This window comes from Canis aureus, chromosome 1 (assembly GCF_053574225.1).
Source record: "Canis aureus isolate CA01 chromosome 1, VMU_Caureus_v.1.0, whole genome shotgun sequence".
Taxonomy (NCBI): domain Eukaryota; kingdom Metazoa; phylum Chordata; class Mammalia; order Carnivora; family Canidae; genus Canis; species Canis aureus.
Genome location: NC_135611.1, coordinates 71,087,624 through 71,159,712, shown reverse-complemented (window position 1 = coordinate 71,159,712; position 72,089 = coordinate 71,087,624). Strand labels below are relative to the sequence as shown.

Genomic DNA, 72,089 nt, shown 5'->3' with positions numbered 1-72,089 from the left:
TGGGTGGACCCATACCCCCCCCCTTCCTGGCCTGGCCCCTGGCACCTGCTGGAGGCAGCCCACCTCCTGGGGCTCCCCTGGCCCATTGTGTCACCTTCCTAACCCAGCCTGCTTGCCCTGGGCGTTTCCTCGTCCATGTGTCCCAGGGCAGCTTTGGCCAGGCCACCCCCAAACATGCACCCTTGTGATAGATCCCTGCCTGGTGGCCACCCCTTACCCTTGTCACCCCATCTAGACATCTCCCTCACACTACACACTGCTGGGCTAAGACAAAGTGGTTGATGTGAAAGGCCAGCAAGCATGTTTTAGGCTGTAGCCACACAGAGCTAGGGCAAAATGGGAGAGTGCAGAGACCAGTGTCGTTGGAAGATGGTAAAGAAGGGCCGGGACCACCCAGGGACAGACCCCAGCCTGTGAGTGTCACAGAGAAGCTCATGGAGGGGCTCCCAGCCTAAAGCTGGAATGGCCTCATTGATGTGGAGATCCCAATGGCTCCATGTGGAGAAAAGATCAAGACAGGGTTGGGATGGGATGGTAGAAATGAGGGCTTCCAGAATAGTCTGGGGTGAAGTGGTGGCAGCTTGCATCCCACTAGTGACCACGAATTTGGGGGAGCCCACACACTCTAGACATCTGTGGGAGGCAGACAGGAAAGGATTTGCTGGTGTAGCAAATGTGTGAGGGGCAGGACAGATTGAGGAGAGAGGAAGAAACCAAGATAGACATCCAGGTTTTGCCTTAAGCAGAGGGAGAGGGTGGCAACCTCCACTGACATTCTGGAAACTGCTGGGAAGGTGAGCTTCTGAACTCATGAGTTTGGTTCTGGACATGGGAAAGTTGAGATGCTCATGAGACACCCAAATGGAGGCACGGAGAAGGCAGCTGGCTGTGTGGTGGGAGAGAGGCCTAGGGAGGCCGCTGCAGCCAGGTGCCCGGAGCCACCAGGCGGGGCTCTCCGGGCAGCGGCAGGGAGCGGGAGCAGCGGGACACCCCCGGATGCGCACACCACCCGCCCTGCGGCAGAGCCCGGCGTCCCTGGCCCCGGTGCCCGCAGGGCTCACGGAAATGCACCTCTGTCTCCCCGAATCCTGACACACTGCATGGGCTGCCCTTTCCAACATGCTCGAAGCTTCCTAAGCAGATGTGAAAAAAGATTGATTTTGAAATCCAGAGTACAAGAAAAGCCTGGCGAAAATGGGAAGGGTCCGATCTGACAAACCCGAGATGGGTCCCAGGGGCTGGCGAGGTTCCAGGCCCCCGGCCCACAGGGGAGCTCCAGGGCGGCTCAGCAGCAGGACTGGCCTGCGGGGGCACATCCCGCCCTTATCTAAAGGTCTCGGATAGCAGCCCCGAACTGCCCGCCCCCAGGGCCTCTGCACACCCTTGTGTCTCCGGAGAGACCGCGCGGCGCACTCACCGGTCGGAGCTCAGAAGGGGCCTGGCTCCCAGGACGTGCTGAAAGGAGGCCGAGAGAGATGGATGGAGGGCGCCGCGCGGCCGGGCATGTGCTCGCCAGCTGTCAGGCGCAGGAGCCCTGCCAGCCCCTCCGCTTACCCAGCACTAGAAGAGCGCTCGTGAGTTTGACTGACACCCGGGGCCACCTCAGCCGAGAGAGAGAGAGAGAGAGAGAGAGAGAGAGAGAGAGAGAGAGAGAGAGAGAGACGGTTGGGCTCTGGGGTCCAGATGGGACGCAGGGACCCCTGGGAGGGGTCGGCAGGGCCGGGCCACCCGGGGCGGGCGGAGCGTGTGGCCTGGGGCGCTGGGCAGGCCTGGGCCTGACCTGACGGGACTGGGCGTGCGCCTGGGCTTCAAAGGCAAGGGTGGAGCTGACGGAAAACGTCCTCCGCACCGCACTGCCGCTGCCGCTGCGCTGCGTGGGAGCCTGGAGGGAACAGCGCGGGCCGCCCCCCCCCCCCCCGCGGTGCTGCAACCGCCTGCGGGCTGCCTCCGAATAACCACCCCTACACCTGGAGGCTCCGGCTCCTACAGGCCATCCTCGGAGTCAGCTTCGGTCCAAGGGCTGTGGGAAAGCCCCTCTGCACGCTGGCCGTGCCCCCGCCGCGCCCTGAGGCGACCCTCCCATGGGGGAGGGGGCACGAGGCACTGTCCCCTGGACGCAGGAGCGGCCCGGTGACCTGCCCTGGTTGAGGCCACGCGGGCAGCAGGCCGGGTGGCCAGGGCGGCCTTACGGCTTTCCCCGCGCTCTGCCGGCCAGTGCCAGACGGAGGTGCTCGGCAACCCAGGCTCCGCAGCAGGAACGGGGCGCGGCCAGCCGGAGCAGGGAGTGAGAAGCAGCCTCTCCTGCAGCCCCGAGAGGCCGGTTCCCCGGCTGCCGCGCGCCGCCCACCCCGGCCAGCGCCGTGCCCTTCCCACGCCCTGGGAGGCGGCAGGAGTGTCCGCTGGTCCACAGCAACAGACGTGGAGCGTCAGCCGGAGGAGGCGGTGTAGTCAACGCCGATGGCTCACCGGGTGTTCACAACCCGCACAAGCCCCGGGCCTGCAGCCACAAGGAGGTGGCCTAAGAGGCGCTGGGTTTGTGACGGAAATCCGTAAAAACCGGAGACTCGGTGAAAGGCAACGAGCCCCAGACCTCTCCAGCTCTGATCTGGGCGCGAGGCCGGGAGAGGGGGTGCAGCACGTCGGGGCGACATACCCCGCCTGTGTCCGCGCTGCACACGTGCGGGCCCTGCTGCGGCTCAGGCTGTACCTCTGCGTCGGCCTTGGCGCCGGACCTCTTCTCTCGGGACGTGGAGGGGGAAGACCAAGCTGCCGTCGTGCCTACTCGGTTAACGAAGAAAGAAGCATTCCGCTCCTTGAGTCAGCCTCCAGGCTACGGGGGGCTTTCAGCTGTGAAAACTGCCTGCCGGCTCCAGGCCGCCGGGAGCGCTGCCAGGGGCGGGTGGCCGGGGGGGGGGGCTCCCGCGGGGGGACCCGGACGCTGTCACCCCGCGCCCAAGGCCCGGTGTCCTTCCAGAGCTGTGCCCCAGACGCTCCAGTTGGCTCTCAGAACCGGACCCCACGCTTTCCCCTGGGTAGCAGGTCCCAGGGGAGCAGGCTTGTGGGGGGGGGGGGAGGGTTGGCAAAAGAGGCCCTGAGAAGCCTGCGTTGGAGTCAGCGTTGTCCCAACAGCTTGGCGCTCCACCCAGGTGGAGGTCCTAGGAGGTGGGGGCACGCGTGCTGTTTGCACCGACACCCACGGCCACACGCATCCACTGGCAATGCCCCGTCTGCCGCAAGGAGCAGGCTCCCCAGGGCCTTGCAGACGCCAAGACACGCGGGTGTCTCTCCACGCCGACCACAGCGCTCTGTGGCAAACGGCCCTCATGAGAGGCTCTGAAGTAAGGAAATGTTTGTCTTGCCACAAAACTTTTATCTGGCAGGATATTTTTTTTTTCTTAATTTTCACTTTCTCCTTCCTCCTTCATTTCCTTCCTTCCTTCCTTCTTCTTTCCTTTCTCTTTCTTCCTTCTTTCCCCTTCCTTCCTTCCTTCCTTCCTTCCTTCCTTCCTTCCTTCCTTCTTTCTTTCTTCTTCTTCTTCTTCTTCTTCTTCTTCTTCTTCTTCTTCTTCTTCTTCTTCTTTTCTTTCTTTCTTTCTTTCTTTCTCTCTCTCCCTTTCTTTCTTCTTTCTTTCTTTCTTTCTTTCTTCTTTCTTTCTTTCTTTCTTTCTTTCTTTTCTTCTTTCTTTCTTTCTTTCTTTCTTTCTTTCTTTCTTTCTTTCTTTCTTTCTTTCTTTCTTTCTTTCTTTCTTTCTCCATCCTTCCAAGTATCAACCTGGGAGGCCATCGTGTTGCCCTCTCATCCTCATCCTAAACACATACAACCACACACACCATCTTGCCTCAGCTTACAACCACTAGAACCTCTGGTTTTATTATTTCTACCCATGAAGAAGCCTCAACTACCTAGCAGGGAAAAAAAACACTTGTGGTAAAATCCAATGCTCTGAAGGGAGTTAATAGCAGTGTAAAAGGGAGCATGAAGAGAAGTGTGCTCTACCACCACACTTTGAAGTAACTTAGAAGGAAGCACAAATAATGGGAGAGGCAGAGAAGGACGTGCCCTCTGGCTCACCTAGAGCATGCGCAGTGCCCCCCGGCAGACAGGTGTTGAACGCTGAGCCTCTCCGGGGCTTGCTCTGTGTCACGTTAAGATGCTGCAGCTGGAGACTCCTTGGTAGTTTTCTTTGCAAGTGGCCTTGGCCTTAATTCTTCCCTCTTGGAAGGAGAGCACCCTTGGGAACTACAGCAATGGGGCTTCGTGGGTTTTAGGCAGGAAGTCATGGTTCTCCCCCATACCCCTGCCCTCTCTCAGGGCCCTCAGTTGTTTTGCCAGGGGACAGAACCATGAGTGGGGTCTGGCAGAGGCACCCCTATGCTGGTTTGAGGAGTCACTTGGATTAAGAACAACCTGTGCATGTGTCTTGAGGCAACACCAGAGAAACCTTCCCTTAAAATTGTCTAGACCTGCTAGTCTGACACTTCATCATGGGGAAGGAAGGGTCATTCCTTTGGGGCTTCTGGATTTTACTATGCACTTAGTCCCTCCAATAGGAAAAGTTGTGATAGGTAAATCAAAGACACCCCCCCACACACACACACACACCCACACACATAGCTTACAGGCAGCAAGCAGTAGAGCCTAATGGTTAAGGTAGAAGGTCTTGGAAACAGAAGGCCTTGCTGCATGACCTTAAGCAAGCTACTTAGCTTTTCCTTTTTTTTTTTTTTTTTCTGTAAAATGGGCACAGGATAACTCACTTCTTGGGTTTGGTGTGATAGAGAAACAATATAAGGGAGGCCTCGTGCTCATTACCAGTGACTGGGTCCCTGAAAGGGTCCAGTGGACTTTTCTTTATTCTTAGATGTGGAGCTTGTGATTGGAGAAGCCGATAAATCAGGGGAGGGAGCTTCGGAGTTTCCTCCTCCTGCGGCTGGTGGAGCGGCAGCTAGGAGTTAGGTAACTGCACAACAGAATACGTCAGTGCTTTCTCACTCACAAGCTGGGTGCTTAGTGGGGGCTTTCTATCTGGAGCAGCACCATCCCATGGAACTGGCTATAGTGAGGACAATGGTCTCTATCTGCCTGGCCCAACATGGTGGTCATTGGCCACACATGGTCATCGAGCATTCAAAGTGTTGCTACTGTAACAGAGGAACTGAAATACTAATTTTATTTAATTTCAATTAATTTTATTTTTAATTTAGTTAGCCTTGGTGGCTAGTGGCAACCATATTGGACAGTGCAGCTCTAGAGATTCATCCATAAAATCAGATAAAATTTCTTTTTATTTTTTATTTCTTCTCCTCCTCCTGGTTCCATTTTTGGCTTCTTCATATTTGGACACCCTTAATTGATTGTCTTGTGTTTCTTATATTTTATTTTTTCCTACCTCTGCCTTTTCGTTCTTCCTTTTGGGGCATTTAATTTCTAGTTCAACTATTCGATTGATTCGATTTTTGCTTTGTTTTTTTTTTTAAGCTTCAGAAGCTCTTCTTATTGTCTGATTGGTTTTTTATTGCATATTTTTAAAAAGGTCTTATACTTGTCATACAGATGTATTATATTACTTTATTTCTCAGAGTTTTTGTGGTTATTTTGTTGTTGTCTTTACTTTTCTTGTGTCTGGCCTTTTTTTTTTTTTTCTCTCTTTCCTCCAGATTCTTGTATTCTGACTCTGTCACCATTAGTGATATTCCTTAAATGTCTGATGATCCAGGACTATGTGCTTCTGTATAAGACTTGGGTGCTGAAGTCTGCCTGAAAGCTTAGTGTGGGAGCAAGAGCTTCTCAGTCTGTGGGGTTTCCCTTTGAACCGTTAGGCGACAAGCTCTCCTTTTTGATGGAGGTCCTTCGTACAAGTGTCAGGAGGGCTTTTCTCTGGGGCCATTTGCTTTCTTAAGACAAGCTCCTTCAGTTTCCTGCCTGTGATGGGGCAGGAGCAGGGCCAGCAGCGGGTCTGCCTTCTGATGTTCTGAGAATAAGAAGTTTCATTAAGAAATCTGGAGCTCCTACTGTGTGATAGGAAGCCTTTCCCCATATCTTCCCATTTAAAACCCTTATCTGACCCTCTTCTCTGCTGTGCCTACTGTTCCCTAGCCCAGAGCTGATCTGGCTCAGTGTCTCACAGGATAACCTCCAGGCTCCTCAGGGAAGAGGGCTGTAGTTGCTGGGTGAATGGGCAGCTTCATCCACACCTTTATCAACCCTTGGCTTTTGGCTCCACCTCCCATGGTACCTGGTAGGCCTTTGAGATCTGACAGCTACTGGGCAACGAGTAAACCATGTTGTCACCTGTCTTCATTCTGCCAACACTTGCAGTGGACAATGTGGGCCCTGCTCTGTCCATTATTACTTCTCTGGCAGCTGTCTTCCCAAGATGTTCTAAAATCTCTCTTCTACTGATATGCTGGCCTTTGTGGGTTATACTCTTGTATTTCCTTTACTGTCATCTTAGTGATTTTTTGAGGGCATAAGAGATAAACACATGCAGTCAATCCACCATGTCTAATAAGAAGCCATCTTTGTTGTTTGAATCAGAGTGGAGTTCTCTACACAGCTTTTATCCATCAATGGGCCCAACTTACACATTCACTCTGATCTCCCACCCTGAATTCATACAGGCATTTACCTCTAAGCAAACGCCACACCCATTCCCAACTTCATTCTTTTGTTCATTTGCTTTCTTCATTTGATATCACTTCCATGTTTAGTTTGAATGAATCTGACCTCAAATATCACTACCTCAATTAAGCATTCACTGATTGGGTCAGCCCATAATAACATTTTGGTTCTACCCTTTTTATGAATTTCATCATACATTCATTCTTTTAATTTTAATCTATTAATTGGGAACTTGTTTCTAAAAGTCTCTAAGTGGTTTATAAGGGAGCATAAAATATAATGCTATAATTAACACACTTTAGAATGTGGGGGGAAAAGGAGAAGCCAGAGTATAGATGTAAAATGGAACCAAGATAAGAGTATATACTATTGTGTATCAAGTTCTGCAATCTCAGTGAGTGCCCCTTAAACTCGGCTTCCCATGTTCTAGCAGTCAATATGAACGGGGAAATGTGATCATTTATTTGAAACTGAACACCTAACATGACAGAATCCACCTTGGGAAAGTTAGATTATCCAGCCTGTGCCTACTACTCAGGAGAATATCAATGGCTCATCCGCTGAGTTTTCATGAAGGAGATCCCTGGACAGGGAATGAACAGCCACCTCAGCTACACCATCTCTGGATCCGCTACAAAGGACTCCACAGGACCATTATGGAAGTGTCACTAAATTTTCATAGCTAATACGGCAGAGAAAACATTCTATCATATTCTTGTATCAAAGAGTGGTTGATACCCTTGTGAGAAACAAGGAACTGGACCACCAGGCTAAATCAGGACGGCATTTTCACTGGAACACCAGTAGGTCTCTAGGAAATATTTCAGACCTGAGCTTCAGGCCCAGGTGATCACTTTTCACATGAATCCCTCGTTTTCTCTGAATTTCAGTTTCTCTCCTTATGAAATGGAGTTATCCTGCCTGCCGCTCAGAATGAATGTGAGAACCAACTGAGTTAAATCCAAACACTATGAAAATTTTAAAATGCTGTACAAATGCAATGTATTATTATCTTGTCATTGTCTCTGATTTTTCCTGACATCTAAATTACCTTTGTGAGAAGTTGTACTATCAAACCTCACATGGTTTGAAGATGACACACTACAAGGCCTTACAATATGCGGCTGACCTGAGTCCTGAGAAACAAAGCCATCTCTCACTCAGATCCAAATGCCATGAGCTTAGGACAGAGAACCTCACAGGGCAGATGCTCAGTACAAGCAGAAATACAGTCAGCCAAGATGGCAGTGATGTAGGGAGGGTAGCTTCAGAGCCCTTCCACATATTCTATCTCATTAGATGCCTACTGCAATCCCTTAAGGTATGAGTTTTACTCTCAACTTACAGAGAAGTTCAATGAATTATTTAAAAATCACTTTGTAATGATAGGGCACTCCTGAGTCTTAAATTTTGTTCAGCATCCATCACAGTCTAAAGAAGTTGTCTAATCAGGGACTAGGATGGGAAGTCAGATGGACAGGGGAATCTGGAGTTCTCCATTATCTGTAACAGACACCCCTAAGCACACACGCATGCATTCATGCATGCGCGCGCGCACACACACACACACACACACACTCCTATGCATGAACACACATGTACACACACACAATAAAGGATCCAGTGCAATCCAATGGCTCTAAGAATAATTGTAGCAGGCACAAAACAGTAATAATAAAATGAAATTCTCCCTTCTGGGCATGGGCTGGGCAAGTTCTTTAAAGGTTTAAAGCTAGATTGAGGGAAACATGCTTTATGGGATCTTTGTTTAAAGCCTTGGCATATAAAGTCCTTTGTTTTGAGTCTGTTTCATGCCTCAGGAAAAGAACATTTCTTTCTTGAGCTTTGTCTAAAACCCCTAGAATAGAAGCCCCTCTGCTCCCAAACAAGCCACTTGAAACATCTCAGGCTAGGGGGTGGAAGGAAAAGAAGGCTATTTTCCCACAACCACCGGCACCCTCAATACCAACAGCTCACTGCTTGCCCCAAACTGCTGAGCACTTAGGAATCGCTTGGCTCCTAGGTCACCCTGTAGACAGCAAGACATGGAAGGTAGAAGGCAAAATCCACTTGGAGGCAATATAATTTTGCTTACTAGTGTATGCCCACATGGCTGATGGGGTGCAAGCCTGGGGGGGCAAAAGACGACCAACATAAAGGTCTCCATGTGGAATTCCTAAGGCTCTGGTACCTCAGCTGGGTGGTATTTAAACCAACTCTCCCACTGAAAACAACCAAAAAAATGCTGATTTTTTTTTTTTCTTCTGTATAGCATCAAAGAATGATCATTATCAAGCCAAATCTAAATGAAAGCAGAAACCCAGAGAGATAGCTGTGATCTGAAGCTCTTTCGCCCCAGGGCCTCTGCTGAAGTTGGCCCATTTGAGCCCTAATTTTCACAGCCTCCTGGAGCACTGGGGAGATGACACCTAGGGACCACCCAAGGTGGGAGGTCTAATATAAAAATGTGACCAAGGAGGCTGCCCCCCACCCAGGAACCGCAAGGAAACATTGCCTGGTGCTGGGGCGGTGGGGGGGTGGGGAGGTGTCAGGAGGGAACCAACCCTGAAAAGTTGTACCAACAAGCCCACCCTCACGGGTGTTTGCTTCCAACTATACAAAACCTCAAGCTGCAAATTTAGTTAAGAGTGTTCCAGACAGACAGTGGCCTCAGGTGGCAGGGTAAAGCACAGATGCTCCCAAAGACACTCCCTTATTCCCAGCCTCAAAGAATTACCACAAATAACTTTCTAAGGGAAAGAGTGACAGGGAAAATAAGTATGCTGGGGAGAAGGATCCTGACTGAGAAGCAGCAGAAGCAAAGTCAAGGTGCCAGGCTTTGGCGGAATGCCTATTCCAGAAGAGCCCCCATGGACCCGATCTGAGCACGCCAAGACCTGACAACACTTTAGGCAAAAAGAGAGCAGAGCTTTAGAACTGGGATTGTCCCCAGCATTCAGGAGCCCATTGGCTGACTTGTAGCTTAGTTCTCTGAAATTTAAAATCTCTGGAAAAGTAAAGATGTGCTTTGGGCAGCCCTTCCACCCCTCCCCTTGCCCCCCACTTCTTTACTCCCCCCGAAACCATGAGAGAAACTGTCTACACTCAGTTCCAACTGCTGGGCCCCTGCTGCTCCATCAATCATCGGCCTGCCCACCATTTTTGGGAACCCACTGGGGCCTATTCTTCATGCCCCAAGACCTGGAGGGCCCCCCGAATTCAAGATACCCTCAGAACTGATCTGGCCAAAATTCACTCCATGAAAACTAATGAGTTTTCTACTAACACAACCAGTCTGATGAATACTGAACAAAAACCATTTTTATCTGCCTCAAGATCTTTGCACTCTTTCATGAATAACCATCTTCCATTCCGTATCAGCTTCTGTGACCCCAGGAGGTCTGGCTCTTAGTCCCTCTATTGTCACGTCTCCTACAATGTTCCCAAGCACTGGGGCCAAGCACCCCCAGTACCACTATACACAAGTGCCCAGAGGCAAGCAGGACTCCCTGGCCTCTCCCCCAGTCACCCCTGCAGCCTGATGGCCTCCCACTCCCCACCGCCCCTCAACTCCCTGGGTCCTCCCCTCAGGCTGGAGCCTAAGGACTCTGCTCCTTCACCTCCCCTTATATACTGACTTCTCTGCCTCCTCTGAGTTCCTGACCTGTCCCCATACGACGGCCCCCTCTGGGGGAAGCTCTGCTAGGTTTGCTCAACTCTGAGCTGAGACGCAACTGCCAAGCAGCAGCGGTCAGGCCCAATCTGAGGCAGGAGACTTCCAGGCAACATAGTAAGCAGGTGCAAAGACCCTGCAGTGGGGACAAGCTTAGTAGGTCCCAGAAACATAACCAGGCCAATGCCTGGGATGCGGGAGGGCGGGGGTTTGAAGGAGGTGTGGCAGGAGAACAACATGCAAAAACTCAAGGATAGGCTCAGTAAAATCGGATTTCCTTTCCTTCTCTGACCTATGGCACCCAAATACTCCCAAGCTTCTTACACTGAAAGTGTGGACATATGCCGGCAAATCACGTGAGAATGAGAGACTGGGGCAGAGCATTGCCATTCACCCCAAACCCACGGAGAGCTGCTGGAGGGCTTCACACAAAGGAATGGCTAGTGGGAATCATATTTTTTTTTTTTTTAATTTATGATAGGCACACAGTGAGAGAGAGAGAGAGAGAGAGGCAGAGACACAGGCAGAGGGAGATGCAGGCTCCATGCACCGGGAGCCCGACATGGGATTCGATCCCGGGTCTCCAGGATCGGGCCCTGGGCCAAAGGCAGACGCCAAACCGCTGCGCCACCCAGGGATCCCGGGAATCATATTTTTTAAAACTCATTTTCGCCACTATGTGGAGAAGGGATCATCAGGAAGTGAGACCCATTAGGAAGCTATTGCCTTAGGAAAGTGGCCAGGGACAGCGGCTGGGCTAGGACACTGACCTCAGTAGCAGTTGAACGGAAGAGAAATGAGCAGACATTGTAATGTAGAGCCCAGTGGGCTGCCAGTGAGGTAAGTCTTAGTGTCCCCTGGTCCCCCACAACCTGGCCCCCCGCTGCCAGCATCTGCATCTTTGGCCCAAGACTTCTCCCCCAGAACCTCAGAAGTCACTCTGCCAGGTTCCTGCAACAGGCAGGAAGGTGTGAGGGTTTAGTCCACACACCCCTGCCGCCCCACTGAGACCCCTGAGTCTGTTACTCTCAATTTGAGTGTGTCAATCCCCCAACTCCCTTCGGCCTTGGGTTGGCTAATCTGAGATGTGGGTGTCCCTGAATTTTCACGTGGGACTGCCCCAGCCCTCCACTGGGCTAGTGGGCTGAGTGCTCACCTGCTATGGGCCACCTCATTTCTTGCCTCTCAGGCCCCTCCAGGGGCATGGGCAGGAAGTCCCAAGCTCCCTGGGTGGCATGCCAGGGCCCAAGGCCCTTCTGCTGCCCACGGGGAATGAAAGCCCATGTTTCTGAGTGGGCTGCGTTCATTCTCCCCAGGGCTTTGATTTTAAGAGAGGCTGAAAGACTTCTCCCTCCTCTCTGTGCCAGACCTGCAAGTTCAGTTAGAATCACACATCTGTCCACAGAGTCCCCAGGGAAATGGCAAGAGAGCCACATGAGCACATCAGCATAGGATCACATCATTTCCGGCTGGGTCTGAGGATTAGCAGCAGAAGACAGCAGAGACTCCAGTGAACGTAAGAGGGTAAGTACTCTGTACAAAACAGCGCTGATCTCTGGGTGGGGAGCTGGGAGTGAATTTTTGCCCTTCCCCTTGACTATACTTTTCGATTATCTAAACTATATAATGCATATAAGAAATGGGATAGTCACAAAACACTAATTCTGAAGGCGGAAATTATAACTTTACATTGGAGAAACCTAGAGGACACCACTTCATCAAGTGAAAAGTAATTTCCCCAGCAGTGTGCAAAAGGACATGATCTGCCTCCTGACAGGATGTCCTGGGAAGAGCCCCGGGCCGCCTCTGTGGGGTTGTGCCCTGTCCCATCACAAGAGAACGTCAGACAAGCCCAATTCAGGGACTTCTTACAAAATAACTGACCTATACTCATCCAAAATGTCTAGCTCATAAAAGACAAAGCCAGACTGAGGAACTGTTCCAGATTAGAGATGCCCTAACTAACCCAGAGTGTGATCCCAAAATGGACGTTCGCGGGCAATGGGGTCTGGAGATGAAATACTAGTTACTGCCTTGGTGTTAATTTCCTGATTCGATCGTTAGACCGTGGCCATGCTTTTAGGCAATACAGCCTGAAGCATCAAGAGGCAAAGGGGACAGACATCACATCTGCAAGTCACCCTCAAATGCTGCTATTATTGAGGGGATTTGAGTGAAAAGTAAACGGGAACTGTTTGTATAATTTTTCCACTTTTATATAAGCCCCAAATTATTCCAAAATGATAAATTAAAAAATAAAACGTGCATTAACTTTATAATAGTAAAACTTTCCAGAAAGAAAAGGTGTCCAGGGATCCCTGGGTGGCGCAGCGGTTTGGCGCCTGCCTTTGGCCCAGGGCGCGATCCTGGAGACCCGGGATCGAATCCCACATCGGGCTCCTGGTGCATGGAGCCTGCTTCTCCCTCTGCCTGTGTCTCCGCCTCTCTCTCTCTCTCTCTGTGTGACTATCATAAATTAAAAAAAAAAAAAAAAGAAAGAAAAGGTGTCCATATTCAAAGCCTGTGCTGTGAACCCATGGGAGAGATTTTTGCTGACCGCAAAGCTCCCAACAGCCGGGGAAGAACAAGGAACAAAAGCCGGGCCCTGCCCTCCGAGCTGTCAGAGTGCCAGACACACACAAAGCTTGGCCTCTGAGGGCTTTACTGAAAGATAAGTGCTGATAAGGCCTGCAGGTCATCTTCATCAGCGCAGGCCCCCCAGCTAGTGAGAGGAGGCCAGCCCTGCTGGAGCTCTGTCCAACAGAAGCCAGAGTAGAACAAGTTTCCTTTAAGTTGAGAGCTGCAGCTGTTCTCCCCACCCAGTCTGAGCAGCAGGCCCTCCTCGGGGCGCCCCGCTGCCAGCCTGGGGCACTGTGGCTCCCCGTTCTGCCTTCCCGTCTCCCGGAGAGGCCAGGAGGTCGCTGCCAAAGGCTCCTTCAGCTTTATAGGGATGGCGTCCTGTTTGGATGGGTTCAGGAAGTGGAAAGAAATCCCAACGTCTCTCTTAGTAAAAAGATAAACTACCAAAACCAACCGGTGCCCAAGCCTGGGTCTTTCTCATCAAGCCCGCGCTGAGCGGGCGGGGGAGACCTGGCCTGGGACGGCGCCTGCTGACCCGTGATGCTTTTCCTGTAGCAAAGGACCAAATTTCCCCTCCCAATCCTGAAACTTTCTTCCCCCGCGGGCTGATCACACCGACTACTTGTCCCAGGAAGTGTTACTTTGACACATTGTCCGGTCAAGGCCTGAGCCCTGACCCTTCTAAGCAGAGGCAGTGGCTAGACATCTCCCTGGGACCCTGGACACACTGACCTCAGCCACATCAATAAAAGTAAACACAGGCCCTGGTCACAAAAGATGTAAGACGCTGCTCTCTCCCACTTATGGGGGCCCTCGTTATCCAACACCCTCGAATTTTTTCTAACTTCTGGAAGGTGTTCCGATGACTCAAACCCATTCCCACACTCCTTCCCAACCTCACTGAGGAAGGGGGGGCTCTGGGGTGGGGTGAGGGCCTGGAGCACTAGCACGGAGGCACACTGCCCCCGTGTGGTGGCTCCCAGCGCGCCCCCGGCCTACAGGCCCACCGGGGGCCCTTGCCACCGCTTCTGCCCCCCAGGCTGTGGGAGTTAGATTCTCAGGACGGCTGGCCTGTGTCCCAGCTACAGATGGCTGGACGAAGCATCTGGCTGACTGATAACTGGGTAGGACGGCGTGCCAGACCCGGAGGTGAAGCCACAGTTGAAGCTCTGGCTCTGGTGCTGGAATTCTCTGTTCTCTTCTGCAAAGGCAGGAAAATAGTTGAAAACTGTGTTGCTTACATCCAGAGTAATTGTAAAGGTTACACGAGGTAATAGGTGTGATACAGACTGTACCACACACACATGCACACTCACATGCACACACACACGCTTGCACACGGCAAGATAGTCACTGTCCAGTTTTAAAAGGACTTTAAAGAAACACATTGCCTTCCGACATAGTGCAGCCTGGCTCTGGGGCTCTCCTGGGAGCCTTCGGTTGTAAGGAGCAGATACTCCAGACAAGGCGGGGGTACTGTGGCCTCACAGTGGAAACGGGCCAAATCTAAGGACAGGACCGCCCTTCCACCGCAGTGCAGGCTTGGCCCTGTGGGGTGTCCCCTTGGCTGCCATGCTACATCATAGCCCCTGACTCCTCCCTTTGTCATTCACATGGCTTCTGGCTCCGAGATCTGTGTCCCGCTTGGGCTGTCCTATCTGTTCACAGTCACACGTTTACAAAATGCGGCCACCAACCTCAGTCTCCCTTTTTCTGATCCCCAGGCTCCTGAAAGAGAAATCTGATGAGCCCTTGGAGCACCAGGACACTGAGGGCACTGACCGACCTATGCAAGGATCACACCCAGACCCAGGGAAATGGTGATTTTTGCATAAAATATGCCTGTGCCTTGAAGGAGGGCCATGAGCCAAGCAGTGCAGTAATGAAGGCCAAAGACCCGGGCAGAAGGTGGGGAGGCTGGGGGCGTACCCCCTGCTTGGTGCCAGTGTGTAAGCTCTTCTGTTTTATTTTCCTTTAGTTTCAGGGGCTTACAGAGGTACCCTGAAGCAGAGAGCAAGGCTTACTGTTAGTTTTTATTCTCAAAAAACTGGCCTATTCCAGCGTAAGGTCCAACCTGGCACTACCAAAAATGCGTTCTGTGAAACACTTCCAATTATCAAGAACTACTCAGAAGTGGGAATCAACATAGAAAATCATCACACCTGATTCATATTCAGAAACCACTAGTTCTTAAACTTCCAGTAGGTTGAAAATGTGAAGCAAGCTTTGTGGTCAAAATAAGCTTGCATCTTTTTATTTGATGAAAATTATTTTTTAATAAATATAACTTTTTAAAACTAAAAAAAAAATACCGTTCATGGCTATTAAAGGTAGGGCTCAGTTGCACCTCGCCCTGGTTCTCTGAGCCTCTGGGAGGCAGGGGCCTTCCTGGAGGCAGGTGGAAGTTGGGCTCAGGGTCTGGGCTGGGGAGCAGGGTGGCCTGCCTTCCAGCGCCCCCCAGCAGAGCAGCAGCTCTGAGGACGGGCACAGGTCTGTTCTCAAACTTGCCAGAGGACAGACCTGAACCCTCAGCCCCACACAGTTTGTACCTCCTCACCCCCAAATGAAAGATTCCAATACATCAAGTACTACTCTTCCTGAATCCCATTATTTTCAAAACTTTTTGCTCACAGAAAAACATCAGCAAGTTTTTCTGTGTCCTTTATCTCCAACTAAATGTAAAAGAGAAGCAGCTGGAGCCGAGGCCACTAAATCTAGGAACTTGAAAGTAGGTACCCCCTATGTTCTGCACTCTGCACACCTTGTTTGCCTTGCTAGAGTCTCAGCCCGCTTCTCAGCCTCCTGACTGCTGCAAGTCCCCAGGAGGCTTCCCGAACACTGGGTGCCCTTCTCTGCAGCGCTTGCCACAGCCATACTTCTCCCTCCGCTTCTGTGGGGTTTGGCTATCTGTCTCCTCCCCAGGACCACAGCTCCAGGGCAGCTTACACCATGTATTCAGTGTCCTGCACACCACCAGGCATACACTAGCTACATGGTGAATATCAAATGGACATAACAGCATATTTTATCAAATGTTTATCAAATGGGGAGAAAGGAAAAAAAGAAAAAGAAAAACTTGAAATAGGGTCAAAGTCTCCAGACAGGGGCTCCCAGGAGGGCAGAGCCCCATTCAGTGACTCTAGTAGTCCCCAAAGGGATATAACCCAAACTGTCCTAGCCCAGAGAGAAGGATCTGACTCAGTTTCCTCGGGTACACTCCACTATGCAGCACATGTTCATCAAGCACATGCTGCTGGAACAGGAAGTCGCATGTAGGTAATAAAGTCAGGTGGGCTCTTTTCTTGCCCTTGAGGGGAAAGATGCCAAGAGCATGAATGTCTGACTACAAGGCAGATTGCTACTGTAGTAGCAATGTAGGGAGATGGCATTCGTTGGGTGCCTAGATGAGCCAGGTCCTAGAGGCTTCACCTGCCTGTTATTTCACAACGACCCCAAGGATTGCGTTCTTTATCTTGTTTTGAAGATAAGACAGCAAATATAAGAAATTACATAATATTTAAAAGACACGTGTACTTAACCCTGAACCGTATATCGTTCTTGCAGCATCATATAAAAGAGGTGCCAAGTGGTAAGAAGGTTCTGAGAAAGAAGAAAGATCGAATTTCAGATAGGCTTTGATGTTTTTAACATCAAGATTTCGACTGGCATAGATAATAGGAGTGTTCTAGAAGAAAATAGCTGAGTAGATTTTTATGTATTTAATTATATTTAATGGACCCTAGTCTTTTCATTTTAATTTATTTTATTTATTTCAGGTAGGTCCAGAGGACATTGTTCTATAAGGAGAATGAGGATGTTTGCAATGTCAAGCAGTGAATCTGCCGCACACAAGCTATAGAATTAAGGGAAATAAAAAGAAAGTTGAAGTATCTGCATGGCCTTCTACTCTCCTCTTCCACCTCACACACATTCCATAATTTTTGAAATGACCCTGTTTTGAACTCTGCTGCTTTGCCTGAACAGTGAGATCTCTCGGATCTCACCAATCCCAACAGGAGATGCTGCATCAGGTTCAGTCTCCCACATGATCCTTGGCTTCTTCCTCTCCACCAGGTTGATGAGCTGACTTCCCAAGGTCTACAGGTGTTGTGCTTTCCCACATAACTCTTTTGAATCTTTTGAACTGCTGGCACTCAAATCCAGATTGGTGCCCAAGTGGTTTGCACATGTCTTCACTAACTTGGTTCCTCTTGTGCTTCCCCTATGACAGAGGGCAATGATGATTGACAATATTCTCCTGGAATGCATATCCACACTACATCTCCAATAGAGAGCTCTGGCCCTGGAGCCCACCTCATGGGGATAATGCTGATCTTTCCATTGCGTTTCCCCTGTGATATGACCTGAACTGTGTCTCCCCACATTTCATATGTGGAAGTCCTAATTCTCAGAACCTCAGAATGTGACCATGTTTGAAGATAAGATCTTTAAAGAGGTTAGCAAATTAAAATGAGTCAATGGTTATGGAATAAGCTGTCTTAATTAAGAATCATCTCCCTAAAATATGCTGACCCAGGCAGTTGTAGAGGTAAGTTCTTTCAAACCTTCAGGGAATTGGAAATGTCTTTGCTATTTAAACTGTTCTGTAGAATAGAAACAAATGAAAAACTTCCAAGTTCATTTTATTAAACTAGCACAATCCTGATGCCATGGCTGGTGGAAGGATAAATTAGCAGGCTTGGGGGCACCTGGGTGGCTCAATGGTTGAACATCTGCTTTCAGCTCAGGTCGTGATCCCAGGTCCTGAGATCAAATCTCACATCCAGCTCCCCACAGGGAGCCTGCTTCTCCCTCTGCCTTATCTCTCTGCCTCTCTCTCTGTCTCTCAAATAAATAAAAATAAAAATCTTTTTAAAAAAATTAGCAGGCTTGTTCTGGAGCAGCCAGTAAGATAGAAGGAAATAAAGGTGTGATATCATGAAGTCACATAGATGACAATCAAAATAAGAACCCAGGAGAAGGACAAACATTATATGGTCTCATTCATTTGGGGAATATAAAAAATAGTGAAAGTGAATAAAGGGGAAAGGAGAAAAAATAAGTGGGAAATATCAGAAAGGGAGACAGAACATGAAAGACTCCTAACTCTGGGAAATGAACTAGGGGTGGTGGAAGGGGAGGTGGGCGGGGAGTGGGGGTGATTGGGTGATGGGCACTGAGGTGGGTACTTGACAGGATGAGCACTGGGTGTTATTCTATATGTTGGCAAATTGAACACTAGAAAGACTAGTTGCAATTCCAATCAGGGGATGATTTTATAAAAAAATAAATTTATAAAAAGAAAAAAGAAAAAAATAAAGTGGAGATAATATCTAAAAAAAAAAAACAAAAACAAAAACAAAATGAGAACCCAAAAGTGACTGCTGGATTAACAAAATAAGGGTCATTGCTGACCTTAACAAACATAGTCACAGCAGAGGCATGAGAACAGAAGCTGAATGGAATTGGCTGAACAGAGAATGTGAAGTGAAGAAATGGAGACAGTGACAAAGGGAAACTCTTTCAGGAAGCCCATGAAAGGGAACAGAGACAGGAGGCAGCAGCTGGAGGATGATGTACAGACAAGTAGGAATATTATTTAATGGTACATACTAGAGCTTGTTTGCATCCTAATGAGAATGATCAAGGAGTTGGAGAAAAACTGACAATGAAGAAAGGAGTAGAGACAATTATAGCCAAGATGATATGGAAACCAAAGGACAGTGGCCTTGGATGAGAGCAGGAATCTTTCATTTATAGTAAAAGGAGGAAAGCAAAGAATGTGGACATTTAGGAGTGTGCAATAATGATGTACATAAAGCTTTAGCCATAAGAACATTTATTGAAACATTGTTTGCAATAAAAATAAATAAACAAACTGAATGCCCAATAGAGGCATTGGCTAAATACACTAGAATATTAAAAGTGATGTAATATACTCACAGCTAACATTTACTTTATTGTAAAAACTGAATACTTCCACTTAATCTCAGAAACAAAACAAGGATTTTTCTCCTTTCTTTTTTTTTTTATTTTTCTCCTTTCATTACATTTCCATACAGATTGGAAATGAAGAAAGAAAACTGTCCTTATTTGCAGATGACATGGCTGTCTATGTATAAAATAAAAAAGAATCTACAAAAAAGTTCTTTTTTAAAAAAAATATTTACTTATTTATTTTAGAGAGAGAGAGAGATCATGTGTGTGCCCAAGGAGGGAGGGGCAGAGGGAGAGAATCTTCAAACAGACTCTCTGCCAAGTGCAGAGCCCAACATAGGGCTTGATATCACAACCCATGAGATCATGACCTGAGCTGAAACCAAGAGTCAGATACTCAACTGCCTGAGTCACTCAGGCACCCCACAAAAAAAGGTTCTTAGTACTAATAAGTGGCCTTAGCAAAGCCACAGAATTTAAGATCAGCATGCAAAAAATTAATTTCTATATTTTAGTAATGGAAAGTGAAATTTAAGCCACAATACCATTTATAATTCCCGGGGCCGGGCGGGGGGGTGGGGGGCGTTGTGTAGAAGAAGAGAGAGAGAAAGAGTTAAGTAACTGTAACACAATATGTACAGGATCTGTGTGCTTAAAACTACAAAACTCTAATGAAAGAAATTGAAGAAGATCTAAATAAATGAAGAGACATACCATGTTAATGAACTGTGAAGACTCAACATAGTAAAATATTAATTATTCTCAAAATGATCTACAGGTTTAGCATAATTTCTATCAAAAGTCCTGGCAATATTCTTTGCAGATTTAGATAGACAAGCTAAATCTAAAGTTTATACAGAAAGGCAAAGTAACTAAAATGATGTTTTTAAAGTATTACCTGATTTTAAGACTTACTATAGCTATAGCAATAAAGCTAATATGGGGCAGCCCGGGTGGCTCAGTGGTTTAGCGCTGCCTTCAGCCCAGAGTGTGATCCAGGAGACCTGGAATCGAGTCCCACGTCAGGCTCCCTGCATGGAGCCTGCTTCTGCCTCTCTCTCTCTCTCTCTCTCTCTCTCTCTCTGTCCATCATGAATCAATAAATAAAATCTTAAAAAAAAAACAGCTAATGTGGTGTCAGAAGAAGCATAGACACATAAATAAATGAAACAGAGTAGAAGTTTCAGGAATAGGCCCACACAAGGGTGGCAAACTGGATCTAGACCAAGATGCAATAGGCACCAATGGAAAAGGGGTGGTCTTTTCAGAAGATGACTGACCCATAATAGTAAGAGGATAAAATGACAAGCCCACAGACAGGAGATGGGAGAAGCAGAGGATTGCAAATCATATCTGCAAAACTCAAAGGACTTGTATGCAGAATACATAAAAATTATCTAGACCCTACAGTAAGAAACAAAAAAAAAAAATCTATTTCAAAAATGGGTAAAAGACTGGAATAGGTGCTTCACCAATAAAGATACATGGATGGCAAAAAAAAAAAAAAAAAAAAAAGAAGTCCATAAAAAGATGTGCAATATCATCTATTTGAAATAAATAGAAATAACTTTACACCAGTTTTATTTTTTTTAAAGATTTATTTATTTATGATAGACATAGAGAGAGAGAGAGAGGCAGAGACACAGGAGGGAAAAGCAGGCTCCATGCCAGGAGCCCGAAGTGGGACTCAATCCCGGGACTCCAGGATCGTGCCCTGGGCCAAAGGCAGGCGCTAAACCGCTGAGCCACCCTGGGATCCCCTACACCAATTTTAAAAAAACATATTCTACAAATTCACTGGGACACTCTGTTGAAGCTAAGTTGCCAAATAAGACGATCTCTATACTGTGTGGAAGCTCACGCAGGGAGGCTTCAATCAGCTCCAGCTGAGGTCCTTGCCAATAGCTCACATTAGTTGCTAGATGTGTAAATCAAGAGACCTCCATATGATTCCTGTCCTCAGCCATTGTCACATCCATCCATCAAAACTTCCCAGCTGAAACTGATACCCTGAAGCAGATATGTCTTTTCCACCATCCCCTATATGAACTCCTAACCTGCAGAATCCATGAGCACAATAAAATAGTTGCTCTAAGCTGCTAAGTTTTGGAATCATTACCCAGCAATAGTAACCAGAGCAAACTGGCCCTCTTTGTTCTCTCTTTAAAACCTACTGACTGCAAATCAGTGAGTATGCTTACTAAACATCTACTACGAAGCATTAAATTCCTCTCTGCTATGCACCCTTTCGTTTCTTCCTACCCATTGGGTTCTGCGCTTATGAAAAGGCATTATGTTGTTCCCAAACCTGTTTATGTCAGTTGTATTTATTATTATAATCATACAATTGATTTTAAAATTATATAAACCAATAAAATTTTGGCATCAAAAGAAAAAGCATTATTATAAGGAAAACTAAGGTGAATTCTTTGGAAATAATAAAAGCAAATTGATAAAAATGACTTCACTTAAATTAGATGTCGACAAGACAACTGTAAAAGATCGTTGAGGGGTTGAAAATCCAAAAGGATTCAGCATTCAGATTGTTTTAAAATGTCTTTAAGTTCTCATTCCCTTTTAAAAAAATAAAACCTACATGTTGTAGTTGATGCATAATATAGATGTGATTTATGTGAGAAAGACTAGTTGCAATTCCAATCAGGGGATGAATACTTAAAAGAAAGGAGTTGGCCCTACATCAAAAGGTTGGCAAAAGAATATACTTTTATATGTTTTAAGTTAAAATAAAGTGTTTAATACACTAACCTAGTACATTCACTCCTGGGTATAAACCTAAGAGAATGGAAACATATGTTTAAAAAAAACAAAACAACTTTGGGCAAAAATGTTCATAGAGTACTTATCATGATAACCCAAACTAGAAAACTAAATGCTTATCAAGAGAAGTATGAATAAGCAAATTGTGATATATTCCTACATGAAATAATACTTAACAGTAAAAGGAATGAATGCAACAACATGGATGAATCTCACAGACATGATACCAAATAAGCCAAACATAAAAGAACCCATACTGTAGATTTCATTTATATAAAATTCTAGAACGCAAAACTAATCTATAGAGACAGAACTTAGGAAACTTTCTGGGGTAATGAAAATGCTCGATATCTTGATAGGACACACCTGTATCCATTTGTCAAAATTGTATAGCTAAGATTTGTGGATTTTAATATAAGTAAATTTTACTTAAAGAAAATGGAATTTTAAAACTTAAGTGAGGGATGGGCAAGATAAAACAAGAATGGCAAAATGATGATAATTATTGATTAGTATAATGAAGGCATAATATACTATTCTTATTATTTTGTGTATGTTTGAAATTTTCCATAATAATTTTTTAAATTAGGGACGCCTAGGTGGTTCAGTGGTTGAGTGCCTGCCTTCAGCTTGGGGCGTGACTGGGGTCCCAGGATCGGCTCCCACATCAGGCTCCTTGCATGGGACCTGCTTCTCCCCCTGCCTATGTCTCTGCCTCTCTCTCTCTGTCTTTCATGACTAAATAAAATCTTTAAAAATAAATAAATAAAAATAAAATTTTAAATTAAAATGTTTAAGGTACATATTAAACTCTGATTCCCAGATTTAGCCAACTTTTTGATGAGCTGCCCAACTTCCTGCCCAAGTCAGGGGCCTCTGCCACACAGATCCTGTGTGCTCTCTCCAGAGGGCTGAGTCACAGCTCTGGTGTGAGGTCGGCACATGTGTGCTTTTAAAACCACAGCCTACTGCTGGGGAGAGACTACTGCTCTCTGCCACATATTCTAACACTTAACAAATATCTGCCTTGTTTTATAATTGATTCATGCCTTGGTACCTCATTAAAACTTTAAGTGAAAGGTAATGTGATATACCAGGAGAAGAAAACTTGAATTTTGTTATCAGGCAGAGTAAGGGCAAATCTCAGGTCTCCCATTTTTAATCTATGAGGCTTATGACAATTTAATATCCATGCCCTTTTCTGGCATGGGAGGGCCATGTAAAATGGGAGGGCAAAAATTGTGCACAGATTGCTGTTGTCCCCCTCTCTCTATTGCCCATTTTTTCATAGTAATAGAAGTCTTAGAATGTGTGTATGGTGTTGCAGAAAGCCAGCCCTCCCTGCAGCCAGGGGTGGCGGGATGACTGAGCTCTGTGTATGAGAAATAAAAGAATGTATTATGTGTCAGCTTCTAGGAATCTTCCTTAAAGTGAAAATGGCATACACTCTCTGCTCCTTTTTTATCATTCCTTTCCTCCATCTTGCTGCCTGAATGTGAATGGATGGCTGGAGATCCAGCCACACCAACTGGACACTCTAGGAGTAGGGTAGTGGTAAGCCAGCTGGACCCCAGGCACTTCAAAGCATCGTTCAGCTGGGCTACCATTCCTGCCCTCCACTGCCTATCTACAAACCTGCAGATAAAAAAGAAATGCATGTCTTCCTTTTTAAGCCACTGCTGGAGTCTTTATTACACAATTACAAGTGAAATTAAACCTAACTAACATGATAACAACTTCATATTGTGCAGTGATATGTGGAAATGCATATGTCCACAACACATATTAGGTACCAAAATAATACTAAATAATAGTCAGCTTTGTATCCTTTGAGTTAAAGTCTTGTTGGTTTTCTGTAAACTACTCTGGGTCTAGCATTAGATAACAAATAATTGTGGGAGTAAATTAAATATATCACACACAGTTTTTGTTGAAGGAAGACATACTGATCCAAAGGAGAATAATTAAAAATTACCATGGTTTATCATTTGGCCAGGCCAAGAATTGATGGGGGAAAACAATCATATATTGAGACAGACACCCTCATAAACATCAGTTTATGTTTCTGTTCAGTGATGTTTCTCACATCAGGACCATTGACTTTTGGGGCCAAATAATTCTGTCTTGGGTGGAGGGACAAGGGCTGTGCTGTGCATTATAGAATAATTAGAAGCATCCCTGGCCGCTACCCATGAGAGATGCCAGTAGCATCCTCCTTTCCATTTTCGGACAACCAAAATGTCTCCAAACTTTCTAAAATGTTCTCAAGGGGACAAAATCACACCCCTGGTTGAGAACCACTGCTAAAGATGGAGGTATAAGTTTATACAACTTCCCTAGAAAACAATTGATAATAAGTACTAGGAACTTTAAAATGTTTAAATGTTTTCATCCAGAAATTCTACTTCAAGGAAATAGTAAGTAAAGATGCACACACATCAATTTAGAAAGACAACCTCATTTCAAAATGAGCAAATGATTTGAATATATATTTCTCTATACAAATGGCCAATAAGCACATGAAAAGGAGCTTAACATCATTAGCCAACAGAAAAATCAAAATCAAAACCACAGTGAAATATCATTTTATATACACTGGGATGGCTAAAATCAAAAACACAGATTATAACAAGTATGGTGAGGATGTGGAGAAATTGGAGTCCTTACACACTGCTGGCAGGAATGTAGAATGTAGAATTCCAGCCACTTTGTAAAACAACAGCCTAGCAGTCCCTCAAAAGTTTACCATATGATCCACAGCTCCACACCTAGGTAGCTACCCAAGACAAATGAAAACATATGCCCACACATAAGCATGTACACGAATGCTCATAGCAGCATTAGTCATAATAACCAAAATGAATCAGTTCATCAACTGATGAACTGATAATTAAAATGTGATCTATCCACACATTAGACAATTATTCAGCAGTAAAAAGGAATGAAGTACTGATACACACTACAACATAGATGAACCTTGAAAACATTATGCTAAGTGAAAAAAAGCCAATATCAAAAAGTCACATATTACATGATTCCATTTATATTAAAAGTCCAGCACAGGCAAATCCACGGAGATGGAAAGTAAATTAGCAGCTGCCTGGGGCTTAGGAGGCTGTGTGGGGTGGGAAGTGACTGTTGATGGGTACAGGGCTCCCAGGTAAGGTGATGAAGCGTTCTAAAATTATCCCAAAATTGATTGTGGCAATGGTTGCACAATTAGGAACAATCTGAATGTAAACTTCAAACAGGAGAGTTATATAGTATGTGAATTGATAAGCCATTATAAAAATACATCATTAATATCAACAGAACAAAAAGATACGTGCCCAAGGATGTATGTTGTTATGAGTTATTTGTAAGATTTTAAAAGTCAAAAATACCTAAAGGCAAAGCAAAAAGAATGATAAAATAAATTATGTTTGCTCATATGTATAAGTATTAGGTAACCACTGTAAATCATCTTTTGAATACTTATTAACACAAGGAAACCTCATAGTGTAATCTTAAAAGAAAAGGCAGAACAGAAAACCTGCACTTAGACACACACACACACACACACACACACAATTTATTTAAAAAACCCACAATAGGGATCCTTGGGTGGCTCAGCGGTTTAGCGCCTGCCTTCAGCCCAGGGCACGATCCTGGAATCCTGGGATCGAGTCCCACATTGGGCTCCCTGCATGGAGCCTGCTTCTCCCTCTGCCTGTGTCTCTGCCTCTCTCTCTCTCTGGGTCTCTCATGAATGAATAAATAAATAAAATCTTTTAAAATTTTTAAAAAATAATAAAATAAATAAATAAATACCCACAATCAATGATGAATGGTTCATATTGGGTGGTGGGATAAATGATTATTTTTCTTCTCTTCTCTTTCTTCTATGGGTTCTGTATTTCCTACACTGCATAAATGTTTATAATCAGGAATTTAGTTTTTAAAGGTTGAGAAAGAAAATTTATTTCCAAAGCTGACTTAAAAAGCATAAACTATAAGAGCTGAATTATAGAACATGTGGTCAGACCTTCTAATTTTACTGATGAGGTAACCAGAGGGCCCCAAGAGGCGCACTGTCAGCCATCTCATCAGTGTCTGAACCTGAAACAATCATTTTCTTTTCTTTACTCCTTTTCTTTCTCTCTTAATGAACCCCCTACACACCTACACATACACACACACAAAGCACGAAAAAAAAAATGAGAGAAAACCCTTAAGGGCGTTATGCTAAGACACATAAGTCAAGCAGAGAAAGACAAATACCATATGATCTCACTTATATGTAGAGATCATAAAAAAAAAAAAAACTGTGCCCGTAGATACAGAAAACAGACTGGTGATTACCACAGGTGGGGTGTTAGGGACTGGGCAAACTGGGTAAAGTGGTCAAAAGGGGCAGACTTCCAGTTATAAAATAAATAAGTCATAGAGATGTAATGTACAACATGGTAACAGTCATTAGCAATATACCATATTCTACATTTGAAAGTTGCTAAGAGAGGAGATCTTAAAGTTATAAGAAAAAAATTGTAACCATGTGCAATGATGGATATTGACTAGACTTATTGTGGGATCATTTTGTGGTATACACATGTATAAAATCATTATGTTGTACACATGGAACTAATATAATGTTATGTGTCAATTGTATCTCAATTTTTTTAAAAAGCTGAAAAAAAAAGATTTGAGGGATTTCTTTTCTCAGATTAGATTCTGTTCTAAAATTCCTATAAAATTAGATAGAAAGACCCACTCAGCCCATTAGAGGGCGGTAGCAAGTCAGACCAGTCTGAGCCCTAAACACAGTGGATAAACTGAAGTGAGAATAAACATCATTCTTTGGCATCAGAAGCAGACAAACTTGACTAAAATCAAGCTGACCCTGGGATGACTGTCTTCAGTTTTCTCCAGCAAGTGTTGGGTAAAGGAGTCTGTTTGAAGTGGGGCATTCTGGTTCCCAACCCACAAGAGCAGGACATGGATGATGCCCCAGGGAGCTGCCCTATCAACAGCTCCCAAGTTTTTTCAGAGCAGCAACCCATAATCACCTCATTTTCTTGCTCCAAGTGTTGTCAGAGGGATTCTCCAGGCTCTGGCATCCTGGGAGGTAGACAGATGGAAGGCCGGAAGAACACAAAGTGAATCCTTCTATCAAACGACCAGCTGCTTGTACTGCTCCTTTGGGTTCCAAGCCCTCAGAACAAGAAGAGAATCAGGCGAGAGGCAAGAGCCCAGGACTGCTCAGCGGAAACAAAAGTTCAGAGAAATTTGGCAAGCCTCCCTCTTCCCAAATGATTCCCAGACGATGGTAAATTTGGAAAGTGGTCAGTGTTGAAATTGAGGTGCGTGGGCTTGGCTGCAAAGCCTGATTGCTCCCCTCTCTCTGCAATGTGTGTTAGTGAAAATGCAGTGTTGGCAAATAGTGCTCACCCTTTGCTCTTGAGCCCAATTAAAAAACCTTATCCCAGGTGAGTAAGGACCATGGCCTGGAAGATGACCCGTGTTCGACCCCCAGCTCTACCACTCACTGGTCAGGTGAACCTGTGGGCATTATTCAATCTCTCTGTGTCTTCATTTCCTCATCTGTAAAATGAAGGTAATAATAATAGTTCCTACTTCCTAAGTTGTCATGAGGATTTACATCGTCCCTGACTCATTATTAGTACTCAACAAATGTCAGCCAGTTTCTAGTGCTAGTAGTTACTGGATAAAGATCTTTTACCCTCATTTTAATTCAACATGCTGGGGTCTTTCCTATGAGGAAATCCGCTTTTAATTTAAAGACTCCTGGGGCACCTGAGTGGCTCAGTTGGTTAACTGCCCAATCCTTGATTTCGGTCATGATCTCAGGGTGGTGAGATTGAACCCGTTGCTGGCTCTGCACTCAGGAGAGAATCTGTTGCAGATGCTTTCCCTCTGCCCTCCCCTTCTCAAATAATAAATAAATAAATCTCTTTTAAATATAAAACAAAATAAAGGCCCTCATAAAGTTTGCTAGACAATCATTCAAATCAACCCAGGATTAGTACACTGGATAAACCCACATATTACACAACTAAAAACTGTACCTAAAATCCGCCCTAGGTTGTGTATGCTGACGCACATTCCTTTGCTCACCTAAGCTGCAGGTTGTGGAAGATCCTTCCCAAACGCAAATTTACTAGGATTGGATGTATGAAGAACATAATGTCTACCTTTTTGTAAGAGGCTCCATCAATAGTTGAAATGCCAAGTAATTCCTCATGATCCATGGTAGGACAAACACTCATTGTAAGATTAATGAGTATGATTCATTGTATTTTTTAAAGATGGCCACAACAGTATTCCTTATTACACACGGTACTTCCATCAGGAGTTGGGCATTTCCTCTGAATCTGGGAGGGCTTGAGAATATCATGTGACTTCAAGTCTAGTCATATAAGACAGTATGACTTCCTCCTAGTTTTCCTAGGGATGCTCATTCTTTTTTTTTAAGATTTTATTTATTTATTCATGAGAAACACACAGAGAGAGGCAGAGACATAAGCAGAGGGAGAAGCAGGCTCCCTACAGGGAGCCTGATGTGGGACTCGATCCCAGGACCCTGGGATCATGACCTGAGCCAAAGGCAGGTGCTCAACCACTGAGCCACCCAGGGGTCCCAGGGTTGCTCATTCTGGAAACCCAGCTGACAATGCTGCAAGTAAAACCAAACAGAACATAGAGGGGCTGTGTACAGGTTTCCATCCAGAAGCCCCAGTGGGGTCCCAGGCAGTAACTGCCATCAGTTGCCAGACATGTAAATAAGCAATCATTCAGATGCTTCCAGCTCCAGAGGCTGACTCATTTCCAGTCTTGGAGTCTTCCCAGCCAAGCCCCAAGATATCATGGGGTAAAACCAACCATCCCACAAAATCTGTGCCCTTTTTGACCCACAAAATCTGTGAGCACAAGAAAATGGTTGTCATTTTATGCCACTAAGTTGGGGGATCACTTGTTACATGGCAATAATAACTGAAATGCTAGCAAGCATGATTGTCTCATGTTTAAGTAGATTAGGCTTTAATGTCTGTGAAATAGCTCCTACTTTGCTGAAATCTTGAATTCCACAATAAGATACTTATTCTTTGGGTTAAAATATCACCCCTTTCGAAACATAGAGTATAGGCACAAGCCCAGTGTCCTAATTCAGGAGCTACCAACTATTAGTGGTGTATGACTTTGAGAAAAGCACTTAATATATGGGTGTTATGTTGCATCCCATCTCTCCAAATCCAATCTCGGTTCTTCCCCCAATCCCCAACCTGGTGTCTCAGGAGATTAACCTTATGAATTACATCAGTGAGCTAGCTTCCAGTTAGATGACCAGTGAGAGGCACCAGCAAGAGACCCAGAGGACAGCAGAATGAAATTGAGAAGAATGAAATTTAGTCCTGCAAAGGAAAAATGCTCTTATTTCTCCTCTCAACACTCTCAATAATTCTGGTCATCAAATGTGTAGAGAGGTTTTCCCACACCAAGCCATTCTCAGACACCAGGTGAGTGTCATACAATTTAACTCAATTCTGACACTCTACCTGAAGAGAGCATCAGATCCTATAAGACTGCTCCCAATTCAGATGCTTACTGCAAGCCCAGGTTGTCACCTGAACTTCTGACCAATGTACTGGCTATAAACTGAAAGTCCCCACGACCCCTCCTCAGGTTCAGTCATTTGCTGAAATGGCTCACAGAACTGAAGAAAACTACTCACTAGATTACCAGTTCATTGTAAAAGAATATGCCTCAGGAACAGCTAGATGTGAGAGATGCATAGGGCCAGATATATGGGTAAAGGTGTGGAGCTTCCATGACCTCTGCAGGCATGCCACCTTCTTAGCACCTCCACATGTTCACCAGCCTGGAAGCTCTCCAAACCCCAAAGTTGGTATAGCCTTCATTACATAGGCATGATTGATCAAATTACTGATCATTGGTGATTGAACTCAACCTCCATCCTCTCTACCCTCCCCAAAGGTTGAGGAATAATACTGAAAGTTCCAACCTTCTAATAACATGGTCAGTTCCTCTGGCAACCAGGTCCCATCTTTAGGGGCTTTCCAAAAGTCATATCATTAATATAAACTCAAGTGTGGTTGAAAGGGGCTTCTTATGAATAACAAATGGCACATTTACTGCTCTTATCACCCGGGAAATTCCAAGAAATGGGGATGAAGATGACATACATATTTCTTTTTTTTTTTTTAAGATTTTATTTATTTACTCATGAGACACACACACACACACACACACACACACACACACACAGAGGCAGAGACACAGGCAGAGGGAGAAGCAGGCTCCATGCAGGGAGCCCAATGTGGAACTCCATCTCGGGTCTCCAGGATCACGCCCTGGACCAAAGGCGGCGCTAAACCACTGAGCCACTCGGGCTACCTGACATACATATTTCTTATAACAGATCACAATATCACAATTCTTCTCTCCCTCTCTATGGGGTGGTCACAGTCTGGCAGCATCTCTCAGCTACAGGTCACAGGTCCTCTGAGGCAGTGCTCCTCATACTGCTCTTAATCCTTCCCTCTTCTTCTTCCTCTCCGTTCCCCCAACCACCACATCTCTCTCTCTGTCTCTCTCACCGGGTCTATGATTGCTCCCTTCCCAGCCACCTTAGGCTTTAGGGTCATAAAAGCATCACTCTACTAACTTCAATAACTTCCCTACACCCTTCCCACACATTTGCAAATAATTCCTCCAATAGCTTAATCATGTCTGCTGTATACTCTGGGGACCCTGACTAATGAGGAGTTTCTGATTCTTCACTGTCAAAAAAAGAATCCATCCATCCAGCCTGCATCCCAGATCAGGCAAGATAATTAACTGAGAGTCTCAGTCAGGACCAGTGACAAAGGGAGAAAGTACACTGAGCACTTCAAAGAGAAGGAACATAGTAGAAGGAATTGGTAACACCAAAGTCAGGAGGCTGAAAGAGCAAAAAGAGGATACTATGTAAGTCAGTTATCAGTAACAGCAGAGGAGTAGTGTTTTTAGGAACTGGGTGTTCCAAGGGGGAACCTCTGAATGGTTAATGCTCAGTTCCCTAAAGGCAGCACTGTGGGACCGGTGCTAATATCCTTACAGGCTGGCTCCACGTTGGTGCTGAGTCTGGCTAAATGCTGTCCCCTAGGCAGAAGGACAGTAACAAGAATGCAAACAGGAAGGAGTTTTCCTTGCCCTTCAATCTCCTCTTACTCTCCCAAATTTGCCTCCCATGGACAGAATCTCACACAAAGCCAGTTGGCATAAGTGTCTTAAGACCTGAGTCTGAAATTTCCCAGCCCAACATCAAAGATCAAAGTATGAAAGGTGGGGCTGAGGAGAAGATAACAGTAAATAACCAATATCTATGGGTAACATAGAAACTGTAGTTATTATTGTTATCCATAACTGAGAAAATTTAAACAGATATCCATACCTCAGAATGGACAAGTTGTCCCAGTCCTTTCCCCAGAGCAGGTTTAATAAAATCAGCCCATGATTCCCAAGCTTACCAAGGTTTTAAATGTTCTATCTATACAGTGCTTCCCCCAAAACAGCAAAATGCCCCATAAATTCCAACCAAACCTCCCAGACTCCTTTTATAACTAGAGCAGCAGTACATAAATTCTTTCTCATACCATAAGTGCCAGTGATGGTCTCAGAAAAGATGAGTGCCACCAAGTGTTCAGTGTCTAGAGCATGGTGATGTGTTGGGGGAAGCACGGGGTAGATTAACCAATGTCAGCCAGAACAGGGTCGCCAGCTGGTATGCTCCTCCTCCAACTTCCCCAAATGCTGAAGGCTAGTACTTCCCTCAACACACCATCCCCTATGTGTTAACAAGTAAAGCACTCAGTCCAGTACCCCAAAAGCTGGAGACCTATAAATTTCTGCAGATATCAACTCCTGCATTAGAGCAATGATTTTTGAACTATTTGTATCAATGTATGCTTTTCTGTTTTATTTTTGTGAATACACTCTGATATAGAACCCCAAATATAAATAAAACAGATAAAATTGGTTTGCATCAACTGGAATGGGAGGCCCCAGAAACTGGCCTGATGTAGCTGTGGCTCCCACATATTCCCCTAGAGTTTCCTGGGTCTCTGAGAAGCTTATTTTGATGCCCTCGAACTACAGCACTCTTGGTAAAGTTTAGTAACCTCTGACATTCTTTAGCATAGCTATAAAAGCTTATATGCATAATTATTCTCAATATTCGAACTACCAAAGGCTTTCTTCTCAGCACATTTATATTATAATCCCAAGTAGAAATTCTTCCAGTTTCTCCTTTAGACACACTCATCATGTCACACACAAAACCCTAAAACCCCACTGAACAACACATGTTTTTATACTACAGTATTCCCAAAGATCTCCAGACTCAAGTAAAATGGCAAAAAAAAAAAAAGTTGTATTTTGGGACTGTGTATGTGACACAGCCTCTTCAGGAGAGTGGCAGGGGCTGAGCTGCTCCTTCATTTTCTGCAGCCAACAGGGAACATGGAGAAGAGAATCATGCTGGATAGCATGTCAGTGCACTTGGACTATATAGTGCCAGTATTCTGCTTGAGGTAGTCCTTGTATTTCTTCTGGAACGTGCTGCTGTACAAAACCCATGACGGGATCAGGCTCAGGAAGATCCGCTTAAATAGACAAAAATATGAGTGTTTGTGGAAGAATGAAGAGCAAGCAAGTTAGAACAAAACATCTCAGTGTATATTCATCATCTTTAAAAATATTTTTCTGGGGCAGCCTGGGTGGCTCAGAGGTTTAGCGCTGCCTTCAGCCCAGGGTGTGATCCTGGAGACCCGGGATTGAGTCCCACATCAGGCTCCCTGCATGGAGCCTGCTTCTCCCTCTATCTCTGTCTCTGACTCTCTCTCTCTCTCTCTCTCTCTCTCTCTCTCTCCCTGTCTCTCATGAATAAATAAATAAAATCTTTAAAATATATATATATTTTTTCTGACTACTGAACTTAAGTCTCAAAATCCCTTAAGCACATGCTAAATTAAAAACTTTCTCAACAAACAAGATTTTCTCAGAAACCAAACAGTCACCTATAGAATCAGAACTGAGCAAATTCTAAATTAAGAGAACTTTGCCTCCAGTAACACTCTCCTCCCCTTTCTCCATCTCTCAGCAAGCACTCTTCTTCCTGGTGCTCAAACTCCCAGTGTCTTCAGGTTCTTTTTACCAAGGTTCTACTACAGTGAAATTCCAGAAAAGAGTTGGAAATGCTTTTATCACCTGGCACAATAGTAAAGTATAAATCATAACATGGAGCATTTGCTTGGAAAAGCTGAGGTGGGGGGAGCTTTGAGGAGGGCTTCAAGTCAAGGCATGAATGCTTAGTTGGATTCACATCACGCAGTAGACACAGGCATTGGAAGGCTTCTTGCCCTCAAATCATACCCATGTCCTGTAAGACAGGTCCAGGCCTCCAGAAGCAATTATTTTGTCCATAGTGTAATCCTGGGCACCCAACATTCCTCAACCTACCTACTCCCCACCAAACAACAGAATTTCAACCAGAGGAAAATGTGGGCTTTTCAGGGAGTGTTTCTATTCTTTAGACAGCTGAGATTCTCAGATCATTGCATTCATTGAGATATTTCAAAGCAGGGAACCAAAGATGGCTTCTGTGGAAACAAAATAGAACCTTTCTTCCTCTAGCCAAGCCAATGAGTGAATGCAATTTTTTTCCTCAAGGACTTCATTTTTCTGCTCTTTAGAGCTTTTTAATCAGCAAAATCAAGCACTTTCATTAGCTTTGTCTTAAACTAAATGTTTTGGCTTAGTGAAGTCAGCCATAAAGAAAATAAATTAAAATTCCAGGTCCCTAGAAGATGTTCTAAAAGGTCCCTTCTTTCATCCCCATTGTTGTTTACCTCCTCCCAATCTATAAGGAGTGTGTGGAAGACACCAGGAGAAGCATGGCATTGGACAAAGGTGAGCTTAAACCTGAGCTTCACCATTACTCATCAAGTGGCCTTGGGTAGCTGATGTAGCTCTGAATTTTGATTTCCTCAACTGTAAACAGGAGCCAAATGACCTATCTTACAAAATTATTAGAAGGACTAAGTAAAGTAACCTCAGGTATCTACATTAGAGGCTCCATTCCAGCCCCAGTTCCTGTCCCAGAACTCCTTGGGAGTGAAGAGCATGCTGTCTTTTTGCCTTGCCCTTTTGTGATAAATACAAGGGTTGCTTGCTTACCAGTCAATTCTTTTTTTTTTTTTTTTTTTTTCAATTCTTTTTTTTAATATTTTTTTAATATTTTATTTATTCATGAAAGACAGAGACAGAGAGAGAGAGACGCAGAGACACAGGCGGAGAGAGAAGCAGGCTCCATGCAGGGCGCCTGATGTGGTATTCGATCCTGGGACTCTAGAATCATGCCCCGGGCCAGAGGGAGGCGCTAAACCACTGAGCCACCCAGGGATCCCCCTTACCAGTCAATTCTACTTGATTGCTCATACCTTTAGATTCAATAATCTTTTCTAAATTCCAGCAAACTCCAAATTGGCATTAATAATTTGTGTGTTCTCCTTGTTTTTTCTTTTGCTTCAACAAGCATAAAGACTCTTTTGCCTAGTCTGTTCTCAGCATCTATTTGCCAGAAGAGATTTGATTTGTTGCATAAGAAATCAAAAGAGAAAAGCTAAAATTTTTTTCAACTTTTGACCTCTAGAATTGCATTATGTAGCAAGATGACAACCTTGCAAGCCAGGCTACAGTCTCAAGAAACATTTTCTAAATCCTGATGGATTCCATCAATATCCCAGAGGGTGTGTGTCCTTCTCTATGTGGGCCTAGGCTGGGTGGAAGACAGGGGGGGTGGGGGGCCGGGGTTTCAGGTGAAAAATATGAACATGTAATCAATAAATAAGAATGGCACTGAGGCCAAAGGAAGAGATATTGGCCCCATCCTTCGAGAGTACAACCACAGAACATTATCTCAGCATGGCAAGAGAGGTGCTGCCATTCCAGTGTGAGTCAAGTCCATGCTGATGCTGATACAGCAGTGAGAGCCAAAGGGCCTTTATGAACCAAAGCTCCAGAAGGACCTTAGACCTGTGGCTGCTTGAGGGAAGTAGCAGAGATTCAGGGCCCGGCAGTCATCAGTAGCTGGGAGTTCACTGGCCAAGCCAAATGGATAAAAAAGGTCATCACTCCCCATAGCCACAAATCAGCAAGGTGCACAACCACCAGCTGGATGTGGGACATTGACACACATACTTAAGGACCAGCAGGAGGTCATGAAGATTCTTCTCCCTGTTACCATCTTAGTGAGAAAGGCAGGAAAAAGGGATGCTCCCAGAAAGATTGAACACATTAAGTAATAGACAAAAACACATTTCCTCAATATCCAGTTTAGAATACCAGGTCAAACTAAATTTAAACTCATTGGACATTCCATTAATTTATTTTTCTGCCATGCAGCAAGTGGTAATCTGGAGAAAAACCAGATCAGCATAGGCAAAATCAAAATCTTATATTCTTTCTGCACGTCCACTTTATAGTATGTTAAATTGGTAATGCTGTGCATTGTTGAGGTTCTACAGTAAAAGTAGCAAGGAATCCTTTAAGACAATTCAGATCTTGTAGTCTCCAGAAGTCCCAGGGAGTAACTGAATGCTTTGGGAAGATTTAGCATATTCACCCACAAATCCTTCTGAGAGAGAAAGAGAAGGGGGAGGAACCTAATTCCCATGGCAGAAAAGCACAAGAGGCAGAGGACAAAGTTGACATATGTAGGGAAAGTAATGATCTGTCTAAGATTTTTTGATACTATGTGTGTTTGTTTTCAGTATCAGTGTGCAAAAGTCAAGTTTACCTTTGTTTCACATTTGTGATTGCTTCTAAAAGCAGCATACCATATGTCACTGAATTTTATTTCCATATTTGATGGAGTTCATGTTGTGCTAAAGCCAGCTTGTACTTGCTCACAAGAGCCAATTATGCACATTCCTAAACTCAGAGGCAGTGACAACACAATGGGAGCTTGAAATCAGTCATGGGGGCAGTATTTAAAGCATGGCAATCAGCAAACCCTACAAATCAAAGTGTTTGGGGTTTTTTTCACCCCTGGAGAGCCAGATACTAAAAGATTTCTTAACACAGGGAGCCAGAGAAGACAGCAGCAATCAACTCCCATCCCTACCCAGGGAAGGTCCCTGTGTCTTGGTCTGCCCTTCCCAAGAGCTCAGGAAGCCACCTTACTTTCTGAGGAAAAGAGGTGAGGCAGCCAAGGGTGATATTTGACAACTTGGGGGTTATGTATGGGCTGAGCACCCAGGCCTCCAGCTTTTCCCCTTTGCTACACATGGCTCTTTCACTAGCTACATTACTGCGTATCCTCGCCACGAGAGGACGTGATTGATGGCAAGGAAGAGCTCTGCTAGGACAGCCTGCACACCCGCCTCCTGTGATTCAGGAAAGAAGTTACCAGTTACCAAGATTTCATGAGTGAAGCAGCCACAGGTTTCATCTCCAATCGTGACATAATTCAGTGATTCTTTTACAAACTCATCAGCAGTCTTGGTTATCATGTTGGTGTTTAGGTACCTTGTCATTGGGGTTGAGATAGCGTATGGGGTCAACACCTACAATGGGGAATAAAGGCTATCACACAGGAGCCATCTGCCCACCCCTGAGAAATTCACACCTACTGTAACCACCCCTTGGTTTTCCATCTCTGTTCTTCCTACAGAAAGCCTCAGGATCTCAGCTGACAATGGAGCACTGAAAAGTATAGAACTGGCATAGGGCTGTGAATCAGAAAAACTGGTTTCTGGCTTACCTTTATCACTAAGTCAAGCTGAGCCCTTGACCACACACGTCAGGTGGCTCAAATGTACACAGAGGGACTGGGGGCATGAGTTAAGCCTTTGAACACGGTTGCCAGACCAACAGTAAAAATGCAAGATGGCTAAATTTGAAATCCAGACAAACAAGGAAAAAAATTTCAGTATAGTATGTCCCAAGGATTGCATCAGATATATTTATACAAAAAAAAAAGTTATTATCTGAAATTCAAATTGAACTGGATGTCTTGCATTTTATCTGACAACTTTAACTGAGAAGTTTACTTCTAACACATTACATAGAGCCAAAGTTGGAGCAATTTAAAGCTCTTTGGATTCCCACTTTCATACTTCAGTTAGGAGCCAGGAGTGGCACGTACCTCACAGTCTTTCCTGTTGTGGTAAGAAAAATAAACAATCACCCATTGTGCCCTGCAAATCCAACACCATCAGTAGAGACAGCAATAATTTTCAAGATTTAACTGTGAGTGTACCTTTTCCACTTCTAATAGTCTGTCATAAAACTTCTCCCAAACAATAATAAAAATGTCTGCAAATTGTTTATTCCAGGTTCCAGAAAGCACTTAAATCTAACTGTGTTTCTGAACCAAGCACAGGTATGTCACGGACACCTCACGACATCACTACACAGCCTACAGATGCTGTGACAATGCAGCTCTGTGTCCAGCTAGGTAAGGGCATCTTCATGATGGCTCTGCCATCATAGGTGAAAGGGGAAGCCAGGACCTCTTCCCAAATGCTCAAGAACCGCAGTGTGGGGATCTGTGTGGCCCATCCCAGCTGAGCAGCTCCCAAAGTACACTACCACCACCCCCCACCGCCTCTTCCTAACGTGGATGGATTGCTCAGTTTTCTTTTGTTTCTTCTCCACAATTCCTCCAGCTAACCCCATCTCCTATACCTGGGTCAAAGAGTAAAGAGTGGTGAGACAAGACCCAGATCTCTGTCCTGGTGCTCACTTACCCCACCCCATTACCTCCTCCCGGGCATGGAGGAGAGCTGCGGGGCACAGTTGCCCTGGATGGGCATAGGATCTCATGTGCTGTCATCCAGAGCCTCCCTCCTGGCCTGGCACAAACAGCCTGTCCCAGACTCCACGGGGAGCCACACCTCCTAGTCCCAAGGGCCCAGAGCTGTTGACCTCACCTGGATAATGATCCCTTTCCTTTTGTATTCTGCTTGTAGTGCCTTGGAAAACGTGCACACAAAAGCCTGGAGCAAGGAGAAAACACAGGACAGGAGAGGTAGCTTTGTCATCATTCCTCGATTCCAGAGGCCCTGCAGGGAGCCTACCCGCCCCACCATTAAGACACAGCAGCTGGTCTGATGGGAGCCAGGACTTGACTTCTCGGCCTGCGAGGAGCCCCACCAATGAGCAGGAACACCCATGTCGGGATAAATACCAGCCAGGCGCCCCTGCATGGAGACAACCCTGCCCCAGGAGCCCTGCCTGTCTTCTCGCCCAGGACATCCCCACCTCTGAGGGTTTGTTTTTATGACGAGGGTCTGGGGACACCTGGCTGGGCCTCAGGACAAAGAAAGCTACCATGTGTCTTGCCCACAGCAAGAAAGCAGGGCTGAGGGTTGGGGCGAGGAGGTGAGCGGACCCGGGGCCCCGGCGCCGCACTAGTCCGGGTGCTGGCCAGGGGCTCCACCAGCCCCGGCAGTGCTCTGGTCTAACGAGGCTGCTGAGCCCTGCCCACAGAGGCCCCGGGCATCTGCCCTTGGGGCGAATCTGCCCCCCAGCTTGCCAGACGAGCCAACGTCCAGGTGAAGATGCCAACTAGAATAAACCAGAGGAAGGCAGAGAAGGAAATTTGGGCTACATGCTGGTGCTCACCTTGGAAGCTGAATACATGGAGTACAGAGGCCAGGGAAAGAGGGCCACCCCGGAAGAAATGTTCAAGATAAGCCCTTTCTGCCTAAAAAACAAAGAAGTGAAGTTCTGAATGTGTTGCTTCCTGATCCCATACATCCTGTGGAGAAAGCAAAGGGGCTCCTGGGACCACTGGAGTCCTTCCTCGCTAAGCTCCCATGTGCACCACGACTTCTGCTCCCCAGAACTGCCAGTGGTGCTTCCCTATGGCCTGGATTATGACACCGGTGATGCCACCCAGCGCTCTGCGGACACCATGGGCTTGGGACTGGAAACGAGCTCTGCCACAGCGAAGATCCCCCCCAGAATGCCAGGGACCCACTCAGCTCAGACAAGACTCAAGTGAGAAGGGACCCTTCTTTCTCAAGTGGGACCACATGAGCTCAAGATCCCTTTTAACTCCTAGAGGTGACCCACACCAGGACAGATGGCAAGTGAAGAATCCTGTCTGGGATGGCATTTGACAGTCCATCATCTGCTCACCCAGGAACCCACACCTGAGTCTCCAGGGTTCTTATTTAATCCTTTTCAAATTTGGTAACTTTAATTCTTCCCAAATAGATGAGTTCAATCTGGAAAAACCAAGAAACCCCAAATTACACTATAAGGCCAAGCCCCTTCTTCCTCTAGGAAAGATCAAACTGTCAACCATTTGCATTTAATGAATACCACATGAGAAAAACCAGTTCCCAAAGGCATGTTGTAATAGAGTAATAAAACCATGGACTAAATAGAGATACCAATAGGTGGCGATTTTTACCACAAAATTTGAGTAATAACAGGAGATGGCCTTCATCTCAGGCCAACCTCTGAAGTTTCTTTTATGTTCAACATGAGTTAATATTTTTAATACAATGTGTGCTGAAATGGCTATTCTCTTCCTCCCGTAGATGCTACACTTGACCTTCAAATATGCTTATCTGTTTGCCAAGCTGGCCTGGTCCAGAATGTTACATTTTTTCCTGCAATCTCCATGTCCTTCATGACAGTTTTACCATTGCTTAAAGCTGCAGCCGGATGAAGCCTATACCCCCACCACCTGCACTCTGTCCCAAGTGCCCAGATCAGCTAACTGCCCAGCCAGGGACGCCATGCAGCTCCATGCTTTTTTCAAAAAAAAAAAGACCTTACCTTGATTCCATGTGTTTCAGAATTAGCTGTGTCATCTATAAGAGAAGGGATAGAGTTAGGCCCTCTGACAAAGGAGCTGAGTATCCAGTGGGTGGGGGCTTGGGGAAACAGGTGCTGGAGGAAGCCAGGAAAAGAGCTTAAGAGGTGGCCTTGAAAATCTGCTGGTACTTGTAGGAGGTAATTCTGGCCACACTGGAGTCTGACTACAACCCACAAAAGGCAGCCTAGATAAACAGCACACTGTTAGAGGCCTCTGGTTTCTTCCCCGTAAAGTTAAAGTCTTCTTGGAAAATGAGGGCTGTGAAAACTCATGGAAATTGGCTTCCAGCCATGGGATCAACATTGAGGTTCCCCAGATTCTCATCATTCTGGGAGATAGGCCTGAGTAAGTTGGCCATCATAAACCTCACCATGAGTCACAAGTGAGGGGACGTCAGGAAACCTAACCAGTGTCCATGAGCATCTCACAAACAAGGCACGAGCTAAAGAAGGATATCTCTTCAATCCAACAGCAGCCATGTAAGCAGTTTGCTGTTGGCCTGCAAAATAGCTCCATAGACAGACCAGGTCTGTCTGTCCATCGGAAGTATGCAGTGTTGATAAGTCCCTCCCATGTGCCAACTTGCTGGCCCCAGAAGAGTTCTTCCCTGCTGGTTCTGGAGCTTAAATAGCCCAGTAAAAAAGCTTTTCACTCCATAATTGCAAGACACCCCCTTTTAAGAATTAAGGAAGAGGCAAACCCACAGACTGAAATGTTCTCAAATGTACAATTGAGTGGCATTGGGCCTTCTCCTCCAGAGCAGGTTTGAGAAGAAAGGATCCAAACAGATGGGGAGGCACAGAAAAATAAAGAAGACTGAATATTTTGCCTATTTTTCCATATTGTCTGGGGGCTCTGCAGGAGCTTCTCAGTAGGCTCAGTCCCTGCCATCGTCCCTACACCATAAGGCAGGCTCTGGATCCCAACCCCAGGGCCCTCTAGATAATATTTCCATGCTCTGGAGCAGCAGCAGGGGCAGAGTGTCAATAGACTACCTCCTGAAATACTGGGTTTTGAAGGAGGCAGGAGAAGCATGAGGACTAGGTCCTGCTGTCACCTTGCCCTTAGCTCTGCCCACCTCCTGAAGGGCATGACAGGGGCACTGTTGGAGCACACCAGCATTACCTCAATGCCTCCCCACAAGTGCACTGGTCTCACTGAATGAATGATCCCAACAAAGAGACAACGTTGGACTTTGTGAGTCTCTCCTCTGTCTCAAAGTTCCCAAAATTCAGTCTCTTACCCCACCTTACCTTTGCACACAAACTCATTCCCATGTTCCTGCTCTTGACTATTTCGAGATGGCTCCTTCGGGGTAACTAAGTGATGCTATTCATGCTTCCAACCAGCATGGCCATCTGAGGCACAGTGTACTTACACAGCTAATCTTCAATGGGTTTTCTTTGCTATTTAAGGAAATTAGTGTCTACCAATATATATTTAAAAAAATTTTTTTAACAAATCAAAGCAATTCTTGGCTACAGGAGTCAGAAGAAGGTTGTCAAATACATTTGGGAAATTTTGTGACCAAATGGACCAAGCGTGAAAGATCAATGTGTAAAATAACATGAAAGATTTTAGTGGTAGGGCAGGAGACAACAGTTGGACACATAAAACTTACAATTACATCAGCTGGGGCTGTAAAAACCTACTGATTGCTCAGCATAAAAAGAATGTATGTACCAATAAAAACAAAGCAGGAAACTATAAAATAGCAGTATGCCTACAGAGGAACGATCAATGCTAAAAATTGTTTTTGTCAGCTCAACTCACCCACCTGAAAATAATTTTACATTGGTTTGTTCAGCACTCATCTCTCTCCTGTTAACAGCAACCTGCTTTCCTTTGGGAACCCAGGCTTCCTCTGCCAGGCCACACTATGTACAGACGAGACCTGCTGCTCCCCAACCGGGCTGCCAGTGCTGGGAAACCAGGGATCATACCAAACTCACTACTGCAAACCAGAGCGGTCACAGGGCTACCAGGCACAGTTGTGAATGCTGCATACTGAGCAAGGTGTCCAGCTGCGGGAGTGACTATCAGCTGAAAGCTCAGGGTTCGCTCACTGGCGGTGAGAAGAGCTCTCCCCATTCAGAGGAAAGGGAAACATTGTGTTCACACAAAAGCGTCATCTATCCACTTGTAAGCAGCACCTTTTCCCAAATTGTTCACCCAGGGGGGTGCCTTTTTCTTATGCTCTCAAAGGCACAATATAGGACAGCTTTGTGGTAGTCGTGCCTATAAATGCCGATGCGGCTGATGCAGATCAAAGAACCTGATCAGCACCTGACACATCTCTCAATCCAACACTCTTTGTTTTTTTTTGTTTTTTTTTTTGTTTTGTTTTTGTTTTGTTTTGTTTTAAAGATTTTATTTATTTATTCATGAGAGGCCCAGAGAGAGAGAGAGGCAAACCACAGGGAGAAGGAGAAGCAGGCTCCACGCAGGAAGCCTGATGTGGGACTCGATCCCGGGTCCCCAGGATCACACCCCAGGGTGCAGGCGGCGCTAAACCGCTGCGCCACCGGGGCTGCCCCCCAACACTCTTTGAACAGCAAATGAAGAATCTGAGTTCAAGGGAGTGGAAGGAACAGCTACACTGCCCAACTAACTAGTAGTTGAGATGAGCTCAGAATGCATACGAACTTGAATTTCACTTCAATAAATATTTATTGAACATCAGAAGTCCAGAAAATCCAAGCCCGGCCTTCTGTCATTTTTCCAAACTGACTGAACTTTCCACTGTTAACAAGGACTAAAACTAGAGGAAACTAAACCATTATTTTTTTTTCAAGTTGCCCTGAAATCCTGAATAAGTTTCAGTGTCATCAGGCCTAACATGTTCCAATGTGTGACAAAACTGGATGCAAAAAAAAAAAAAAAAAAAAAAAAAAAACTGGATGCAAAAATAAGATTCAGATCCTCTGGAGAATAAGTTTGTCACTGTTTTCTTGATGAAAACAGAATAAAACAATTAAAAGACCACTACATGGCCTTTCAGTCAAGTGCAGTTCAATTTCAAAGACTTCTGCAGGAAAGAAAGCAATTCTCCTGAGTTGCTAGATTCCAACAGCTATATTTGAATGCATTTAGAACATATATTGACTACATACCTTCACTACCGAGGTGATGTTACAATGGATGACACTCTGTAACAAAAAATCACAACTGCCAATTAGCTGGAGGATGTAAGAAATTCTCTTAGTCAGTGCTAAAGAACCATAAAGTGGGCAAAAGTGCATGTCTGAGCAGTGCTCCTCCCTTGCACCACCTGAAATTAGGTTCCTAAGTGATGCCCACCAAGCATGCACTGGAACCGATAAACATCTGACATCCACTATGATTCTCTGAGAATCTGATCTTGAACAGAAGTTAATTAAGAATTTCCTTCAAAATTTAGGGATTTTCCTTCAGAACACAATATTTCAAAGGGAGATGTTTACTTTCCATCTGGAAGAAGGGCGGTTAGCCTATGTGGGTCTAGAAGACAATAGCGGAGAGAATAGAAAGGCAAGTGATAATATAAGGTAGAGGTCCTGGGTTACAAGTGCCAGATAAAGAAACTACTAGAATCACCCAAGATGGACAGAGAGAAAAGGAGGGACCAATAGAAGCAGGCACAAATGCAGGCATAAATAAAGAAAAGCTAGAATGGAGCCTGCTTAATCAAGAGACACAGACTTGTGCCAGAAACAGGGAGTTAGATGGGGTGAGACAAGTGGCCAAAGAGGGGAATTTTGCAAAGATGTGCAGCGGGGTCCAAGCTGCCCAGCGTTGATCACCCTCACGATAGACTTGGGACTTAAGTAGGACTCCAGGGGCCAGGACAGCCTGTCCAGGATGGGGATAATGCCATGATTTCCAAAGTCAGGGCCTGGGGAAGAGTCAGCAAACAGTGCTTTTGAGGACATGCCCTGCAGTGGCAGCCACGGCCCTGCAACACCCCCAAATGCAGACGTGCCTCACAGAAAGTTGAAAGAAATCTCATGACTTGGGAAGACAAAGAAAGCCAAAGAACTGGCCTTCTCTTACTTAGAACCACAGAGGTCAATTTGTTAGCAGACACAAAGCCCTAAAAGATTAAAGCAGGATGCAGAACCCCAACAAAACAGGACAGCGGGCAGGTGCATTCTGAGGTGCAGAGAAGGAAGGTGTTGGTATTCCAGAGCTGGTCATGAAGAGCAGCGCCCTTGCCTGCTCTTCATGCAAGTACTAAGGTGAAGAAAGGGAAGGGCCACAGGCATCCACGTGCAATACAGAATTCCAGCTCCACCATCTCCCATGCACACTTCCCGGACCCTAGTGACTACCCAGCCAGGCCGCCCAGGCCCCAGAGAGAGGAAACCCCAAAAAGGGCCCAGGCCTACCTGGATGTCATCTGCTGTATCAAGAAAGTGGCTCGGGAGGAGGTTTGGAAGCATCCCCACGTTGTTGACTGACAATGGCAAAGCAAAGATGTCAGAAGAGCCGGGAGCAAACATTTATTAAAAGCCTTAAAAATGTTTATATTCAACCCCAGCAGTTTTTTCCCTTGGCAATTTTCCTAAGGAAACATATGCAGAAAAAAATTTATGGACGAGATTGTTCTTTGCAACATGATTCGATAACAGTGAGGAAATTGAGGGGGAAAACGATTGTCCGCTAATAGGAAGCACTCAGGGGAACCGCAGGGCAGCCACATGGTGCAACACAAGGGGCTCCATCAACGCCACAGCTGCCTAGCAGTTTGAAGACACGGGGAACATTTGTGGTGTAGGGTTTTTTAAAAATGTTCTGAAATACTGTGTAAATTTCATCCCGGTTTTGAAAACATGTGTGTATGTGTCTGTGTCTGGAAGGATATGCACCAAAACAGGATCTCAGGCTGTTGGGATTTTAAGAAATTTCTAAGTATTCAATGTGCTCACGTATTCTTTCTGGTTTTCCTGCAATAATATGGTTTACATTTTTATTAGTAAAAAATCTTATTTTAAAAATTCAGCAGGAAGTTTTGAAATCAAATCTTCCTTCCAAGTACAGTACAAACACCGTGTTCTGTATGAGGTCATAAAATAACTTGTCTGTAAGTCCCCACACACTGACTTACCTAAGGAAAAAAAAATTACCTTGTTTTCTGAATAAGAGAGTCAATTCTCAAAGAACCATGCTGACTCGCTATTTCATAAATCAATCACAGCAATGTTTGTTTGCTAAACTAATTCTTTAGGATGGTATTTCTGAGACTCTCCTAATTAATGTCAGTATTAGTGGAAAAAAATCCATTTTGTATTGTAAGATATGATCAGGAAGGTTGAAACATCTTCATTTCATGCATTCCAGAGCACTTTGCAATTTACTTACTTAAAATTCCAATTTCTAAGCCTTTAAGTTTTTCTCCAATATACTCATAGATGTTGTCTTTGGTAAAATCTGCTTGTATAATCTTCACACTACTCCCCGTAGCGCACTCTGCAGGAAAGACAACAGTTATTCTTGAGTGACGGGAATCCTAATCTCTCCCTTGCTCAGGGACTTTTCCAATGCTCCTATAATGTGCTCAAAGATTTGTGAGCGGTGGTTTCTGGTATTTCTGAGTCACTACGGTGACCAGCACCGTAGTGCACCAAAATAAATCTAATGCAGTGGTTCTCGAAGCAGGGTCCGCAGACCACAGCATCAGCCTCCCTGGGAACTTGCTAGAAACACAGATCCTCAGGCTCCACCCTGACCTACTGAGCCAGAAACCCCAAGACTAGGCCCAGCCATCTGTGTTGGCATGCACTCCCAGTGACTCTGCCGCACACCCAAGTGGGCAACCCCTGGTGTGGAGACTGTAAGAGCATAGGGTGATGCTGCCTCTGCTCCACACCAGTCCCCTTGGCTCAAGTGGAGTGACCCCTGGTGTTTGCCCAACACTTTGGCATTCACAGAGCACTTACATGCACCATGTCTTAGTTTAATCCTATCTACAACCCCATAAAGCGGACATCACACTCACTTTCAGGAGGAGAAAGCTAAGGCTCAGAGAAGCGAGCTAACCCAATGACATCTGCACTCCATTCCCACCAAGCCGATGCCACTCCGCTGTCCCATGTGGACCTGGCTCTTGGATGGGAACTTTCAGCTGATGCAAGAGCAACACATCGACTCTACCAGCGGCTGCCTGCTCACCTTTGGGGTTAGACCCAGTATTTCTGGGACAAGTGATCCGAGGCTTAGTTTGAAGGGTGGGAGGTGCTTTCAGGCCGAAAGCACTTCTTACTTTTCAAGAGGACAATAAAAAGCACATTTCAGCATCATGAAGGAAACACTGAAGAATGTCTTAGTCCTGATCAGAGTTACTTATGATACCCAGACATGAAACAAAGGGAGAATTCATTAGATGAAGGGCACTGAGCCTTCACGGTGCAATGCCCCCACACCTCCCACATCTGTCTCCTATCCCAAGTCTCCCCCAGGGACACAAGGCCATCCTCTGACAGTCTCTCCCAGTCTTCACAAGTTTTCATAATTGAAGACTCATGTCTTTGAGTGAAGGAGATTAGGAATCACTAAATTAATAATTAATGATTAAAATAAACTACCCCAAAGCGGATACAGCTATTATTAACTATGAATACGTCACACTGAATTATAATAATAAAACATTGTAATATAAATAGAGCTGTGTAGTGTATAAACTTCACAACTGTACATTGCAGCCCTGGATCAAATCTTTTTTAAAAAATCTCTGAACCACCAGTAAGCATCGTCCCTCACCTTCCTGCAAGGAACAAAGCATAGACATGGGGAAATGAATTCCCAAACATAGATCCTGCTTTTCAAGGGTGTAGCAGAAGCAATAAGGCAGCTGGGACCTCTAGATGAACAGAAGTAATTCTAGAGATGAAGACACTTACAGCATGAGTCTGTTCCGACCTCACTCAGCCAAGGAATCCCTGATGAACTAAAGCTTTTCATACCCTGCACTTCCCTTTGTCCAGTGAGCTTCCTGCGCATCGGCCAGTCCCCAGGCTGCAGGAGCAGACTCAGGCATGCTGACAGATCTTCCTCCAACATCTCCCTATGTCTCGGGGTTACTCACCAATCTCTGCAGCGGTGGCCTGTAGCTTTTTAAGTGTCCGGCTGATAAGCACGACATTGAGTCCTTGTCTTGCTAGCTGGGCGTGGGAAGTGGGAAAACCAGAAAAGAGAAAGATGATGAGCAGATAGGGAGGCTTCTTTCTTTCTTTCTTTCTTTCTTTCTTTCTTTCTTTCTTTCGTTCTTTCTTTCTTTCTTTCTTTCTTTCTCTCTCTCTCTCTTTCTTTCTTCTTTCTTTCTTTCTTTCAAGAATTTATCTATTTATTCATGAGAGGCACAGAAAGAGAGGCAGAGACACAGACAGAGGGAGAAGCAGGCTCCATGCAGGATCCCGATGTGGGACTTGATCCCAGGACCCCAGGATCACGCCCTGGGCCAAAAGTGCTCCACCACTGAGCCGCCCAGGTACCCCCGAAGGCTTGTTTTAAAGCTGAGTTGGAGCATCACCCATCACTCAGCATCCAGTGCCTGCTTCTCCTGGGTTTAAATGTGGCAAAGGCTTCTGGATTATGAGCACAGCTACGGGCCAAGCTACATGTGACAAAACAATAGTAGTTTACTTTTGTGTTCATTATGTGCCAAGAACTTGGCTGAGTGTTTTTTGTATACAGGCCGGCAATCTGAATCCCCTCTCATCAGAAACGTCTGGGTCAACTGTAAGTTGGAACTCATCATTTGGAAGATTTTATACTATAATCACGAGCCAAGGGCAGCACCCCCTGTGAAAAAGTGGTATTTCTGCAGGAACGTTTCAGCTGTTTGCTATCCACAAGGGCCTTCAACTCGTGGTCACTCTGCCACGTCCTGATCAGAAGCCGGAGCCTTCTCCTCTCTCCTTGTTCTCTGGCCCCCAGCAGGACAACAAACAGAATAAGGACCCAAGGGTAAGCAGCAGCTTCCCCAAGATCAGGGAGGAGCTTCTCTTCAGGGTGCCCCGACCAGGGGGCCAAGCGGCAGCGCAGAAGAGGCCCAGGGCCCAGGACGGGACGCCTCACACCTGGAACTGCCATGGTGAGAAAAGCTAGAGCTTTCCCTGAAGACAACATGAACAACCAGCATTCATTTAAATAGAGACCGATGACATTTGAGTTAGTGGCAAAGAGGCCCTTTACTGAAATCTTTCTCTGTGGTTTTAATGAAGTGATTCATACTTTTATTTTTTTAATTGTGATAAAATGCACATAGTATAAAAAGGAGAAGAAATGTGTGGGAAATATCTGAAAGGGAGAAAGAACATAAAGACTCCTAACTCTGAGAAATGAACTAGGGGTGGTGGAAGGGGAGGAGGGCAGGGGGTGGGGGTGAATGGGTGACGGGCACTGAGGGGGCACTTGACGGGATGAGCACTGGGTGTTATTCTGTATGTTGGTAAATTGAACACCAATAAAAAATCTATTATTAAAAAAATTTGACATCTTAACAAATATATGGAATGTTTCACGAATGTGCATGTCATCCTTGTGCAGGGCTGTGCTCATCTTCTCTGCAACATTCCAGATTCCGTATATGTGCTGCCAAAGCAAGCGCTGTACCATTATTTTAATATGGAATTATATATTACAGAAAACACGTAAGAAGCTGATTTAAACACTATAATATGTGATCTCCAATAGCCAACAACTCAATCTTCAAGCCAGTGGTTTCCAAATCACCCAGGCAGATGTCAAAGAAAAACCAATTCCCATCTAAACCATCCAAATAAAAAAGTCTAGGGTTGAAGCATCAGTATTTACAACTTTTCTGTTTTAATGTATTAAATTATACTATGAAATACATGAGGAGAAGCCCATTGTAGACAATGTCCCCAAAGCCCCCCAGTCCCACTTCCCTACCCACCCCTAGCCTCTGGCCACCTTTAGTCTGCTCTTGACCCTCTTGCCTTTTTCTCTGCATCTACGTGCATATATAAGTACATACAGAAATATTCATTTTGTGGGGTTTCTTTCCATTCACACACTATAAATGGCATTGTAAATATTGTATTTTTACCTTCATGGTGTGTCTTATCTCCATGAATCCAACATCTATCTCCACATCAGTCCAGTCTGAGCCACTTGATCCTTTTCTATTGCTTCATAGTTTTCCATAGTTCACTTTTGGGTGAGCACTTAAGTTACTTTCAAGTTTACCAATTACCAATATTGCTATAATAAACCCCCTTCTCTATAACTCTTTGTGTATACAAGTGAATTGATTCCTCGAATACACAGGCAAAGAAGTGGAATTGTTGTATCAAAGGGTGCATGCTTTATATATCTTAACGGTTTGCCAAAATGTTGTCCCTTAAAACGATCCCACCAAATATACAACCATAGATATTTCTTCATATTCTGCCAGTACTTTTTATTAGCAATCATTTCAACATTTCCCAATCTAATGGTCAAGAAATTATATCCCTATATTTTTTTAATTTGTGTTTTTCCAGTTATCAGTGGGGCTGGCCGGTTTTTTGTATGTTTCTATGAATTACCAGTATATACACTTTGCCCATTCTTTTACTGGGTTGTCATTTTCTTATAAATTTGTAGGTGTCTTGTGTTTTTTAACATATTCTGAATATTTATTATTTGCCTACTGAATATTTAACAAGTATTTTCTCCTTTATTTATGGCACCTTGACCATACATTATATGTTAATTTTCATGTTATCAACTTTCTGAATATTTGTTATGGCTTCCTAAAAATTTCCTTTATGAACTTCCTTACTCCAAGATTATAAATATATTTTCCTATAACCTTTTACAGTGTTTTTATCTTTCTTGTTTATTGTTGAGAATAATGTGAGTGTGAAACTACTCGGCATTATTTTTCTCAAGATGAGTGGCAATTTTCTTGACAACATTTTTCTATTTTTCCATTCCTTCTTTTTTTTAAAGCTTTATTTGTTTGTTTGTTTGTTTGTTTATTCATTTATGAGAGAACAGAGAGAAAGGCAGAGACACAGGCAGAGGGAGAAGCAGGCTTCCTGAGGGGAGCCCGATGTGGGACTGGATCCCAAGACCCCCGGATCACAACCTAAGCCAAAGGTAGATGCTTAACCACTGAGCCACCAGTGCCCCTGGATACCATTCTCTAAGATCACTTTTCATTTCATTGCATAGTAGTGAACATAATGGTATTTTTTTGCTATTTGTAACTTATCACGATTTTCTTTGTTGCCCAATAAGTGAACTTTTATGGATATTCCTTGTGTGTCCTTACAGAATACGTATTTGCTCTTTGTTGGCTAGGTTTTATGTATTTTTGTCTCTTAAATTAGAGTTTTACCAAATGACTTACCAAGTTCTAGTTAAACCGGTATTGAGAGGGTATTCAAATTCCTTATAACCTTAATTATTTTTATTTATATAATAAGATGTTAAATTATAGGTTTCAACAGAAGTGCATAGACCTAATAGAAATCAGACCACAAAGTGCTTTTAGGGAGAGAACCAAGAAAAAAAGTTTCAAAATAAATCTAAGAACCAATAATGTGATTCTCGAGCCCATCCCCAGGGCACCTCTCACTCATATAAAAAAAAAAAAATATGACAAGATAAAGAGTGTAGCAAATCAGAGTTTTCATCAAGAGGATTTCTTAGGTCTGTCTGCTGCCAAGCTGTGACTCCTATCCCCAAGGGCAGGGTGAGGGAGGAGCACGATGCACCTCACGCCTTAGGTCAAGGGAGAGGGTTGCCATCCTATCTCATTTCATGTTTTATTTGCCTCGTGCTTTCCTGTTTATCACTCCCCACCTCAGTTTTGCCTGAATCAGCTAGGTCACAAGTTAACCTTGAAATCTCAGCAGTTTACCATAACAAAGGTTTATCTCTTACTCATTGTGCTCAAACTATAGACCCATCTGACCAGTGCTCCCCAAAATCTAAAGAGCAAGAAGCGTGGCTTCTCGGTGCTGTGTCTGACATTGGAGCTTTCCACTGCTATGGGCTAGGCCACCATTCAGACTGGTTTGAATTTTTTTCCTGGACCCACTATAGGAAAGAAGCTGCGTGAGGTGAGATTCTATGCCAAATGTCCACCCCAAGGCAAACAACCCTCAGCAGAAGCAGGGCTGGGGGAGGAATTCAGGACCCAGGAGGTCAGGGTGCAAGATGAGAGCCCACTCACTAGAGCCATGTGACAGAAGCTCGCTGTGGTGGAGAACCCAGGAAAGTACCCCTCCGGGAGTGAACATCAAACAGTTACCAGGCCCAGATGGCCTGGCTCCTTCTCATGGTAGGAGGCGTAGTCTTCCTTCTCTCTGCCCACCGTCTCCTAACTCCTGCTCCCCGACCTGGCAGGCTCGGACACCTCAGCTGGCAACCAAGAAAGAGAAACAGACCAAGGCACTATGTCACGTCCCATGAGCGTGGTCTCAGCTGCAGGAAGGGAGAAGATTCAACTTTAGTTCACGTTCAGCATTTTGATTATTGCAGGTAATTGGACACTGGGACTGTGGAATTGCAATCTGCCCGAATCTGGAAGTAACCAGAGGACTTTGTTTCACCTAAGAAGGATCAGTGAAGTACCAGGAGCAAAGGCAGAGAAAGAACCAGAGCTGTAGAACAGGTTCAAAGAGACAAAGAGAACCTGTGATCATGATTATGCCCTGGGAGTCCAACGAAGCCCACTTATCTAAAAGACTGTATACTTCTGTTTCTGAAAGAGTCATGGAAATCTCCAACGGTGGTTACAAATTCATCAAATGTTTCTATTTCAATCAGTTTCTACTCTCAGTATTTCAAAGTTATATTGTCAGAAATAGAACAGGCTCAACATGAATCTTACGAAGCTTATCAGTATGAACATTTCTCTTTTATTATATTGAATTTTATTTTGTTTAATACTGATATTGCTTCCACTCCATTCCTTTCTTTTTGCATTTTCCTAGGATATGTTTTTCCATCCCTTCAAACTTCACCCTTTGACCTTCCTGTTGGAATCCATTGGATTTCATTTTTAGCTCTTTCTGAATATCTGTTATTTATCAGGAAATATAACCAAGTCGCATTTATTGAGATTGCAAATTTACCACACTGACTCTAGCTATCTTGTTTTAGTTTTTCTATTCACTGTGTTTTCTTTGTTATTGTTCTCACTTTGTAGTAAGCAAGACAGGACAGGCAAAGCTGGAGTGACAAAATAACCCCAAATCAGCGGCATGATAAAGAGAGGTTTGATTTTCCTAACACTATGTCTTCTGCAGAGAACCCAACAGTTCAGGCCACACTCCTCCATGCAATGACTCAGGGATCTAGGTTTTTCCCCAGGGCTCAAACTGAGATAAGACAAGCAAAGGACCCAGGTGCAAAATTTGAAAAGGGTCTCACTCTCAGGTTCACAGTCACCACACATGCCTCACCCCAGTCTCAGCCCTACTTTTTCTATCCAGACTCCACTATCTCAACAGAAGGCCTTTGCAGCTTCCCCTAATATTGGGCAATTGAGAACTGAACTTGATTATACTATAGCAAAGACAAATTCTATCTTACTGAAAAATAAATTACAAAAACAAAAACAGCCATTTTCCTCAAACTAAATACAGAAAGACCAGTTCCGTATCTGGACTACTAAAATATTTCCATAAATGAAAATATGTTCACAAACAGTACACATTTCATAAATATACATACAAACAAAAGGACACAAAACATATTAGCAAGGCTGCATGTGGGATGAAGAGAAATGAGGGATGGGAATGAAAGAAAAGAAATTGAGAGAGGGACCTCAGATGGATCACTGATAACAATTTAATCTTCTGTGTCTCTGGCAAATGAGAGTCTATTTCTGATTTTTGTTTGTTCATTTGTTTTGTTATTAAAGTCCACGTGTATGTAAAATCATATGGTATCTGTTTTTCTGTCTGGCTTATTTCACTTAGCATAAAACCCTCTAGGTCTATCCATATTGTTGAGAACGGTAAGATTTCATTGTTTTTTATGACTAACCTTCCATTGTGTATACATATCCTATCTTCTTTATCCATTCATCCTTCAATGGACATTACAATGTTTCCATAACTTGGCTACTGTAAATAATGCTGCAATAAATATAGGAGATGGGCCAAATAGGTGAAAGAGATTAAGAGGTACAAACTTCCAGTTATAAAATAAGCCACAAGGATCGGAAGTACAGCATAGGGAATATAGTCAATAATTTGTAATAACTTATGGTGGCAGAGAGCAACTACACTCATTGTGGTGAGCACTGAGTAACGTATAGAGTTGTATGATCATTGTGTCGTACACCTGAAACTAACATAATGTTGTATGTCAACTACATGTAAATTAAAATATACGTATATTAAGTTCTACTGTAAAAAAAAAGAAGAGAAGAAAAAAGAATAAAAAGAAATTGTGGTGGGGGATAGGGAAGAGAAGGAAAACAGAAAACACTAGAGCACACCTGTCTGGTAGACCTATATTTTCATGGGCATAAGTGTAGCTGTGTCATCTCCCTGCCATCTATTACTTATTAATTACACCAATTCTAAGTTTTACAATAGCCATACTACCAAAGTTAATTTTCGTGTTTATAAAAGCTTATTTTACAGTTGCCTTTGGCCATTCTAGCTAATTTTTTAGCTAAGGTTACTCCTAACCTTATCAATGAATAAGCCCATTTGCACTTTCTGACAAAGAATTTTATATTTCCATGTTAAATTGTGAAAGAAAACTTCATCCCAAGCTTAAATACAGGCAAAATGATGATTGCTTGGTGTTTTGTTGTTGTTGTTGTTGTTGTTGTTTTTAAATCACCCAAGGATGTTTTCTAAGAAGCCTGCTTGACCTCATCTGACATTTTGGGGCACTTTACTGTTAGAGAATTTTTAAGTCATCAGCCAATTAAGGTACAGATAGCTCACAGCCAGCAAAATTAGGGACTGGGGAGTCATCAGGACTTCATAGTCTGGCTGAGAAGCTAACCCAGAGGTGACATGGTTATTACCCTGTAGAAAGTTAGCCTATCTGGTACCTCACTTGGCAGTACTATTGCACATTCCTTTCCAACTGACTATATAAATCTTTATTCTTCTAACACTCTGCAGTCAGCAATTTGGCCTCCTACTGGATCCTTCCTTACTAAGTTGAATAAAACTTTAACAAGTGCTACCATGTACGTTAGTCTGAGAATTGTGTTTTTACAACACTGAAGATAAAATGTTAGTCTATCCTTTGAGTTATTTGGCTAACAGTTAGACTATAATCCTAATATCCACAAGATTTCAGGAGTATACTACCATGTTCTAGTAAAGGCAAAGAATATAAGAGAGGAGTTTTTCAATCTCACTTTATGATATTTTCAAGAAATACACCTAAAACATAAGGTCACAGAAAGGTTGAAACTAAAAGAAGAAAACAATTTTATACATAAAGTGAATACCAACCAAAAGAAAAAAGGCATAGCTTTATTAATGTCAATCAAGACAGACACTAAAGCACGTATTGCTAGAAACAAAGACCAGTAAAAAGCTCAAGTCATCAAAAAGATAAAGCAATTCTAATCCTGGATTCCCTAATAAAATAGCTTTACATAAAGCTGCAAGGAGATTTGAAAAATACAGCATAAGAATAGGAGATTTTAATTTCCCTTTTTGGTAATTGTTGGATGACACACACAAACATTTGGTAAAGATACAGACTATTGAATCTACATTTGATCTAAGGGATATATACATATAGTAAACAATTGCAGGCAACATTCTTTTGAAAGCTGAGTCTTCGAAAAAAAACTGATGAAACTAGCAAATCTCCAGCAAAATTAATCAAGAAAAAAGAGAAAAGGCACAAATAAACCATAAGCAATACTAGGGATGAGGCAGAATTCGAGATCCAGATGAGATTTAGAATACAGAAGAGGGGTTAAGAGAGGAAACTGAACACACAGAGTTAATTTTGCTACCTCCCGAAATCCCATTAAATGGGAAGCAACTTTTTTCAAGAAAAAGATGAATCCACAAAGAGTAATAAGAAACAGAGCAACCCCAAATTTTTGGTTCTTAGAAAATAGATGGGTAGGATCCCAAGTCTCACACCAGCAATGGGGTAAGCTGATAACTGACAAAATGTATGCACTAAAATCCTCAAAAGTCTCAGGCACTGCCAGCACCAAACCTGGGGTAGAGGGGAGCTAAACGAGGGGAGATTGGGTAAGAACTGTTGGAGAAGCCCTAGATGTCCACCTCCATCCCACATGTTGAAGACAGGGCTCCTCTCTGAGAGCAAGGAGAGGCACAAATTATGCCCCTGCCAGTCCTGACTCCAGGAAGATGGCAGCCAGGCCTTTGCTATTCAGGCAGGAGGCTAGCTCTCTCTGGGGAACTTTACCCACATCAAGCCACGGGCCTGGGGGCTCCCCAGCATAAGCCATCACCCCACACTCAGACAGTCCAGGTAGAGTCCTCATCCCCTTCGCCCAGCTCTCAAACCTAGACAGACGAAGGATTATCTGTGGAAAGCTGCTAACATGAAAGACAGAGAGCCAACAGGAAGAAAAGCAACTTGGAAGGAGAAGACAGTTTTTTGAAAGCAGAAAAAAAAATCTATCTGTCCCAGGGGGATAATAGAAGCTGTTACTCTATACAAAGGCTGCTCAAAACAAAAACAAAAACAAAAACAAAAAAACAAAAAACAAACAAAAAAACAAAAACAGGCTGCTCTACAAAGGTGCAAACAAAACACAAAAGAGCTCTCAGGAATGGAAACAATTCTTAATTTTTTCTAAAGACTTATTTATTTATTCATGAGAGACACAGAGAGTGAGTCAGAGACACAGGCAGAGGGTGAAGCAGGCATCCTACAGAGCCTGATGCGGAACTCGATCCCAGAACCCCAGGATCACACCCTGAGCCAAAGGCAGACGCTCAACCACTGAGCCACCCAGGTGTCCCACAGTTTTTAATTTCTTTAAAAATTTTTCATTCTTAATTTTTTAGAAATTTGAAATTTTAAGAACAAATAGTGAAAAGTATATTTATATTCAATAAAACAGTTGGAGGATAAAATTAATGAAATCCTTTTGCAGAAAGGAAAGCAGAGACAAAATGGAAATTATGAGAAAAAGGAGACAAATAGAGAATGATTTTAGGATCTGAATAAAAGGAGTTCGAGAAAAAACTACAAACAGCATCTGAGTAATTGGAATTCCAGAAAGAAGAAAGTGAGGAGAGTGAACACCCTGGTGTGACTTATTTTATGGGGTGACCTGGCTGTGTCCCCACTGCCTAACCTCTCGATATTTCTGCTCACCTTCTGAACAGTCTCCATTATTTTTCGAACTAGATGACAGCCTTGGACTAAGTTCATTTTCTGCCTTTGTTTTTTGAACATAGGAAGGTAATGTTACAAAAAAATATGCCAATAAATTTAAAACTTAGATGAAATGGATATATTTTGAGAAAAATATAAATTTCCAAAACTTATTCAAGAAAAAAATTAAAAATCCAAATAGTTCTATAACCACTAAAAAAAAAGAACAATAATAACAGTAAAGTGATGCTGATAATGGTATAAATGAGTAGTTTAAATTGTCCCACAAAGAAAACTCCAATGACAGATGGTTTTATGGATAAGTTCTATCAAATATAAAAAAAATGTCTAAATTGCACAATCTTTTTCAAATATTAAAAAAAGGTAAAATTTCCCTTCATGTTTATGAGGTTAATATAATTTTGACACCAAAACTTTGGAAGCTAGTTGGCATTCTCTAGTAATGTTGACAATGCATAACCTATTAGCCAGCAATTCTGCCCTGATCATGTTCTCAACTGCGGAACAAGACCTTCAGAAGACATGGACAAAGTGTTCATAAAAGTAGACTACCAAAACGTCTGTCAACCAAGGAAAGGATAACTAAACTGGGATATGTATGTCACAGAATATTATGCAATACTGAAAATGAATGAACCGTGTTCTATACACATATCAGCATGGGTGAATTTAAAAAGCATAATATTGACCAATAAGAAACAGATTACAGAAGGCCTATGAATTGATTTGCATTAGGTTCAAAACAAACACTGCAATCAATATATTGTGTAAGGATACATGCATGTGTAATGGAACTTTTTTCAGAAATCTGTTAACACAATGTTCATGATCATTCTATCTGTGGGAGTAAGAGAGGGGACACACCAAGAGAAGGGAAACACGTGACATACGCGACCAGATGGCAGGCTTCAAGGACACTGGTGAGGTTCTAATTCTTAAGCTGAGTGACAAAAATTTATTTTTACTAATAAAATGAGTGATGTGTTAATTTTACTCATTTTATTTTTTGAGTCACACCTATGGATGACATACACTCCTGTTTGATACATCTCTGTCTCTGTCTCTCCATCTCACACACACAAACACACGCTTGCACAGCAATGGCACACTACCGTGAACCTAAGGTCATCAAAGCCTAGATCAGAAATGAGAGGGTTGAAGTCAAGCTACACAGCAACAGAGCAAAGAGTCCAGGGGAACATAAAGCTAATGAAAAGCTGCTATTTTCACTTCAGGCAAGATGAAAGAGAATAAGCTGAGAGTGCAACAGGACTACTTTAGAGGAGAGGAATTTTGACACTAGGAAGAGGAATTTCCTTGCTGAAATGACAAAACACCACCATAAATTGCCAAGTAAATGTGTGATGATATTCAAAAATAGGGCAAAGCAGTTATTTTTCTTGGGCTGGTCTGAGGCAGAGCTGGCCAAGTGATTGTAATCCAAGGGCCAAATCTGTGCCATTACCTGCAGCTGCCAGGAGCGCTGACTTGAGAAGCACCATGCCCTGATCCACCACATTGGGGTTGGGGATAGTGCTGCATCTGCACCATCCCAGATGTTGGGGAAGGCCACTGGAACTGCCAGAGGGGAACGAATGAAAGCAAAGTATCTCTGGTCATGCAATTTGTTTCTAGTGTTCTCTGGGTGTTAACAGGAAAGAATACATGCATCAGAGAAACAAAAAGTAAAATTTATAATATTTAAATATATATTGTATATTATATTACATATGTACTCTATATAAATATTAAGCCTTATAATAATAGGAGATGGGTTAAAATTTGTTCAGTCTCATATAGAGAACTATTTAGAAAGGGTGTCCAACATTTTAAAATAATTTTATCACATTTTTGTTTTAATTCCAGTATTGTTAACATACAGTGTTATGTTAGTGTCAAGTGTGAAGGGTATCCAACATATAAGTGCACATACTCATGGAGCCAGCAAGCTTATTGAGAGGGGTGTATACTTGGATGTGCGTTAAGTCTATATGCGAAAGTGTATCTTGGAACATTATTTGTGAAAATCAACCTGAGTGCCTATCTCTAAGAGGCTGACAAAAGAGATATGGTACATCCCTGGGATAAGATAACCCTGAAATCATTCAAAAGAATGCAAGCCACCTATAGAAGATCTCCACGCTGTGTTATTAAATGAATAAAGCGAAGTTTAGAATAAGAGTCATGGTTGTAAGATCCCACTTGTGCCCACATGGGCAGAAACTAAACATACAAGTGTAAATTCTGTTGGAGACTGCCAGTGGCCACTAAGGCCTTCCTCCTCCCCTTCCTGGCCATGTGACTAGACCATGCTACTGGCCTTCCTTGTGCAGGTGGGCTCACGGGACAGACATGCTGGTGACTCAGCTCCAACCTTGAAGATAGAAGGAACATTGCCGAAGCACCTGCCAGCCAGGAAAGCTCACATTTTTTTTTTTAAGTCTCTGCATTACTGTTGGGTCTCTGTTCTATAGCCAATCTTTACTGTAGTATCAGCGTGGAAGTATGGGAATGGCTATAATTTTTCCTTATATTTTCTGAAAGGAATCTCAAGACATTTTTAACACTGGTGGCCTTCACAGAGCAGCTAATGGCAGTGGTGTGGAGAGGACTTTATTTCTCTTTTTTGTGCCTTTCTGTACTGCTTGAGTTTTCAATTTTATGCCTGCATTACTTTTATCTTTAATAGGAATTATCTAGGCAATGGCCTAGATGATGGCCTTTTTGCTGTTTTCTTCTTTATATCTCTTCAAATTAAAAAAATATATATAAACATCATTAGGCATCAGAGAAATGCAAATTAAAACCACAATGAGACATCACTACCCAGCTATCAGAATGGCTATAATTAAAAAAATAGTGATGAGACCAAATCCTGGTCTCTCAAAGATTTTGATGTCGATTTTGACTGATTCTAGATGAAGCTCCATTCTGGCCAGAGTGAGCAAAGGAAGGGAATGTGGGAAGATGGTTCTCTAAAACAAAAACATCTTCTGCTGTGCACGTGTCATGCTTTCCTCTAAAAAATCAAGTACTACAGAAGAATCGAGCCAAGAAGAGTGAACCCTGAGGTAATCTATGGGTTCTGGGTGATAAGCGTGAATGTAGGTTCATCCATTGTAACAGACATGCCGCTGCAGTAGGGGATGTCAATAGTATGTGGCTACACATGCTTAGGGTAGAGGGGATATGGAACTTTCTGTACCTTCCACTCAAGTCCGTGGTCAACCTTAAATTTCTTTAAAAATTAAGTCTATTAAGGGATCCCGGGGTGGCTCAGTGGTTTAGCGCCTGCCTTCAGCCCAGGGCGTGATCCTGGAGTCCTTGGATCGAGTCTCACGTCAGGCTCCTTGCATGGAGCCTGTTTCTCCCTCTGCCTGTGTCTCTGCCTCTCTTTCTCTCTGTGTCTCTCATGAATAAATAAATAAAATCTTTAAAAACATAAATAAAAATAAATAAAAATTAAGTCTATTTAAATTTTAAAAAATTAAATGGAAAATAAAAGGATTAAAAAAAAATAAAAAACAAAAGACCGTCCCATTTCAAGGCTGATACTTCCAGTGATATCCCAGAGTTTTTTTTTTTTCTCTCTCTCTCTCTCCCTGTGGAAATACCTCCCACATGCACCTCCAAAGCCTCATTTTGAGCGTTGGAATCCACCAAAATTGAGGCTAAAGAATTAAGCACCTTTGTCTCACAATTCACTTCTCATCAGCTTACTGAAGAGAAGATTGCCCATTAAATGAAAAGCAATTTGCATTTTCAGCACAAAGGATGCTTGCTTCCTGGTGGGTGTCCAGCCTCTCCTGTTGTGCCATTTCTCTCAAGAGCCACAGACATTTTAAAGGTTCTATGTGAAGTGGTCTGGGCCAGGATGGGGGGGGCACAGAAAACACTTATTTGTCCAGCTAGCATTTGTTCCCTTTATCCACTTGAGCAGTGTTCAATTTTATTCCTAGAATGTCCAGGCTGACGGGCTCCATACACAGGTGTTTCCTCTTTTCCTTCAAGAGGTTGAGCTCAGAAGCACCCCGTCTCCCAGAATGCACTGTGGCCCCATCCTCCAGAAGGGCCGCAGCAGAGATGAAGGTGCCCTGCGGCTGGGAGGGCCTGCCCCAGGAAATGTGTTTGCTGCTGCTAGTCTGTAACAGGTGCATGACAAGGCCTCCTCTGGATGGTTCTGAATAAAAGAAATTCAGGTGTAAAGGAGCACAACTGGTGTGAAGACAGGGTGAAGCAGTGGCCTCAGAGGGGGTAATAGGAAATCCCCTCATGCTTCCCCCCCATCCCTCACCACAATTGTTTTCCACCTCCTTCCAGTACCACATGAAATTCCTTTAGCAGGAGGCAAAGCCTCTTTTGCTCCACTAAGTATAAATACAGATTTAGGCTAAAATGCAATATAGAATAGACTCCCAGAAAGATGGAAAAGTACTTTTCCCCATTCTTACTATGATATGTAACTAAAGTGTGCGACCTACACGTAATGAACAGAAAATGACTCCAAATGATAGGGAGAAGATGAGCAAAGGGCCTCAAGACCTGAGACACAGCACAGTGATGAGTTCAAGGGTTTTCTATTTGCCTCACATATCCCAGACTTATTGGTGGAAAAGCTGGCAATTTAGAAACACTGCAGGTACAGACATAGAAAGTCACAGCAAAAGCCTGCTTTCTCTGACCAAAGAACCAAAGAAGAGGAAGCCTTGCAAGGCAGAAAACTATAGAAAAGAACTGCTTTACTCCAGGCAAACAGCTCAAAAACAAAATTTTTATGATCACACCCCACACCCACCCACAGAGGCAGAGTCAGGAGCTGAGTCTTCCACCCTGGAGACCACTGGAACAAGGGTCCCCAGCCATGGCCAGGCTGGCATCAGGGAAGGTTGAGTGGGGAGGCAGGACATTCATCCCAGCCACCTCCTCCCATGTCAGCAGACCTTAACTTCTACTTGCACCCAGCAGTGCCAAGGCAATCTGTCCCTTCCCTCCTCTCCCCCTTCCCTGGAACAGTAAAGGAGGAAGCTAGTGGAGAGTCAGGACTCTCACTACTTTCACTATTACCCCAGGGGTGGTGAGGCCACTCTTCCCCCAGCAGGGAGCCAGCAGTCCCACCCTTACCCATCAGAGATAGGGAGGCAGTGCTGTCCCCTAATGGAGACCAAGTGGAAAGCCTAGGCTCCTTACCTGGTAGGAACAAGCTGGCACCCCCTCCTCCCTCTGCTGATGCAGTGTTGGTACAACCCAAACCAGATTGAAATAAGATCCAGAGTCTCATAACAGAAAACTAAATATGACCACAATTCAAAGGTCACTCATCATACCAAAAACCAAAAAAATTGAGAAAGATCTCAATTTGGATGAGATCAAGACAATCGAGCTGCCTGGGTGGCTCAGCGGTTGAGCCTCTGCCTTTGGCTCAGGGTGTGATCCTGGAGTCCTGGGATAGAGTCCCACATCGGGCTTCTTGTGGAGACCCTGCTTCTCCCTCTGCCTATGTCTCTGCCTCTCTCTGTGTGTCTCTCATTAATAAATAAATAAAATCTTAAAAAAATAAACAAAAACAAAACAATCGACATGCCCACATCAGGATGACACAGATGTGAGGGTTCTCGGACTAGGATTTTTTCTTTAAGACTGAGCCACCCAGGCATCCCTCAAACTAGGGTTTTAAAGCAGCCATCATAAGAAAGCCTTGAAAAGCAATTACAAACATTTTTTAGACAAATGCAAAAAGAGAAAGTTTAAGTAAGGAAATAGATGATTTAAAAAGAACCAAATGGAAACTTTAAGGGCTGAAAAATAAAATAAATGAAATAAAAAACTCAACTGATGGGCTCAGTACCAGAATACAAAGGACCAAGAAAAGTATCAGTGAATTTAGAGAGAAAACAATAGAAATTACCCACTCTAAACAACAGGGGAAAAAATACAATGAAGAAAATGAATAGGATCTCGGAAATCCACTGGGCTATAAGAAAGATCTAATATCCATGTGATTGGAGACTCAGAAAAAGAGAAGAGGGCTGGGCAGAGAAAGTATTCAAAGAAGAATGAATGGGGCACCTGGGTCATATTTGAGTGTGGAGGTTGGGGAGACCGCTCAGCAACCTTTTCCATACCTTGTGTCTTCTTTACCCAAAAATCAGAAGGAAAGCTTTTCCAGCGGTTTGCATTAGAATTATATCACCGTTTATATAACTATTTTCTACCTGAGGCAAGGGAGGTAGAAAATAGTTTCTGGAGAGGGATCTGAGATCTCTCATACAAAAGATCCATGGCCTTACCTCTTAGTTCTTTGGGTTGCCTTGAAATCCATGATTTTCTTCATGATTTTCCAGATTCTTTCCTCAAATTCATACTGACCTGACCTACTAATTGTCCCCTTGATGGCTTAAGACTTGGCCCTTTTTTTCTACTTAGAGGAAATCATGTGAAAACTTAGCCATTCATTTCTTCACTGTTTCCAAATGCAATGTCTGGAGTGGGCACCACAATTCATCCGAAAGTTGCTATATACAAATTAAGATAAAGAACCCAGGACCCCTGGTGGCTCAGTGGTTGAGCATCTGCCTTCAGCTCAGGTCATGATCCCAGGATGCTGGGATCAAGTCCCACATCAGGTTCCCCACAAGGAGCCTGCTTCTCCTTTTTTTTTTTTTTTTAAGGTTTTATCTATTTATTCATGAGAGACACAGAGATAGAGAGAGGCAGAGACACAGGCAGAGGGAGAAGCAGGCTCCATGCAGGGAGCCCAACATGGGACTCGATCTTGGTTCTCCAGGATCACACCCTGGGCTGCAGGCGGCGCTAAACCGCTGAGCCACCGGGGCTGCCCCCTGCTTCCTCTTCTGCCTGTGTCTCTGCCCTCTCTTTCCGTGTCTCCCATGAATAAATAAATAAAATTTTAAAAAATGTTTCTGGCAAGTGCTTCCGATGCACCTTGCACTGTCCATTTCACACACGATGATTTGGCGTCTATCGCGATGTGGGCTTTGGGGATGAGAGGATGCATGGGTACAGCACTGTCATTGAATGTGGTTTTTGTAACTGAAGTACTTTTCATTATATTTTTAAAGCGTTATTGATTTTTTCATCCTTTTATAATTTCAAAGATTGTTTCTTCTGCTGTATTTTACATGGTTCTAGAGGTCAGTAATAGGCATGATGAAGAAATAAAATAAGAGGAACTCCAGGAAACAATATTTCATGAATGAAAATGTGGAATTTGTAAGAATAGCAATCATAACAATAATGGCAATATACAAAGCTACATATGCTATAAGTACATTTTAAAAAATGATAATTACCCAGATATCTGCAGGTAAATAAGAAGCCTGGAAGGAAATACTCAGAGATACTAATCATACTCCAGTGACTCTCAGCCCTATCAGATCCTCTCTTTGTATAATACTTTATAATGTCCATTATTCTTGAAATGACAGTTGTAGGTAGTATGTCCTGCCTACACACACACACACACACACACACACACACACACAAATTTTTTTAATCAACATACCCTAGCTATAAAGTAAGGATAAATAAAAGGAATTCATAGACAATAACAATGTCCCCATAAATCCCTAAAACAACTCCTAAGGGATGATACTGGAACCTCTGAATATCACTGTGGGTTTTTTTAAAGGTATCTAGAGAGTGAGATTATAATTTTTAAATTTTCTTTTTTATAGAAAATATTTGTTTTCATAAATTAATGTCTGTGACTTTTATAACCAGAAAACTAGTGTTGGGGGTGGCTGTCACATGATCGTGGTGAGTCTAATACAAGGGAGGGGAAACTCTCCAAGAACACAACTTACCTCAAATGAATAAGCTTTCCCAATCCCATCTCCTGCTCCAGTGATCACTGCAAAAAAGCAGAAAAGGTTTTAAAAGACAGAATTAATCTTTAAAGTGCTCTTTCTCACCAGTTACATTTTTTTGCAGGCTTACTGCCTAGGACACAGAGTTTCAAAACAGCATCCTTCAGCTACACAGCCCTATTCCACTCGACTCCGGAGCGACCAGCCCTCACTTCCCTTATGAAATGTTCCAAATGAAGCTTTCTTTCTTTCTTTCTTTCTTTCTTTCTTTCTTTTTTTTTTTTTTTTAGTAGGGGAAACTGTGGAAGATACCCTCCAAAACAAAACAAAGAACCTCAGCCAGGGAACATTTCATTCAGAGCCCAAAGAGTGTGTCCTGTTATCTCTCTACCAACACATCCAACTATCACTGTAAGGAAGGACATTTCAGAGTGTTTTCCTCTTCCCTTCCCCCCCACAGGTCAGCAGTGCCCAAAGCCCAGGGAGATGAGGAACATAACAAAGAGGAAAACACAGAAATGCCAAAAGAGGATATAGTGACATAAAGGGACCTGAAGAATCTGCACTCAGCTTATCTATTAACATGTAACAACCAGATGGGCCTAGACCCTTTGTATCCAAACATTAGACCCATATTTTATGAGCGAGTTCTAGGTAAGCCTCATTCTCGTGAATGTTGTGATTTGAAACAGTGCTACAGTTCAGTATTTATGTGTCTGTGTTTGCCTTTGCACATCAATGGGAGGCTGTACCGTCCACAAGTGTGAATAAAACATACATTTAGCTTATTGGAGAGTAAGAGCCAAGCTGTACAAGCTTCCAGAAACACACTGGCAGAGCGCGCTCATTTTTTTTTAGATTTTATTTGTTTTTTTTTTATTGATTTATTTGAGAGAGAGAAAGAGAGAGAAGGAGAGAGTGTAAGCGAGGGCAGAGGGACAAGCAGACTCTGCGTTGAGTGTGGATCCTGACTCAAGGCTCCATCTCACGACCCTGAGATCAAGACCTGAGCTGAAATCAACAGCCCAATGCTTAACCAATGGGGCCAGCCAGGTGCCCCAGGCCACTCTCATTGCAGAACTGCTAATGGTTTTATCTCTCCACTGGGGTCCCTTTAGGTGCATCCATGCATATCACCAGATCCCTTGAAACAGGTGCTTTGCTCAGGGTTATCTACTGCCCCCCCCTTTTATGGGAATCTTCAAAATAGTTAAAATAATAACATCAATAAATGACTGGTTTCAGTGGAGTGCTTACTTTCTGCCGTGTACTGTTTCAAGTGTTTTAACATTCAAAACAAGCTCCTAATGCCCAGACCATTGTTTTCCTTAGTTTATAGAGGAGGAGGCTGAGGGAGAGAAAGTAACTCAATCAAGGTCACATTGCTAAAAATGATGACAAGAGGGTTTGAAACCCGGCTACCTGACTTTGGGGCCACAAATCTATAAAGATACACCAGTGACATAATTGCCTAATCGACCACAGAGTTCTGAGGAGTTGAACACTTTCGTCTTTAGTGATTGGATTTTCTTCTGGCTCCCCACCAGGAATATATACTCTCCCAGAGATCTGCCTATGCTCAAAGACATTTTAATCTCGCTAGTGATGACTCTATTCAATATTGATTCAAAGGACAGGTTAAGATTATGTTTATTCAATGTGAGGCAACAAAATACACTTGTCTCTGGCCCCACGTGAACTTCTTTTAGAGTATGTGTTTTCAGAAGGGCTTCGCCTTACACTGATGAGCAGCACTGTGCAGAGCTCTAGGCACCACCCCACCCCTGCAAAGTGCATGGGCATCTGGATCTGTGTAGAGCAAGATATTTAGATCCAGAACGGTTAAGTTCAAGCTACTGAGCACGTTTTCTGAAGATATTGCCCCAAGAGTGAAGGAATGTTCACAAACCACACACAAACACACAGTTCAGATGTAACATGCAACAGTTAAAAATCCATTTTTCATTCCAAATGACTTTCATGTGTCAATTTTTCTTATTTCTGCTAGTAGGGTTGCAGCTGCCAGCTTTAGCAAGTAAAGATACAGCATGCCCAGCTAAATTTGAATTTCAAGTAAATCATAAATAATTTTTTAGTAGAAGTATGTCCCACATAATATTTGGGATGTCATATACTAAAAAATTATTCCTATTTATTCAAAATTCAAATATAACTCAGTACCTTATATTTTATCTGGCAGCCCTATAAGGTTGTTTATAATCTCGCCTATTTAGCCTGGCATGGTACTTTTGAAGCTGTTTGAATTCTTTGTTGCTGTTTTTTAAGTCACTAGATTTCTTCATGTAACATTAGCACTTCATTCAAAGAGATGCTGAAACCATAGCCTCATGTTTTTCACCTTAAACCCAGTCATCAGGCTGAAATTCTGTGAGACTGTTCCAGAAGATAAATCCCATTGGTTGGTGATCAGTCTACTTGGGATGTAAACCAGACCGAGATTCTATGTCTAATCATCTCTAACATGTGTTCCTGTAGGGACCTTTGTTACCTTGATTTTGTAAATACCCTCACTTCACGAAAGGGCTCAGCAAAATTCTTTTAGATAAAGTGAAGTGAAATTATTTGTATTTCCGAGTTTTGAAACACTCTTCATAAAATGACAGTACCCTGAGCCTTCAAAAATCTGGAGAAAAGGATGCAGAAGTTTCTGCAGTACTATTATTTGTGTCACCAGAAACTCCAAAAAGGAGAAAATCCAGCTAATAAGGATGAGAGGACAAACAGAGGCAAGAATTGGGTGGCATCCTTCTGGTTAATTCTCCTCATGCCCCACCTCTTGTCTTTTAGATAATTCCAATTTCACTCATGCTTTCCAGTCACCCAAAGGAATTACATCTTTGCTCTCAAAAGGAAAGGATGCAATTTATCTTTTGAGATATACATAACAATAAGACATAAACAAGAAACAGGAGATGGAAAGCTGTCTTTACCTGCCCACTGTCCCATTGACTTCAAGAACGACTTTGGCAAAACTTTCCAGAAGTGTCGGAAAATATACCTGGAGAATCTCACACTCTTCACCAGGCACACCAGGCACACCAGCAGCCCTACAAAAATGAAGAACTGTTCCAGAGCCACCCCCATGACTGCACTGGACCAGTTTCAGATGTGGCCTGGCCCCTCCACAGACCTCTGAGGATGTGGCTGCTCCAGAGGCAAGTTGGTCACCCTTTGGAGTCACCAGCTGCATTCCACTGTGCAGAGACATTTAGATTAGAGTAACTTCTTTACACAATCTTCTGATTCACGGGCTTTGAAATAAAGTATTCTTTCTAATATTTTTATAGCACTGTTGGACTTTTGTCACCACGGGGGAGCCTGTTTCTCCCTCTGCCTGTGTCTCTGCCTCTCTCTGTGTGTCTCTCACGAATAAGTGAATAAAATCTTAAAAAAGAAAAAGAAGCTATGAGCTTCCTGAATCTCTTTCCTTTGTAGATAGAAGCAGTCACCAAATCCAACATTAGAACCAATCCCTCCCAGTGATTCTTTCCTTTCCATGCCCTGCCACCTCCACAGCACAGCTCATTTAACATTGAGCACAGCACCTCCACAGCACAGCTCATGATCTGAGAGGCAGCCGGGAGGAAGGCATGGACTCTGAGAAGGACATTCCAGATGTGCATTTTGGCTTTGTCATGTGACTTGGACAAGCTAAACTTTCTACTCCTCAAGGCATTCTTATAAAACAGGATTGATACTCCTTGTTTTGCAGAGCTACTGTGAAGTTTAAATGAAATGACATCAATAGAAGTGCAGGTGATTAAACAGTGTAGTCCCAATTATACATTTAGATGTGATAATTAGCAGAAAAGAAATATAGATATATTCACCAAAATGTTAACAATGTTTTTATATTGAGATAGTAGATTTAAGGGCTTGTTTTTTCAATTGCATCTTTGTGCTTTTTTATACTTCTTAAATTTCCACAATGAAGGTGTATTATTTTTATAATTAAAAATCATGAATTTGAATTAAAATTCCACCAAACCATTAAACCAGCTGAGTTGATAAAACTTCTTTTTTTAATTTTTTTATTTATTTACGATAGTCACAGATAGAGAGAGAGAGAGAGAGAGAGAGAGGGGGGCAAAGACACAGGCAGAGAGAGAAGCAGGCTCCATGCACCGGGAGCCCGACGTGGGATTCGATCCCGGGTCTCCAGGATCGCGCCCTGAGCCAAAGGCAGGCGCCAAACCGCTGCGCCACCCAGGGATCCCTGATAAAACTTCTTTTGTTAAAACTTTTGTTAAAACTTTTGTTAAAACTTCTCAGCTCTTTCCATTGCCAGAGATCCTTCTCTGAGCAAGTTATGGAATCACTCTGAGACCTAAATTGCTTGCCTATAAAGTGAGGACTCGTGCGCCTGGGTGGCTCACTCAGCTGGGCATCAGACTCTTGAGTTCAGTTTGGGTCTTGAGCTCGAGGTCGTGAAGTGGAGCCCCACACCTCAGGCTCCATGCTCAGGGCAGAGTCTGCTTGAGATTCTTTCTCCCTATCCCTCTGCTCCTCCCCCCATTCAAGCTCTCTAAATAAGTAAAATCTTAATAAAATAGAATGAGGACTAAACCTTTAAATGAAAAATATATATACAGTATTATATATATAATGTGTTATAAATATATATTTTATGCATCACATATTATATATTTTTCTATATATAATATTCTCTCCATATATTGAAATAAATATGTATGTATATTTCAAATCCTGGGCTATAGAAGTACTTGATAAGTGCAGTTTTCTTTTTCTGAATACCAGAAACAAGCAAAAAAACCAAAAAAAACCAAAAAACTATAACTATGTGAATGGCTGTGTTCTGATAAAACTTAATTTACAGAAAGTCAATGGGCCAGATTTAGACTACCAGCCATAGTTTGCCAACTCCTGCCCTAAACACTTGGTTAGATTCGAGGTACAATTTCCTAGCAAGCCGTCTTCACAGGCTGTGCTGTGTGTTTCTAGAGGAGGTAACTGATGTCTGGTTGTCTCTTTTTCTGAAAGTAGCATGACTCATGATCAGTGCCTAGATCCAGTCTTTAATTATGAGTTGCAAAATGGTGACTTTCTAATTCTATCATTTTTCTTGCAGTATTCTAAACAACCACAACCACAACAACAACAACAAAACACCTGAACTACAGGATTGCACAGAACACTGAAGTATAGTTAATACAGAAAAGGTAAAGGAAGTGCTTGACTCTTTCTCTTTTATTTACCAATTTCAAAGTAATGAGTTGGTTTCCTCGTGTCCTAAAAGGTGGACCAAAGACCTGATTGGTTGTTTTCTGTGGTTTGTCTGGTTTTTGTTTTTGCAGGGTTTTTGGTGAGAGAATCATTATGAAACATAGATATTAACATTTTTTTATTTGTTTCAATCCTTTGCAGTTATTATTCTTTTTTTTTAAGATTTGTATTTATTTATTCATGAGAGACAGAGAGACAGAGAGAGAGAGAGAGAGAGAGGCAGAGACATAGGCAGAGGGAGAAGCAGGCTCCATGCAGGGAGGCTGATGTGGGACTCGATCCCGGGACTCCAGGATCATGCCCTGGACCGAAGGTGGCGCTAAACCACTGACCTACCCGGGCTGCCCTGCAGTTATTATTCTTACCAGTGCTCAGAGCATCTCACCTTCAGTCAGTGGGACCTCTTCCAGTTCACTCCTGGATTCTTCGGACAAGATTGACGAGACCCCAGCAGTCTTTGCTAGTGTCTGTTTTTCCAGAATGACATTTTGTCTAGTTTGTGTTCAGACATGGAATGTGCCTTTTCTCAGAGGAGCCTGAGTCCTTTTAGTGGAAAATGACATCTAGAGACTATAAACTGGACACCGAGAGTACTCTTTGTTGCCAAATTTGTCATTAGTTCTAACCCTTTATAGGGCAATACTGGGAAACTCTTTTAAGTCAATGTACTTCATGAGTCAAAGTTAGAAATATGAGAGTTTTACTTAGTATCTTTTATGTGTGGATTATTTTTCTCTGACACTGAAAATCTTCATTCTTAACACATTGGCTTTGTCCTCTGGGGTGTAAATATATTTACTCCTTTTGCTTTCATTTTTTTTCAGAGATTGCATTTTTAAAAATTCTCTGTGGTTTAACTTTGTTTTATAAATGTATAAACTTGTTTTATAAATGTATAAATTTGACTTCAAAGTCAAATTTACAATAGAAAATTCATTCAGGAAAGTCTTGAGTCTATCCTTTATTTATTTGAGAAAGAGAGAGTTAGGGGAGGGGCAAAGGGGGAGAGAGCAAGTGAATATCAAGCAGACTCCACACTGAGCAAGGAGACTGACACAGAGCACTATCTCAAGACCCTGAGTCAAAAGCAAGAGTTGGATTCTTAAACAACTGAACCACCCAGGTGCCCCATCCTCTTTTTTAAATTGAAGTATAGTTTACACATAATGTCATATTAGTTTCGGATATACAATATAGTGATTCAAGAACTCTACACATTTCTCAGTTCTTACCACGATAAGTGTAGTTACCATCTGTTGCCACACAAAGTTATTATAATATTATTAACTATGTTCTTTACTCTTCCATATCACGTATATCCTGAGTATGTAAAAGCCATTTGGGATCCCAGCTTCATGGAAGATGTTATTATACTAGACTCTTCCTAAGTCCACTTTTGTCCTCATAAAACTGATGCTCAAAGTCACCCCATTTAGCAAATGTAGGGCTAATGTGGTTTTAATGCTCTAGACTGGAGTTTACTCCTACACTGCAATATCTTGCTGTCTTGATAGCTTTTCATGCTTTTAAAAGATTTTTAAGAATACATCTTCCTCTACCTACAAAACACATGAGTGAAAATCAGACATGTTGTTGAGCAAAAGAAGACATAGAAAAGTACTGCATTATTTTTCTATTTGGTAGGAAAATTAAGCCAAAACTTCAGGCCTTACACTTTTTTTTTTTTTTTAAGAGTCCTCCTTCTTCCCTGTGTGGGATGAGAGCTTTCTTTCATTTTTTTTTTTTGAAGATTTTATTTATTTATTCATGAGAGACACACAGGCAGAGAGAGAAGCAGGTTTTCAGCAGAAGCAGAAGCAGGGCCTGATGTGGGGCTGGATCCCGGGACTCTGGGCCATGCCCTCAGCCAAAGGCAGAGGCTCAACCACTGAGCCACATAGGCATCCCATTTACAACACTTCTTATTATCTCATGACTCCTGAAGGCTAGGAATGCAAGCATGGATCGGCTGGGTGTCTCTTGTTCAAGATCTTTCACAGGCAAAGTTCAAGAACAGGCAAATCTATTCTTTAGTAAAATAAATAAGAATATTGGTTTCTTGGTAGAAGTACAGGATTGGTTAGGGTCATAATGAACTTTTCTACGCTGATGAAGATGTTCTATATTTTTATAAATGTGTGTGTTTCTTGGGAGTATGCCATTTTTTAGAACTGCTTGTACTACACACTTGAAGTCTGTGATTTACTGAATATAAATTATTATACTTCAATTTCAAACAAGTTTTATCCTACAATTAATGGTGTAGATAACTAAGCCTTACATAATTACCAGAAATGGAAATGGCAGATCACTTGTATGCTTGATTTTATTTATTTTTTTAAAGATGTTATTTATTTATTCATGAGAGACACACAGAGAGAGAGAAAGAGAGGCAGAGACACAGGCAGAGAGAGAAGCAGGCTCCATGCAGGGAGCCCGATGTGGGACTCGATCTCGGGATTCCAGGATCATGCCCTGGGCCGAAGGCAGGTGCTAAACCGCTGAGCCACCCAGGGATCCCTGTATGCTTGATTTTAGATCAAAGTTCCCACTTTTACTTCTCAATATGGAAAATACATTCAGAGTCACCTGGGTGGCTCAGCAGGTTAAGCGGCCAGCTCTTGATTTTGGTTGTCATGATCTCAGGGTTCTGGGATGGAGCCTGCACTGGGCTCTGTGCTCCTTGGGGAGTCTACTTAAGAATTCCTTTCTCTGGAAAGAAAGAAAGAAAGAAAGAAAGAAAGGAGAAAGAAAGAAAGAAAAGAAGAAAGAAAGAAAGAAAGAAAGAAAGAAAGAAAGAAAGAAAGAAAGAAAGAAAGAAAGAAAGAAAGAAAGAAAGAAATAGAATTCCTTCTTTTGGGACACCTGGGTGTCTCAGCGGTTGAGCATCTGCCTTCAGCTCAGGTCCTGATCCTGGTACCCCAGATCAAGTTCCCCATCCGGCTCCTTGTGGTGGAGCTTGCTTCTCCCTCTGCCTGTGTCTCTGCCTCTCTCTGTGTGTCTCTCATGAATAAATAAATAAAATCTTTAAAAAAAAAATTCCTTCTCTCTCTCCCTTGCCTTTTGCCCCTCCCTGTCCTTGATTGTGCTTTCTCTTTCTAATAAATAAATAAAATTTTAATATACATACGTATTTATATATTCAACACCTTTAATAAGTTAAGAAACTATATGCCAATGTCTGACTATGGATTTAGAAAAACGTTT

At 43.4% G+C, this 72,089-nt stretch overlaps 1 protein-coding gene and 1 non-coding gene across 7 annotated transcripts; both read right to left on the bottom strand.

The window, feature by feature from the left end:
- Positions 1-18,867: 18,867 nt before the first annotated feature.
- HSD17B3 (hydroxysteroid 17-beta dehydrogenase 3) lies at positions 18,868-66,913 on the bottom strand. Of its 6 annotated transcripts, XM_077903732.1 has the most exons (12): positions 66,769-66,913; positions 66,569-66,685; positions 63,615-63,661; positions 46,547-46,622; positions 44,824-44,931; positions 43,851-43,918; positions 42,597-42,632; positions 39,444-39,478; positions 38,277-38,358; positions 37,583-37,648; positions 36,065-36,214; positions 18,868-32,251 (listed from the first exon to the last, which is right to left on the bottom strand). In XM_077903732.1, the coding sequence occupies exons 2-12, from the start codon at positions 66,582-66,584 to the stop codon at positions 32,153-32,155; spliced, it is 783 nt and encodes a 260-aa protein (XP_077759858.1). In that variant the 5' UTR covers positions 66,585-66,685; positions 66,769-66,913; the 3' UTR covers positions 18,868-32,152. The 6 variants fall into 6 exon arrangements, with proteins under 6 accessions (XP_077759858.1, XP_077759840.1, XP_077759865.1 ...); XM_077903714.1 differs by having other exon boundaries at positions 66,569-66,815; XM_077903739.1 differs by lacking the exon at positions 36,065-36,214 and having other exon boundaries at positions 66,569-66,820.
- Positions 47,965-48,070, bottom strand: LOC144289208 (U6 spliceosomal RNA). Its single transcript, XR_013357202.1, has one exon. It is a non-coding gene; the product is annotated as a U6 spliceosomal RNA (small nuclear RNA).
- Positions 66,914-72,089: the final 5,176 nt, after the last annotated feature.

Excerpts from the sequence above, each read along its gene's own strand:
- HSD17B3 (XM_077903714.1), bottom strand. The coding sequence starts at position 66,722 with ATGGGGGTGGCTCTGGAACAGTTCTTCATTTTTGTAGGGCTGCTGGTG. Across the intron at positions 42,633-43,850 it reads ATACAGCAGATGACATCCAG|AGTGTCATCCATTGTAACAT; the intron begins GTAGGCCTGGGC and ends TTTTTGTTACAG. Across the intron at positions 38,359-39,443 it reads CTGAAACACATGGAATCAAG|GCAGAAAGGGCTTATCTTGA; the intron begins GTAAGGTCTTTT and ends TTTGTTTTTTAG.